Here is a 72,089-nt window from a genome sequence, read left to right on the forward strand (position 1 = left end):
CTTAGGAACCTGGTTAATATTTAAATCCAGATTAATACTAAGGGGAGTATGATCACTGGTGCAATGAGGTGTAACCTTAAATTCTTGAATTAGATGATTATAAGAGGAGCCAATAAGAATATAATCAATGATGCTCCCCTTTGGTTTTCCTGTAAAGGTTGGTATATTACAGGCGTCAGCAGCCAGTTTCTCCGTAACGTGTAGCAAATCAAACTTACATATAAAGTAGTTTAGGGCATCTCCTTCAGCAGTGTGAGTGAAATGGATTGATGACTCTGCCCTCATCAGGGAAGGCACACAGTTCCGTAAGATCCTTGCTACACAGAGGAGTGTTAAAATTGCCCTCCCATAGTATAATTAGATTACTGTTCTGTAAAACATTTGAAGAATCAAAGAAGTCTGCTACCTCCTCCAGGCATCCCATAAGGAGACCCCGGGGGATATTATTATAAAAATTTAAAATCAAAATATCTTTTTGTCCGCTAATAGATACTAAAACAACCATAAAATGAGGGGAAGACCAGATTAAGGACACGTTTAATAGAGGGAGATGTAAGGATACAAGAACTAAAAGGCCACCCCGTGCTCTCCCCATTGGGGAGGTTATAGCCGGCTGACATAGGGAAGTAAAACCATTCAGAAGGAAAGTATCCCTAGACCAAGTCTCCTGTAGACAAATTATGTCATAGGAGGAAATAAAGCTCCTCCAATCCGAGTTGTCAGTTTTAGACCGCAACCCCGCTATATTCCAACTAAGCAGAGTTAGTGGTCTAAAGCCAGGTCATGGTGTTAAAACACTAGTATTTATAGGGGTTGATAAATCCAATACAGACTTTCCTGCTTACCGAGTACATCCATTGTGAACATTCTCAACATCTCACCAATAGCCATTTGACTAAGTACGAACTGGTCATACTTGCTGATAGCAATGTCACTCACGAGATTTGTAGTACCTTAAATCCGGCCAACTTGTTACTTATTTCTGGGAATGCCATTGGTGGAGATGAAGTTGAGCATGACTGTCTCAATGTTACTGAACTGTACGCCAAGCCAAGACCTGGCATACAAGATGTGCCACTACCTGAATCAGATTATGTAATATTTGTTGATGTCTCAACAAAGACCATGAAGGAAGCCTGAGAGCCTGAGAGCTGCCTATGCAGTCTGTACTGTTGAAGGTGTGATTGAAGCCTCCTGGCTTCAAGGAGTGTTTTCTGCGCAAGAGGCTGAATTGAATGCTGTTACTAGAGCATGCTGTGTTTTAGACCAACTGAAAGTGACTAGTTTCAATGACAGTGAGTGTGGCTTTGGTGTTGCTCATGACTTTGGACATTTATGGTCATAACAGGGACTTATGACCTTTTCAGGTTCTCCCACTAGGAATGGAGAAAGTGTGCATATTTTGTTAAAGGCAGTATAACTACCTGATCAGTGTGTGGTTGTGAAGCGTTCCTCGCACATGCAAAGTGGATGATTATGTAACTGTCAGAAAAAGGTATTCTGATAAGTTTGCCAGATATTGTGCCTTAAATGCTTGTACTTTCAATGGTGAATATCAAATTGAGGGAACAGATGAGAACAATTAATACCTTTTGCTTATCATGGCAGATACATGGGAGGAAGTAAAGAGACTGCAGGGAGAAGCGTCAGAAGCAGTACAGCAAGGTTGGGTTAGAGCAGGCTGATTTAAAAGAGAAGAGGATGGCCTTAGGGTTTCAGGAGATGGAATACCTGTGTTGCCAGACAGCTTGATATCCCCAGTGACTTAGACATTATCATGGACCTGCTCATATAGGTGTGGATGCTATAATGCTGCTGTTTCGGCAGACATCGTTTAAACCTAGGTTCAGACTGATGGCTGAAGCATTATGTCACAGGTGTGCTGTATGTCAGAAGATGAATGTCGGTAAAAAAACTGCAGTAACATTGGGTCACATAGGGAGAACAGGAGGTCCCTTTAACAGGATGCAGTTGGATCATTAAAATGTGTGTGTTCAATTGTCTGAGATATGTCCCAGTGACTGTGTTCATCTTCTTGTCTTGTGTTGAGGCCTTCCCAACCAGGAGAAAGGACAGTATCACCATAGCTATCCTGATGTGAGGGAACTTATCCCCAGGTTCAGGTTCATGACTTCTCTGGAGTCAGACCAAGGGACCCACTTTTAACAATGAGGTCCTGAGACTATTGTGTGCAGTATTACAAGTGGAGCAGATGCTACATTGCGGATATCGACCTGAGGCTTCAGGTATCATGGAGCAAGTCAATGAGAGGCTGAAATCCAGGCTGGCTAAAGTGTGTGCTTCCACTTCTTTGAAATGGCCTGATGTGTTGCCCCTTGTTTTGATGAGGCTTCACAGTACTCCTGATAGGAGAACAGGAGGTCTCCCTAACTGGGGGCAGGCGGCGCATACTCACAGAGTCCCTTGTTCCCTTGATGATGTAACAGCACCTCTCCCGATGGGCAGGTGGTTACAGTGAACCAAAGGGAGCAGGTTAGTCAAGCTGTTGGGGACCAGCAAAAGTTTAGGACAGCACATGTTTGGCCTGAGGGGGTCTGAATGAGTCAACAGCCAAAGTCGGAACAATAGTGTCTTAATCCTGAAGTGTTGACTGTGCCAAATTCAGATACCGGTGAAGGGCCTACTGTCACACTAAAGCGAGTAATGCCTGGAAACTAGTGGGCAAGAGTGCAGAGTTTGCCTGAAATATGAATAACACACTATCACAGAAGAGACTGAAAAGTCTGACCTAATTGGCAGTGATAATGAAGGGCCAGTAGTTCAGAGATCAAAGAGAGTAAGAGTACCTTACCTGAGCTGAGTTATGACATTTTATTGCCACTAAACATATTGGGACATTTTATTCGTTGCCATTTAGAAGAACACGGAGTAGTGCTAAGGAAGACTAACAAAGACCTTGTAAATAACATCATTTAATTGCATGGATGTGGAAAAGGCTTTGTTGCTGCTGCATTTCACCAAAAGATCTGAGTTCAGAAAAGTCATGGAGCCTAATAACAATAGTAGTAGACATATATACATACTTACAGGAGTGTTAGTTGAAATAACTATAGTATTAATTGTTTTGCTTGTAGGGTTAAGCCTACCCACACATTCTATTTTAGATGAAATTAGGCCTTCAGGTGTTCCTAAAGCATCCCTTTCTGCTGACAATAGTTTGCCTTTATTTGATGAGAAAGACTTGCATGGAGATACATCTAGAGGAGATTATTCACAGAATGTCTATTCCAAATTGCTTTATGAGTATGTTGACATGGATGCTAGGGATTTCTATGTGTGTATGCAATGACCTGCATCTACTGCAGAGGGCATAACGTATCACCATGTTCCTCTGACTTATGGTATGTCATGTTGTTTATTGCTGAACCTATTTTATGGAAAGGGGCATCTCCAATATTATTATTCGAACTATGAATTGGTTTTCTCAGAGATCCCTTTGTTGAAACATCTGAATCATCAACTGATACCTAGGCCCAGATTTAAGAGGACCTAGCACCGCTTTGTGCCACATTAGCGTCATGTTTTTAGGCTAGTGTGCCCCAACGAGGCTAAATTCACTGCGCTAGATTTACAAAGTGGCGCCACTTTGTAACCCCTTACACCACATTATGCCTGTGCCAGGCATAATATATGCAAGGGGGTGTTCCCCTGTTAGGAGCCCAATATAAATGGTGCCATATTTTGTGCTTGCACAGAGAAGGCGTTAAAAGGAGGCACACCATTATTTACAATCGGACTCTATGTACTTTTCAGGATTAGCACCAACATTTTTTGGTGCTAATCAAGAAAAATACGGTAGCCTCAAAATGTTGACGCTATTTCCCTTACCCTGCACCATGGTGCATCGTATATTACATACGGCACACCACTTTTCTTAAATCAGGCCCTAAAATACTAGAAATAGTTTGACACTTCTGTAAAACTACTGTGACACTAGACACTGCTTATGCTCATAGACACAACTTGATCTGTACATTGACAGATGTGAAGAAGAAATGTATAGATTCAGTAGAAAATAGGAAAATAAAAATAATGGCAAAAGCAGCAAATCACACACATTCACCAAACTGTTCTAAGGAAGAGATTGAACATAAGGCAGCAGGAGATATGTCAGCTTTAGTATTGGCTTGGCAACATCATGGGAAATTATGTGTATATACTGGAAAATCCAAATTGGACGCAGATTGTGTAGGAAGGAGTGAATGTGATCATACTTTTGAGATTTGAGGAAATTGGGGATTATATTTAGAGGGAGAGGATCCTGTTATTCCTGGAATTTCCTATGCTTGTAGGAAAAACGCTTAACATAGGTTACCCAGGAGATGGTATGGAACATGCAGTATGGGGATTCTTTTCCAAAAATCTATCATGTGAGACATCTAGATGAACCAACAGGGAAAGAACATGCTAGGATGAAAACAGGTGCTATTGAAATTAAAGAGACATTTTTGGTGCAATTATTCCATCTGTAGAAGTGATACTGAATTCTCATGAGATTAGAAAGTTGTCTGATGTAGTTGATAAGCTGTCTACAAATTCAGCTAGAGGATTTTAGTTATAGAAACTGAGATGACAGCAATTAGATCTATGGTTTTGCAAAACAGTCTTGCGTTAGACATTTTTCTCGCAACGGAGGACAAAGACTGGAGGACGTTAAAAGTTCAGCAGTGCTGTACTTACCTTCCTGATAAAAGTAATGACTTGAAAAAATATATTAAGAACATTATTAGTCCGAAGAAAGATGAGAAGGGATTAAAAGCAACAGGTGCATGGGAAGCAATATAGCAAGGTTATCTGCTATAATCAAATGGTTTGGAAATGTAGGGATTGGAATTGTTGGAAGCATCTTAAAACCCCTATTGATAATTGCTCCTTGTGGAACATTCTTGGTTGCACTTTATAAGGGGTACAAACATGCACAAGTGAAGAAGGGAGTGAGGAAGAAAAGAGCACTTAAGTATTAGAAGATAAACAGAGCAGATATTATGACATGAAACATATGGAGGAGTCCAGACGAGCATTTGTAAATAAGCCTAGGAGTTTTTGGCTGGTCCATCTGATAAGAAATCTATATCTTAATGTGATGGCTTGATTTGCCATCAGAGGGAGGATTGGACCCGCATAATTTTGAATATGACATTAAACAACACAAATATGTAATATATATATGTGCATTTAGCACTACATACTTTCTATGTTCTAATGTCATTAATGTAAAGTGTTGCACTTGAACCCAGTGCTGAAGTGCATTCACTGCAGAACTAGAAATACATATACACTGTGTCCCTAAACCTTATTATATGACAGGTAGTCTTTAAGGATTAGATAAGACCAATCTCACACTATTGAAATGTATTTACTTCAGAAACTAGAAGGATTTATGTAAACATGGGCACTAATGTTTTCATATTCAAATTTATAATGTAGTTCTTAGTCACATTTATTATCATGTTCTTAAAATTGCATTGCATTTACCTAAAACTGTAACATGAATTTAATTTGAATTTATGTACTGACATTCTCATCTATTTGTAGCTATTTGTGAACAAATGACACATTAAATGTGCACCACTGAATTATATGTTTAACTTGTCATAACTAGGCCTGTATTTCTCACCACATGAAATATTGTTTTCCATTTGTGCTTATGTACCTTTTTCTTTGCAGGTACGTTCACATGGCTTGTTAGTTTGAGAATAGATGTAGCAATATAAAAGGACCTTGATGAAGGACATGGAGAGACAGAGCGTTAACTGACAGTCCTTATTCAATAATGTATTGAGCAGTTGCAGGTACCCAAGGACGATATCGTTCTCAGGACTTGTTTAGGAGAACCTGCAAATGTTGCAGCTTACAACATGAGAATGGAAAGGACAATGGAACCCCGGTGGCACAAACAAGGGGTGTTGCTTTGAAGATTTGTGTGGCCTCAACTAGTATCCTTACAGGTTGACGTGAGGCACTATTCCTTTGGACTCTAAAAGGTGCAGACCTCTTTGCTTTTCCCCTTTTTGTCCCTTTGCTGAGTGTGGCTTAGGTTAACACTTATTTCTCTAACTCTACAAGTCTCCTGACTGAGCTTCAGAAATGCTGACACCTTCCCTTCATATGCATATCTATTAGTTTTCTGTTTTTCGGCATTTTCCCTACTTTTTGAGATCTTTTTAGATTGAATTACTTTTGATGAATGTAGATCCTAAGTTAGATGACTTTATACATTACTCATGGTTGGGAGAGAAGATCGGAGACTCTTCTCTGAGCACCAGATTTTATTGCTAATTTTCTGTATTGCTGTAACTGAACTTCTGGTTTGCCATATGCCGATTTGCTTAAACTTTTTGAGGAGGTTTGGTTATTCTGTTGTTATCTAGTATCTTTACAGCATTTTTTTAGATTGATTTATATTAATCTGACTGTTAGCGTTTAATAAAACTCTTTAACTTCATTTCTAATTCCTGGCCCTCATTGTGTAGCTAAACAGGTTACACTGTTAATTGGAAATTGCTTGACTAATGCTAACTTCCTTCAACTCTCATGCAGACAAAGAAAAGATCTATCAGGTAACCGATTGTAGGAGATTGGGCTAGCGCTGATCACATCTCTCGGTTACAGTCATATTATCTGGCATACTGCCTACAGGCTTTGAGGGCAGAGAATGGACAGCAGAGTGCATGGAGACCAAGCAGGAGATGTTCCTCACGACCACCCTTCCTCGGAGAGCTGCAGTATGACCACTCAAGCCTTTGCTTAAAGAAAACTATTTGGGGACTAGAAGTTCTCCTGATTCTGATATAAAGCTGGGGATGAGGAGGAGCTTTTTTCTAAACAGTCCTTTATTCAGATAAGCAGAACAAGCATTAACATGATAAGTGCTTTTTACAGGCATACTTGTCCCCAAAGAAGCGCTCCAATACCTTTGGGTCGAGTATATATAAAACTGAAGAAGAAATGTCCCAACTTTGTGCAGCATGATCCTAACCCAAGGCCACAAAACTAAACGTGCCTACCCTGAGTCATACTGCCTGCTGTGTCCAGAATTGTTAGAAGACTATTTGGTACAGTCACTCACAGAACCAGGCTCAGCTTGATGTGTGGGATGATAATCATTCCTGGTCCTTGCTCTGCACCTACATAGATGATTTGTGATGACTGAGGGCCTGAGTTAGAGTTTGGAGGACAGGTTACTCTGTCACAAATGTGACCGATATCCCAGCCACCGTATTATGATTTCCATACGATATAATGGAATCATAATATGGCAGATGAGATATCTGTCACGTTTGTGACAGGGTAACCCCATCCAACAAACTTTAAATCAGGCCCTTAGTAAAGACTAAGATAAATCAGAGATAACTGAGACGAAGCCAGAGAGATATTTGTGAGATAAAGCACATTTTACTTTAGCCAGCACAGCGCACTCACTGTCTTTCTGTTCGCTGCTTAAATGCAGCTCCTCAAAGAGAGCACATCATGGGGTGGTTCAGGGCGCTTTAATGCATGACTAATATATTTATTGTGGTGATGCGGACACAGCACTAAAATGCGTTAATCTAACCCCTGATATGTAGTACTTGGCAGGGCTGGGAGGTGTTTCTTTAGCTGGCCATAAAAAAGGAACTCCAGGCAATGTTAGCGTGGTTGCCATCTTGTAATGGGGATGCAACATGTGTGAAGCATTTGAAAATAAGTGCATATACAAATATACAATTGTTTGTAAAATATTTGTCTGTCAGCAAAGAAAACTGAGTATGGTTTTAAAGCATGTTACATAAATGTTTTATTCACTTATAAGAATGCATTGCTTTTAATGTTCATGATGCTCCTTTTGATGATTCTGAGGGCTGGGCTCTTTTTGACTTCTTATGGAAGTTTAAGGGGGATTGTGCTTGGTTAGACATTCAAATCTGGCACAACAACAGCAGTCAACAAGCAGCAGCAAACAGGGAATGCAGACAGATAGGAGGTATCTGGGCACTAGAGGGAGGGACAGGTACAGTAGGTAATTGGTATTTGGGGGCACAGTGCTCTGGGGTACTTGCAGGAGGTAGATTGAGTGAAACACTGAAATAGGGCTTCTGTGGAATGGGGAAGTGAAAGCAGGTGACAGATAAGTAATGCATCTGGGTAATTCACAGGATAAGTTCACTCTGCTACCTGTGGATAAATACACTTTTTCATACCATTCACCCAGCAGAGTAGGTTTAGATGAATGATGCTTATTGGTCCCATGTTTGAGCGGCCCATGCAGCCACGCTGACATTTTAGCCACCTGCACAATGTAACTTGGGACAGGTAGTGTTGATTTGTAACATGTTAAGCAGTGTTTTAGGAGGACAAGGCCCTGTCTCTACTGGGGCCTCATTTCTGCACTTCGTGCTGCCTCAGCAAAAGAAATCTGGAAGCCCAAAAAAATGAAATAAAAATCTGGTGACAGGCTTGAAGGTTGGAACTGACCGAAGTCATTGTGGAGGAGAGAGCTGGAGAAGGAAGTAGTAGGGAGGAGGTGAAGGATGAAAAGTAGGAGAATAAAGGCCAAGAAGTGGACCAATAGGAGGGCTAGGATGACCAGAGCCACGAGGACCAGGACAAGAAGAACCAGGCCCAGGGAGACTTAATCTATGGGGACCATGGTTACCAAAGTCTGAGGGGACCAGGAGCAAATAGACGATGAGGAACAGGACAATTTAAAATAGAACTAGAGGTACTGGGACCAGGGTGAGACGGATCCGGAGGGCTAGGAGGATATGGAACAGGAGTATCTACACCCAGTCGATAAGAGCCTGAAGGACCAGAGGTAGAAGTAACAGCATAACAACAAGAAGGGCTGTGAGGGTCTGTGTGTAAGAAAAGGCCTCTTTTTGACATGGTTAGCCCCCACTTTTTGTCTTATGTTTGATGTAGCCTAGAAGTTGTAGTGCCCAGGGCCCCTGCTAATCAGGTTCCCTGGGCCAGATCTATTTCCCTAAGACTGTTGTGATGCATTGGCACAATCAGATACACCCGTAACTACCATTATAAGTCCCTTGTAGGTGGGTACCTATGTGCCCAGAGCATGGGGTACTATGGGTAGGCCACTGAGGGAAGCAGCGCTGCTTGTGCCACCCTCTAGGGCAATACATCCAGATGCACCCAGCATTACCATTGCAGGCTGAGTTTCCTGGTACAAACCCAGAACACACACTCGACATGGCAACTGCCTGTGTGCCCTGTCCACCATACACTGCATTTACTATGGGTAAGACACCCCTCTGGCAGGCCTTACAGCCCTAAGGCAGGGTGCTCCATATTATATGTGAGTGCATAGCTGCATGAGCAATATGCCCCCACTGTGTCCTTGCCAAACCTGGGACATAGTGAACAGAGCAGCCATTTTAATACATCTGCTGGACACTGGTCAACATGAGTTCCCCAGCTACATGATGACCACTCTGAACCCTGGGTTGTTTGGTATCAAACAATCAGAATGTTAAATCCAAATTGGTATCAGTATTGGATTTATCCCTAAATGTACCCAGGGGTCACCTTAGGGGTGCCCCCTGCAAAAGCTAACTTACATAGCATGGTTACTGACTGGTTCTGTCCAGCATGCCACCTCCAGACAGCCAATATACAAACCTTGGGGGAGAACCTTAGCTCTCTGCTAGCTAGGACCCCCTCCTCCCTAAAGAATGTGCACTGCCCTGGCGGTGGGCTTCAAAGGGCTTACCACAATTTAAACTTGACCCCCAGGCTTGCTGCTAGCAGCAGATGGCCTCCCCCTTTGCAAACTCCCACTTTTGCCAGGAGCAAAGGCGGGAAACCACACACTGGTAGGAGGAGTGGCTCCACCTGGCATGCACCACCCCTAAGCTGTTGCCTGCGAGGTGGACCCTCCATTTCATTTTCCTCCATCTTAGATGGATGGAAAATAGCCAGTTAGGATTAGGGGAGTGACTCTTCCCACAGGAAGTAGTCACTATAGTGGGTGTAGCCACCCAGAGGTAAGTGTCCCATTGGACATTACAAGCCTCCCCCTAAAACACCCACTAAAGCCAGTATTTAGTGGGCACCCCTAGACCAAGAAATCAGATTTGAAGGACACAAAGAAGGCCAGCTCCAAGAAGAACCAAGGCACGGGAGCGGTGGACCTGCTGCAAACGAATAGGTGCCAAGCCCTGCCTGCTGCACCCAGGATCCGACAATCGGCGCTGTGGAGAAGCTGGACACTTTATTTAACTCAAGAAACACAGAGGACCTCCAGGCTTCACCAATTACCCAAGAACTCCCTCCAGAGTGGAGGTACCACTATGCAACATCCCAAGAACCTGCAACTCAGTGAGAGTCCTCACTGACCTGCAAATATCTCCCAAACCAGAAGTTGCAGCTGTATGAGACGACACACCAATGACCATGAGGACAAACCCTGCAAGTGTAGCAAGTTTGGTGGCATTGAGCCCTCCAGTGGTTGGAACATAATAATACCCTGGGTACTGGTCAACTGACATCGGGCACCAGAAAAACCAGCTCGCCCAGAGCTGAAAAAGGACCAGAAGAAAGCCCTAGACGAGGGAGTTTAGGAACACCCTGCACACAGCCTCTGGTTCACTGATGCACTCTGCACCCGGCCGCCGTGCATCCTGCATCGAAGAACCAGCTGTGCCCCAAGGGTCCCTCACCCCTTGCGATCTCGACAGTCCAAGGGGACCCCAAGGCACCACCTTTAAATCTGCAAGAACAGACCTTTTTCAAGTGGTCCCCCGCAGTGGCCCTGCACCAGGTCCAAGAAACCTTTCACCGCTGCTCCTGGCGGAACCAGGAGCCGCCCGAACTTCTCCAGCTGGCACAGCATGCCCACCAACAACCTCAACCAATCTGCAGAAGTGAAACTTGGTAAAGCAACCATGTGGTTTTATATGTATTTTTAAAGGTGTCTTCCTATTGATTTCAATGGGGCGTAAGTACACACAGAAAGACTGTATTTAATAAAACTTCAAAAGTCCATATCTTCAAAAGTACTTAACCAATTTTGATAATCTTGTTCTTAAAATTGATATACAAATCTGAAGTATTCTTTTAAATTGGTCTCAGGTTATTCATTTGAGTATGTGAGTTGCATGAATTATACTGTGAGTACAACAAATGCTTCTCCAAGATTAGCCTAACTACTCAACCAAGCTACCTCAAAAATTAGAGCATTAGGTGATCTCGTTTTTACCTCTGGAAACCCAAATGTGGTTGCCTGGACCCCCCACACAGTGTGCCTAGTTTTGCACACTACATAAAGGGCCAGCCTCCTACACTGTGTGTACCTACCAGGACCATAGGGACAAGGATAACTAGGGCCAAGAGTAGCAGACTCAAGTAGACATACCAAAGAGCATCAGTACCAGGAGACCAATTGGGAGAAGAACCAGAGACAGGAGGGCCTGGATTACAGACATCAGATCAAAGAGGAACAAAGGACCATAAGCAAAAGAAAAACCAACAACCAGAAAGAACCAGGGCTAGCAGAACCCAGAGACCCTATATAAGAATGACCAAAGGTTTTATAAAGACCAAGAAACTCTAGTTCCAGTAGGACCAGGATCAGAAGGTCTAGGAGTTTCACATTCAGAGGATCATAAACCACAGTGTTAAGAACTACATGAACCAGAGTGACTTACAACATAGGAACTAATGAAACCAGTGCCAGAGGGATGAGGAAGACAAGACTCAATAGGACTATTACTAGAAGGACCATGATAAAGAGGTCAATGGTAAGACCCAAGACAAGAACAAGGTAGAATATGCAAACCAGGAGACCAGGAGGACTAGTAGGAGTAGGATGGGGCAGGAGGACAGAGGACTAGCCGGGCTAGGGAAACCAAGGCCAGTAAAACTAGCATCAGAAGCCCCGATACATGAAAGACAGACAAAGGAGTATCAGAACTAAGAGCAGGAATACATGGACCAAGGTGACCAGGATCAGAAGGATTAGGAACAACCAAAGCGCACAAAAGATTAATTCACAGAGATGAAGAGGAACCAGACCTGGCATACCAGGACAAGTGGGACCAGGATGGGGAGGAGAATTAGGACAAGGAAGGCCAGGATGACAGGAGCCATGGTGACCAAGTTGTGTGGCTAAGAACGGCTAAGAAAAGGACAACCTGACAAGGAGGATCAGGATATAGTGGGCAAGTTAGTTCAAGATGACACCAAACAGGAGGACCAGGGCCATGAGTATCTTGACATGTTGGAGAAGGACCTAAAGAACTAGCCAGGAGTAGGTTGAGTAGTGTGATTAAGGACCATAAGGAGAGGATTAGGTGGACTAGAAAGATCAGACTAAGCAGGAACAGAGATAGGAAGACTAGAGAGGCCAGAACCAAAGGACGAGAACCTGAAGTACCACGTAGAGCAGGAGGACTAGGAACTGGGATTTCAGAATCCGACCGGCAAGGATCAGGGAACCAGAATGACCAGAGCTACAAGGGCCAGTAGGACCAGACCAGGACCAAAATAACCAGGCCCAGCCCAAGAAAACCTAATGAACAAGTTACTTACACCTTTGATAATGCATTATCTGGTAAAGACTCCATCTAGCTTCACATTCCTTGCCTTTGATTACCCCAGACGTCAGACTGGATCCAGAAATGTTTGCTCGAGCAAAACCCCTGCATGCTTTGTTGGGTAGCTCCATTCACCTCCGTGTGGCATTATTGACACCAGAAGTAATGTCGCAGTCACCAATATAGGCGTCACCCAGGCTTGTGGTTGTCAGTTACTTTAGTCACGACTTTCCACTCCAGAAACGCAGAGCCATGATAAGAACTGGCACATATGTGTGTCCAAACTAGGGCCCTGAAAAGGGATCACCCTGTCCCTTGCAAACATGTCCACAGAGTGGGGAGCCATAGGTGGGTGTAAGGAATCTGCAGCTAGATAGAGTCTCTACCAGATAACGAGTTATCTGATAGAGACTTCTAGCTGCAGATTCCATACCTTTGATTAGATATCCAAGCCATATTCTCCTAGTGTTTGGTTGCGGACAAATGTTTTCAGACTAGAAGGTCCTGTAGGACTGAATGGACAAAATGTCTGTCCCTGCAGACATGAATGTCCAGGCTGTAGTGTTTGACAAACGTGTGCAGGGGTGCCAACATTGCTGCCTGAAAGATGTTCATGACTGGGACTCCACAAGCTAACCCCATAGTGCCAACTTTTCCCCTGGTGGAATAGGCTTGTAAGCCCTCAGGAGCCTGCTTCTTAGCCAGTGTGTAGCAGACCTGAATACAGAGAACGGCCCAGTGCAAAATAGTCTGGTTCTGTACTGCCCGACTGTTAGACCTGACAACCTTAGGGTAGTCATCCCCCAACGTTTTGCCTGCCTCCCTCCATTTATCTGTTTTTGTTGGTTTTAGGACTCTGGGCACTTTACCACTGCTGACCAGTGCTAGAGTGCATGTGCTCTTTCCCATAAACATGGTAAAATTTTTGGCATATTTAATTTACCTGTATGTCCCTAGTTAAGTGCACTAGAGGTGCCCTGGGCCTATAAACTGAATGCTAATTATGGGCCTGCAGCACTAATTGTGCCACCCACATAAGTAGCCCGTTAACCATCAATCAATCAGTAATTTGTTAAGCGTGCTACTCACCTGGTAGGGTCTCAAGGCGCTGGGCAGGGGGAGGAGCTACTGCTTGAAGAGCCAGGTCTTGAGGTGCTTCCTGAAGGTCAGGAGGTCCTGGGTCAGACGTAGGTTGACGGGGAGGGAGTTCCAGGTCTTTGCAGCAAGGTGGGAGAAAGATCTGCCCCCGGCTGTGGTACGGTGGACGCGGGGGACGGTGCCAAAGACAAGGTTGCCCGAGCTAACGTGTCGGAGTGTAGAGGTTGAGGCGCTCAGTGAGGTAGGCGGTCCGGTGTCGTGTAGAGCCTTGTGGGCGTGGATCAGGAGTTTGAAGGTGATCCTTTTGTTGACGGGGAGCCAGTGGAGGTCTCTGAGGTGGGCTGAGATGTGTTCGTGGTGAGGGAGGTTGAGGATGAGTCGTGCTGAGGCGTTCTGGATATGCTGGAGTTTTCTCTGGAGCTTGGTAGTTGTTCCTGCGTAGAGTGCGTTACCGTAGCTGCTGACGAGGGTGTGGGTGACCGTTCTTCTGGTTTCAATGGGAATCCATCTGAAGGTCTTGTGAAGCATGCAAAGGGTGTTAAAGCATGAGGATGAGATGGCGTTGACTTGCTGGGTCATAGTGGGCGATGGGTTCAGTATGACGCCGAGGTTGTGTGTGTGGGTGGTGGGCGTTGGGGCGGTTCTCAACATGGCAGGCCACCAAGAGCCGTCCCAAGCTGCTTTGTTGGAGCCGAAGATGATGATCTCGGTCTTCTCTGAGTTTAGTTTGAGGCAGCTTGCCTCCATCCAGTTGGTGATGGCGTGGAGACCGGTGTGGAGGTGGGTCTTGGCAGTTGCGGGGTACTTCGTGAGAGAGAGGATCAGCTGAGGGTCGTCCACGTAGGAGACGATGTTGAGCCCGTGGCCATGTCTCAGGCTTGCCACTGCAAGGCCTGTGTGTGCAGTTTCACTGCCACATTGACTTGGCATTTAAAACTACTTGCCAAGCCTTAACCCCCTCTTTCTACGTATAAGTGACCACTAAGGTAGGCCCTAAGTAACCGATAGGGCAGTGTGCTATGTGGGTAATGGCAGGACATGCACTTATGTGCTTAACAAGTCCTGGTAGTGAAAACTCACTAAATTGTTCCTCACTACTGTGAGTCCTGCTCCTCTCATAGGCCAGCATTATCGCTGCCCTTATATACTTTTAAGTGGTAGATTCTGATCTGAAAGGAGTAGCCCTGTTTTGTTTAGTATGGCCAAAATGGTAATAGAAAATCCTGCTTACGGGTGAAGTTGGATTTAATATTACTATTTTAGAAATCCCATTTTAGAAAGTGGGCATTTCTTTCCAATCCAAGTCTGGTCTGGGCTGGTTGACACCTCCTCTTGAGCATTCCTCTCAGACAGCCATAAACACAGGACACTCAGTCACATCTGCATTCAACTGCATACTGAATGGGTCTCCCTGGGCAGAAAGGGTGAAGGGGCTCTCTTCTACACTTCAAGGGCGAGTGGGCTGCCCTCACACAAAGAACTGACAAACCCCCATAGGGATCCTGGCAGACAGGGCTGGGTTGAAAGGGGAACTTGTGTACTTCAAAACCACTCTTTGAATTTCCCCCACTTCAAAGGCATTTTTGGGTATATATACTGGGTCTCCGACCCCACCAAATCAGACACTTCTTGATTTACACCTGGACTCTGTCAGAAGGACTGACTGGCTGCCCATAGGACTCGTCTGGACTGCTGAAAAGGACTTCTGCCCTCCTTGTTGCTCTGCTGCCTGCTGAACCCTGACTCTCCAGGAAGTACTATGCCTTCCCAAGGGCTTGGATTGAGCTTGCCTTTTGTTCTGAAGTCTCAGGGCCACAAAGACTTCACCAAAGAGAAGAAAATCCCAGTGCATCGGAAAATCGACACAACGCCTGCAGAACTCAATGCAGCACCTGCCTCACGGCTGAAAAGTCACTGCATCGCCTACGAGATTGACGCAGCCCTGCCGCTTCTTACCAGCGCATCATGGATTTTCAACGCATCATCCCTGGGCATCAAAATGTCCCCGCATTGCAGTGAGGAACCAAGTATAAGCTCCTGGAAAGCGACTCATCCCTTTGCAGCATGGAAAGAAAAGATGCATCATCTGTGCTGTGCCAGAAAATCTGATGCAGAGCCCTATTTTTCAACACATCTCCTCAGAACCAAGGCTGTTCTCATGTAAATCAATGCATCACCTTGTTGCATGGGAGGAAACGACACCTCTCTTCCACTGCGACCCCATGCATTGATATTTTTGAAGGAAATCCCAGGTACTTTGGGTTACAAGATACAACCACTGATTCTTAAAGATTGAGATTCATTTAAACCTTTAAAAAGTGATATCTTGACTTGTGAATATTGAATTTTTGTTGTTTTGGTCTTATTTTATTCAGATAAATATGATCTGTTTTCTTAAACTGGTGTGGAGTACTTTTGGTGGTGTTTTCACTGTGCTACTGTATGGGGGTATTGCACAAATACTTAACAAATTGCCATCTAAGTTAAGCCTGCCCACTCTGTGCCATGCTACCAGAGGATGAGCACGTGATAATTTGGATTGTGTTGTGACTTAACCTCATTAGGACTGTGATCCCTATTTGGACAAGCGTGTATACCTCTTCCAACTAGAGACCCAGGTAGTCTTTATGAACATGGTGGTAACTACCGCCAACAGGCTGGCGGGCTGGACTGTCAAATAATGAAGCAAATGAGAAACAAGTAGTGTTCCATCCACAAACCGCCATCTTTGTAGTCCCAATGAGCACGGAGGAGGCCGTCTACAGGCCGGCGGAAAGGTCCTACCCGTCCTTCAAATAATGAACTACCAGACCGCCAGCAGTTCCAGGGGGAGGGGGGGGGGGGGGAGAACCACTGCCACGCAAAGTGTGGCGGAAACAAACAATTTAAAAGGAAACATTCTCCGGAGGCACACACAACACGGTGACGCAGACATGGAGAGAAGTTGGAAAAAATGCCAGTGTTGCTCCTTGCCATTTACCACCATGACCGTGACCAACGATGAAGACGACGACGGTAAGTACTTCAGCCTAGTACACATGGGAAGAAAGGGCACAGTCATACACCCACCCTGCAACATACGCCATACCCCTCCCACATCCCAAGTCATACATACCATAACAAGATGTACTTACCAGACACAAGGCAACAAAGACCTGCACCAAAGTACACATATCTGCACACCACACTGTAGTGTGGTCAGTTTTACGTATTCGTTGCGCTTTAGCTTCAGGCTTTAGGCCTTTATGCACTTTGCCCTGAATATATTTTATTCATTTGCTGACAGCTTAGAGCCTCTGTGCACTTTGCTCTACATGCTTTTTATTAGGCTCCGTGCTGTTATTTTTCGAATAGCCAGTTCTACTGTGTTGTTTTGTTATTCATATCACACTGTTTTGCCTACTTCAGCACTGGAGTGCTCCATAACATATTTACTCTGTGCTTCAGTCAAGGATACAGTCTGGTACATTGCCGATAGAGGTGGTAGGAGTTTAGACTTGGCATTCCTGCGTAGGGACATTTTGTGATCACGATGACATGTTAGTTATAAAATCACTTCCTTGTCCCAATACACGCAAGAGGGAGATTCCGACCAGAGACCCACAGCTAGACGCTGACTGCCTTGTTGCAGATGCTGAACCAGATCACAGGCCTTTGCTCAGGTATGAGGGCGTATGTCTCCCCGGTGATTCGGAAAGGCAAGCTAGAAGCTTAACATGCTGTGCTCTAAATAGAACAAGCAGAGGGAGAGTAGAAACTGTTAGGAAATATGATAGCTTTATTCTTATGTTTTACTCTCCTGGTGACTATTTCAATCCTACTGTGTTGTATTGTTCTGGTTATTGCGGCTCACGCCTTATATTCTAAAATACAGTCGTTTTATTAAAAACATTATATAAAACCTATACTGTCTTTGTCATTTGTATATGAGACCATATTGTAAATGAGAGAGTTGGTCTGGATCTGAGTGACCACGACTTCCCTGAGAAGTTCCAAAGATGTCATGCGCTCGGCTGCCTAATCATTTCTTCCCCGTGGGAGAAATGAGGCACTGCTAGCTAGCCGGAGCAAAAACCGGATTTAGGGTGACAGAGTTCCTTACACGTGGGTCAGACTCAGTCTCCCACACCGTTATCGATCCTGCTGCCTAGAAATCCAGTAGTCTCATTTAGGATAATGAGAGCCCACGCGACAACACCCCCACAGTGAAAGGCTGAAACAACGTAACAATAATGTGCCAACAGCACTACTGGGCACGCTGAATTTATTAACTGGAGAAAACGTAATGTCCGAATAAGACCACTGGCCAGTCCACATGAATGACCCTGAAGGGCCAAAATAGCCCGAACTTGACTCCTGCATGTGCAAAAGGTACTCCACTTCAAGGGGGCATCAATGGGGCAGCCAACCACCTCAGGGAGCAGGGTGGCGGGCTGGGGACGTACGTCTGGAAGGGGGGGCTTCGGCTTAGGCTTGGGAGGTGGAGGGGGTTTGAGCTTGCCCTTGGAAGGAGGGGGAGTGGGCCTGGACCGGGGGGTGGCAGTGGGACCTGGGCAACACAGGACTTCTTCCTCCCTGGGGAAGGGGCACAGGATTGGGAAGGGCGGACTTGGACGTGGATCGGTTGGACTGGGCAAGGAGATGGGCACATTTAGGGACGAGATGGGGGTGGGCCACTAGGTTCGAACAGGTCAATATGGGAAAGGAAAAGCTTCTTAGGGGCAGTTGGAGGGGATTTGGAGCCAGGTCTGGGAGTGGAGGTTGAGGGAGTGCTTGTATGAGGTGTAGATGTGCCGTACATGGATGCAGGTGCCTGTAAAGTATGCTGATGTGTGGTGGATGTGTGTGGTGTGGATGTCTGCAAATGTTTAAGTGTTTTGGGAGGAGGGGTGGTGGACACAGTGGGACAAGACAGGCTGCCAGTGTACATGGATGTTGTCTGCAGGTCTGGTGAGTGTGCTGCAAGTGTCTGGAAATGTACTTGTGGTGAGAGCAGGTGTGGTGTCTGGGGTGCATGCTGGTTGTCAGATGTTGTGATGACTGCATGAATGGGGACAGCAGCAGTGACTGAGGGTGCAGTGAGTGTGGGAGTGCATGGTGTGGTGGCAGACCGGCTGGCCGGGGAGGTTGGAACACTGGGGAAAGTGGATGTTGTTGTGTGTGCATTGGTATGTGGGGTGTGTACATGCTTGCAGTGGGAAGTGTGGTGCTTGTGTTTCCCTGTGTGCTTCTTGTGTGTTGATCTGTGTGCATGACTGTCTGTACGTGGTCTTGGGATGGGTGAAGGGATTGGGGTGCTGGAAGGGGTAAAGGTGGTGGGAGGTTGGACAGAAAGAACAGGGACGCTGGCTGCTGTCAAAGAGGAGGCCAGAGCCTGTAAAGATCTCTGTAGGTCAGACATGGCACCGTGAATGCCTTACAGGTAGGCATTACATTGCTGCACCTGGGATGCTAGCCCCTGGATGGCATTCATGATGGTTGTCTTCCCTACAGAGATGGTCCTCAGGAGGTCAATAGACTCCTCCATGAGGGCAGCAGGGCTGACTGGGGCAGGGACTGAGGTGCCTGGGGCTAAGGAGATGCCCACCCTCCTGGGTGAGCGGGCATGGGCAACTCGGTGGGGAGCAACTGGGATGGCGGTGATGGTATGGGCATGGCGGAAGATGATAAAGAATGGGTGGGCCCAGTAGGGTCCACCACCACCAGGGAGCTCCCATCGAGGAGGTATCAGGGTCACTACCTCCAGTGGTAATTGCCTCCCCGTGGTACTTCCCTTGCCCTCCAACCCACTGGTCCCCTTGGTGTCGCTTGTAGGAAAGTACCATCTTGCCTGGCATGTTTCCCACATTTTTACATGTATGTACGTTTGTTTTTGCCTTTCTCACTGGGATCCTGCTAGCCAGGACCCCAGTGCTCATAGTTTGTGGCCTCAATGTGTGTACCTGTGTAGTGACTAACTGTGTAACTGAGGCTCTGCTAACCAGAACCTCAGTGCTTATGCTCTCTCTGCCTTTAAAATTGTTACTATAGGCTAGTGACCATTTTCACCAATTCTAATTGGCACACTAGAGCATCCTTATAATTCCCTAGTAAACGTTACGAAGGTACCCAGGGTATTGGCGTTCCAGGAGATCCCTATGGGCTGCAGCATTTCTTTTGCCACCCATAGGGAGCTCAGACAAATCTTACACAGGACAGCCACTGCAGCCTGAGTGAAATAACGCACACGTTATTTCACAGCCATTTTACACTGCACTTAAGTAATTTCCAAGTCACTTATATCTCTTACCTTCACTTAGTGAATGTTAGGTGCAAATTACTAAGTGTCAGGGCACCCTGGCACTAGCCAAGGTGCCCCCACATAATTCAGGGCAATTTCCCAAGACATTGTGAGTGCGGGGACACCATTACACGCGTGCACTACATATAGGTCAATACGTATATGTAGCTTCACAATGGTAACTCCAAATATGGCCATGTAACATGTCCAAGATTATGGAATTGTCCCCCCATGCCAAATCTGGTATTGGGGTGTCAATCCCATGCATCCCCGGGCCTCCACTATGGACCCCAAATACTGCCAAACCAGCTCTCTAGGGTTTTCTCTGCTGCTACCGCTGCTGCCAACCCACAGACAGGGTCCTGCCCTCCTGGGGTCTGGGCAGCCCAGTCCCAGGAAGGCAGAACAAAGAATTTCCTCTGAGAGAGGGTGTTACACCCTCTCCCTTTGGAAATAGATGTTAAGGGCTGGGGAGCGGTAGCCTCCCCCAGCCTCTGGAAATGCTTTGAAGGGCACAGATGGTGCCCTCCTTGCATAAGCCAATCTACTGGTTCAGGGAACCCCCAGTCCCTGCTCTGGTGCGAAACTGGACAAAGGAAAGGGGATTGACCACTCCCCTGTCCATCACCACCCCAGGGGTGGTGCCTATACCTCCTCCAGTGTGTCCCAGACCTCTACCATCTTGATTCCAGAGGTGTGAGGGCACAATGGAGGCCTCTGAGTGGCCAGTGCCAGCAGGTGACGTCAGAGACCCCTCCTGATAGGTGCTTACCTCACTAGGAGGCCAATCCTCCTCTGAGGGCTATTTAAGGTCTCCCATGTGAGCTTTTCCTCAGATAATGACTTGCAAGAATTCACCAGAGTTCCTCTGCATCTCCCTCTTCGACTTCTTCTAAAGATCGACCGCTGACTGCTCCAGGACGCCTGCAAAACTGCAACAAAGTAGCAAGAAGACTACCAGCGGCATTGTAGCGCCTAATCCTGCCGGCTTTCTCGACTGTTTCCTGGTGGTGCATGCTCTGGGGGCTGTCTGCCTTCACCCTGCACTGAAAGCCAAGAAGAAATCTACCCTCTGATCCTGATGAGTGTGGCCCCTGGAACACAGGTGGTGGACCCAAGTGGCCCAGACTGTCCAGTGGTCCAACTGTCCAAATTTGGAGGAGGTAAGTCCTTGTCTCCCCTCTCCAGACAGTAATCCTGTGTACTGCGTGAACTGCAGCTGCTAGGGCTTCTGTGCACTTTTGCAAGGAATCCTTCATGCACAGCCTAGCCCAGGTCCCCAGCACTCCGTCCTGCATTGCTCAACTCACTGAGTTGACCACCGGCGTCGTGGTACCCTCTTTTGTAGTGTTGAGACGAATGCCATGCTCAGTTTTCATGAACCCATGTTCAAGTACTTCTGCGGGTGCTGCCTTCTTGTACGTGGGCTCTCTGTGTTGCTAAGGGCCCCCTCTGTCTCCTCTTCCAAGTGGCGACCTTCTGGTCCTTCCTGGGCCCGGGCAGCACCCTTTTTCTTCAACCGCGACCTTTGCAGCTTGTTTGTGGTCTTTCTCCAAAAAAACAACACTGCATCCTCCAGCACTACATGGGACATATTCTGCACAAAGGAGAAGTTCCTAGCACCTTTCGATGTTGAAGAATCTTCAGCTTTTTCCTTCCGGAGGCAGTCCTTTTGCACCTTCATCCGGGGTTTAGTGTGCTCCTGCCCCCCTGGACACTTTCACGACTCTTAACTTGGTCCCCTTCCTTTGCAGGTCTTGAGGTCCAGCAATCCATCTTCAGTGCTTTGCAGTCCGTTGTGGTCTTTGCAGAATCCTCTTTCACAAGTTTAGTGTGCTTCTGGGGAAATAGTATCATTTTACTCCTAATTTTCAGGGTCTTGGGGTGTGGTACCTTGGACACGCTTAGTGTTTTGTTACACTCCCAGCGACCCTTTTCACACTACACTAGCTAGGAGTCTATTCGTGGTTCGCATTCAACTTTCCAAGTATATGGTTTGTCTTGCCCCTAGGCCTATTGCATCCTATTGTATTCTACAGTGTTTGCACAATTTTTCTAACTGTTTACTTACCTGATTTTGGTTTGTGTGTATATTTTGTGTATTTTACTTACCTCCTAAGGGAGTATATCGTCTGAGATATTTTTGGCACAGTCACTAAAATAAAGTACCTTTATTTTTAGTAACTCTGAGTATTGTGTTTCTTATGGTATAGTGCTATATGATGTAAGTGGTATAGTAGGAGCTTTGCATTGCTCCTAGTTCAGGTTAAGCTGCTGTGCTATAGCTACCTCTAACAGCCTAAGCTGCTAGAACACTACTAATAAGAGATAACTGGACCTGGCACAAGGTGTAAGTACCATCAGGTACCCACTAAAAGCCAGGCCAGCCTCCTACATTGGTGGTGCAGCGGTGGGATAAGTACTTGTAACTGCTTTACTACTTGTCATTGGTGCTTTTCATAGGAAAAACATATTCCAAATACTTACAAATATACACAGTTAACCTAAACAATGTAACTCCATTTCTGAAAACTTCCAGAAAGGTTTCTAAAAGTTTTGAAAAGTTTGAAAAAAGTTTTCTCTTTTCTTCAAAAAGTTTCTAAACTTTTTTTCTCTCTGTCCTAATCTCTTTCTTGCAACTATGGTGGTCATTACAACCCTGGCGGCCGGTGTTAAAGCGGCAGTAAGACCGCCAACAGGCCGGCGGTAAAAAATGTGCAATTACGACTGTGGTGGAAACCGCCAACAAAGACAGCCACTTTAACACTCCGACTGCCACGGCGGTACAAACAAACAGCGCGGCGGTCACCGCCAACAGACAGGCGGGAGACAATGTACCGCCCACACTATTATGACAGGCCAATCCGCCACCTTTTCCAGGGTGGATTCACCACGGATAAAAACACGGCGGAAACAGGAATCCCGAAGAGAAAACGCTCACCTCTACACACCCCACAAGGAACGAGGACGCCATGGACCCAGAACTCCAAATTCTACCTGCAATAGTCTTCCTGCTCCTCTACTAGGAGCACGAACGCCGGCGGAGAAGACCACAGTGAGTACTGCACCTACGACACAGGGGAGGGGGGGAGGCAAAAAACAGGGACACACACATGCAACACCCCCACCCTCACCCACTACAACACACACACTAATGCATATCAATACATCACAGCTACACCCCCCAAACCCAGCGGAAGAATGCAAAGACAATAGAAAATGAGTGTAACCATTGTAATATATTAAAAGCAAGTAGGCAGAAATATACATATACACCATGTACATAATATATACCAAGCATAGTAGTCCAGGTAGTGCTCTAAGAAAGTCCGTGGAACACTGGGACCACACGGTATGGGCGAGGCCCACACAAGATCCCCGACCATGACGGAGAGAACACTGCAGGGGCATCAGAGAGCAACTAAATAGGCACCTCAGGGGGAGGGAAAGGGGGGGCACCTCAGCCGCTTGAGTGCACAATGTCAAGTCCACGAGGGGGCCACATGCCCACTGTTACATCCTGGGGAGTGCAAAGCCACAGTCTCTCAAGTCTCTACAGTGGGTGGTTTGCCCACTGTTCAATCCTGGGGGGTGCAAAGCCACAGTCTCTCAAGTCTCTACAGTGGGTGGGTTGCCCACTGCCATATCCTGGAGAGTGCAAAGCCACAGTCTCTCAAGTCTCTACAGTGGGTGGGTTGTCCACTGCAATATCCTGCGGAGTGCAAAGCCACAGTCTCTCAAGTCTCTACAGTGGGTGGGTTGCCCACTGCCATATCCTGGGGAGTGCAAAGCCACAGTCTCACAAATGGATAACAGTCTCCACTGGTTCTGGAGGGGGCATGGTGCCCAGAGTGCTTCATCCTGCTAAGGACAGAGGTAGTGGATGACAGTCTCCTCTGGTTCTGGAGGGGGCATGGTGCCCAGAGTGCTTCATCCTGCTAAGGACAGAGGTAGTGGATGACAGTCTCCACTGGTTCTGGAGGGGGCATGGTGCCCAGAGTGCATCATTCACCCCGTGACGTACTCAGTTGGGTCAGTGCCCTTGCCGCTCATGGGCCAGCGGTGCTTGAGATGGCGGTGCCCTGTTCAGCGGTGCTTGAGTTGGCGGTGCCCTGTGCAGCGGTGCTTGAGTTGGCGGTGCCCTGTGCAGCGGTGCTTGAGTTGGCAGTGCCCTGTGCAGCGGTGCTTGAGATGGCGGTGCCCTGTGCAGCGGTGCTTGAGATGGCGGTGCAGTGGTGCTTGAGTTTGCGGTGCCCTGTTTAGCGGTGCTTGAGTTTGCGGTGCCCTGTTCAGCGGTGCTTGAGTTGGCGGTGCCCTGTGCAGCGGTGCTTGACACGACAGTGCCCTGTTCAGCGGTGCTTGACACGGCGGTGCCCTGTGCAGCGGTGCTTGACACGGAGGTGCCCTGTGCAGCGCCCTGTGCAGCGGTGCTTGACACGGCGGTGCCCTGTTCAGCGGTGCTTGAGATGGCGGTGCCCTGTTCAGCGGTGCTTGAGTTGGCTGTGCCCTGTTCAGCGGTGCTTGAGATGGCGGTCTCCATTGCAGGGTCTCAGTTGCTGGCGGTCCTTCATGGCCCAGCTGGGCTTTTGCTGGCGGTCCTTCATGGCCCAGCGGGGCTTGTGCTGGCGGTCCTTCATGGCCCAGTGGGGCTTGTGCTGGCTGTCCTTCATGGCCCAGCGGGGCTTGTGCTGGCGGTCCTTCATGGCCCAGCGGGGCTTGTGCTGGCGGTCCTTCATGGCCCAGCGGGGCTAGTGCTGGCGGTGGTCTCCTGGGCAGCTGGGCTGCTGCTGGCGGTGGCCTCCTGGGCAGGTGGGCTGGTGCTGGCGGTGGCCTCCTAGGCAGGTGGGCCGGTGCTGGCGGTGGCCTCCTGGGCAGGTGGGCTAGTGCTGGCGGTCCTGTCCTGGGCAGCTGGGCTTGTGCTGGAGGTGGGCTCCGGGGAATCGGGGATGATGGCGGTCTTCTCCGCCGTGCTGATCTTCCCAGACTTGCCGGGTTTCTTGTGGCCCTTCCCCACCTTGGAAGGTGTCACAGCTGAATCCACACTCCCACCGGGACCCCTGGGAGAGGCTTTGGTGGCTGGAGTCTTCCCCCTCTCCCGCCGGGCACTGGCCAACTTCTAATGCTTCACAGGTGGGAGACTGTCTGTGCTGTGGCTCCGTGCCACACTGGCTGCCCTGGTGGCCGGTGCACTCCAGATTCCGGTGACTACAGGCACCAATGGTCCCGGAGATGTTGTGGCCGAGGTGCTAGTTCGGGACCTAGGAGACCGACGGGGTGGGGGAGGTGTGGGATAGAGGTCAAGGGTGGACAGGAAAAGTTTTCTGGACACAGCTGGAGGGGGTTTGGGAGTGGAGGAAGAGTTGGTGGTTGTAGGAGGTGTACGTTTGGTGACTTTGGGTGAAGGTGCATACGCTGGAGGCTGTCGTGAGGTGGATGGCTGTTGGGTGGGTGTGTGCCTGCGTTTGTGTATCTTGGGAGGGGGCGTCACAGACACACTGGGAGAGTACACAGGGGACGTGTGAATGGTAGTGGGGGTGTTCACTGCAAGTGAGCGGGTGTGGTGGTAGGTGTGCTGGAGAGGGACATAGTGGCTGTAGAGGTAGTGCATGCAGGTGTGAGTGTAGACGAGACTGGGAGGGAGGAGGGAGACGAGGAGGAGGGGGATACAGTGGAGGCAGTGGATGTTGGTGTGTCTGCATGTGTGTGGTGAGTGCCTGTGGGATGTGTGGTGCTTATGTTTGCCAGAGCTTCCCTTGTGTGTTGACGTGTGTGCATGCTGGTCTGTAGGTGTGCTTGGGATAGGCTGAGGGACAGGGGATTGGGTCTGGGTGTAGGAAGTTGGAGAGGGGAGGCTAGAGACGGGGATAATGGCTGCCATCAGTGCTGAAGCCAGAGTCTGAAAAGCTCGCTGAAGGGCCGCCTAACCAGAATGAATGCCCTCCAGGAATGCATTTGTTTGTTGCAACTGCCTCTCTACACCCTGGATGGCATTCAAAATGGTAGACTGCCCAACAGTGAGGGACCTGAGGAGGTCAATGGCCTCCTCACTGAGGGCAGCAGGGGTGACTGGGGCAGAGCCTGATGTGCCTGGGGCGAAGGTGATGCCCACCCTCCTGGGTGAGCGGGCACGGGGCAAAGGCTGAGGGGCTGCTGGGAGGGCGGTGCTGGTAGGGCGGGTGGCGGCTGCACCTGTAGATGCGGGGGGCACAGATGTTGCCGCCACCACAAGGGAGTTCGCATCAGAGGATGAGTCCGTGTCGCTGGTGTCAGCTCCTGTCCCCGCCGTGGAGCTCCCCTCGCCCTCCGTCCCACTGGTGAACTCTGAGTCTGTAGTCTCGCCCTCCAGGGCCATGTGGGATGCAGCTCCCTCGTGCTCCGGTGACACTGCTCCTCCGCCTGATGATGCTAATGCACACAAGAACAGGGAGACCAAAAAAAGGGGGGGGGACGACAGAAGAAAGACATGTTGAGTGCATGCATTACCGTTACCGTTGGCGGACACGACAGACACAGAAGCCCCCTGCACTACGCCGCGCTCTTGGGGTCCACTGTTCAATTCCAGGGAAATGGCCTACAAGGCTATGAACGACATCTGCACACATAGATGACACAGGGGCATGACTAGGTGTACGTGGCAATCTACAGAGGTGGGGTGGGGTGCCACATGGCCTGCCTTACGGAGGGGCCTTGCCTACGGAACTCGCCCTGGCCTAGGGAAACCCACAACCCACCTCCCCCACCCAGACACTCCACTGCGCGCAAAGTCAGCAGAATGAGTGTACACTCACCCCCTTGTGGCTGCTGTGATGCCCTCAAGCGCCCATCCAACTCCGGGTAGCCCACCGCCAGGATCCTGAACATCAGGGGGGTCATGGTGCGATGGGCACCCGTCCCACGTTGGGAGGCCATCCCCAGCTGAGCCTCCGCCGTCTTCTTACTCCAGCGGCGAATGTCCTCCCATCTTTTACGGCAGTGGGTGCTCCGTCTGTGGTAGACCCCCAGGGTCCGGACGTCCTTGGCGATGGCATGCCAAATATCTTTTTTCTGGTGGGCATTGACCTACATGAATTGTACAGGGGAAAAGAGAAGTTATTACCAACTGCACCGTCAAAGTGATTGGCCCCCATCCCTACCCTTGCCATGTGGCACATGCATTTACCGTCTTTCATGCACGCAGCACTCTCCCCCCTTCCTTCTTACATGCAGCCCTCTCCACACAGGCATAGCCCATACAACATGCTCCCTGTGTACTTACCTGTTTGTCTGGAGGACCGTAGAGTAGCGTGTACTCGGGGAGGACCCCATCCACGAGCTTCTCCAACTCCTCCGATGTGAAGGCAGGGGCCCTTTCCCCAGACACTCGAGCCATTGTCTCTTCCAGACCGAGGTCACAGCAGCACTTGCAGTGTAGGTCCTCTCCTGTCGAAGATCAGGTATCGAGTGATTGAACAGATAGAAAATGTCAGTCACGTCCACGGCGGTGCGTACCGTCACAGCCGGCGTACATCGTCATTGGCTCCTGGGACCCATAGGGTCCAATGTTAACCAATGCAGCATTGCGCCGCGTCTTCGACCGCCTACCGCGACGGTGTACAACGCCAGCGCAGTTACCTCACATCCCATTGTCCCACTTTACAGGTCAGGCAGCTGCCATTTCAGGGGCCCACATGGCTTCATTTTCAACTGTGTCACACATACCTAGGCCTAGACTCTACACACATACAGGCCATCTTTTGTGTATGATTGGTGTTCTGTGTAAACTGTGGGTACGTACCTCTGAGTTGTATGACTCTGTGCTCATTGTTGTCCTTCATAGGCACCGTCCGCTGGGACATGTGAGGAAGTGGCGGCATCCTCCGGTGTACCGACCGCTGGTGGACCTGTCGACAATGGAGGAACGACATGTGATTATTAATACAGGCTTGACCGTGCTACAATCCAGGAACTGTATACCCAGTCAGAGCCAGACCTGATGTCAGCAATCCGCCATCCCACAGGAATCCCCCCCTCAAGGGCAGGTGCTGTCAGTGCTCCATTTCCTTGCAAGTGGGTATTTTCAAACAACAGTGGCCATAGCATCAGGGATGTCCCAGCTACATCATTTTTTCTCAGGTGGAGGATTTGCCTACAGTGAAAGGTGATTTCTATGCCCTGGGACACATCCCCAACATCATAGGTGCCATTGATGGGACCCATGTGGCTTTGGTCCCCCCCTCACAGGAGTGAACAGGTGTACAGAAACCGAAGGAGTTATCATTCGATGAATGTACAGATGGTATATTTGGCAGACCAGTACATCTCCCATGTGAATGCCAAGTTCCCTGGCTCAGTGCATGACGTCTACATCCTGCGGAATAGCAGCATCCCTTATGTGATGGGTCAACTCCAGAGGCACTGTGTGTGGCTATTAGGTGAGCACCTGGAAGCAAGTCAGTGGGAATGGTTGTCTGGGTCTGGGGATATCCCTCCAGGTTAGTGCGTGTCTAACAGTTGTCCCTCACCGTTTGCAGGTGACTCTGGGTACCCCAACCTGTCATGGCTACTGACCCCAGTGAGGAATCCCAGGACAAGGGCAGAGGAACGCTACAATGAGGCCCATGGGCGAACTAGGAGGGTGATCGAGCGGACCTTTGGCCTCCTGAAGGCCAGGTTCAGGTGCCTCCATATGACAGGTGGATCCCTATTCTACTCACCAAAGAAGGTGTGCCAGATCATCGTGGCCTGCTGTATGCTTCAAAACTTGGCTTTGCGATGACAGGAGCCTTTTCTGCAGGAGGATGGTCCAGATGGCGGTGTTGTGGCAGCTGTGGAGCCTGTGGACAGTGATGACGAGGAAGCAGAGGCGAAGACATGAACAACAGGTACTCAGAGATCCAGCAATATTTCCAGTGAGACACAGGTAAGAGTACAGACCTGCCTACTACATGTACTTTAACACTACTACCTCTCTACTGTCGGTTGTTTTCACCCAGTGTATGGTCACTGAGTTGTCACTTTCCCTTACGATTTCACAGATGTGGGTCCCACTGTGTGACATCTGCTTAGATTCCTCATGGACTAGAGCTGTGTGACATAGGTATGTTGACATTACAATTGAAAAAGCATTTTGTCACTGTAATTGCTAATACACTGTTTCGAAATCACAGACTCCAGATTGTTTTGTGCTTGAAGTGTGTTTATTTTAGTGCTCAATATTGGAGGGGGTAGTGAAATGGTGAGGGGTGATGGCGGAGGAATGTCCATGGCAGAGTCCAGTCTATTAGTCTCACAGGTGCATTGCCCATATGGACATAGGAAGTGGAGCTGGGGCAGTTTAAGTATGGACAGGTTGACAAAGTGGGACAGTAGGATGACAATCAGGGTGGTCTCATTTCTTGGCGGGGGTCTTGGCATCGTGCTCTGTCTTTGTCCTTTATCTCAGGGACCGTTTGCAGGGTGGTTCTCCCTTTGCAGGGGGTGGGGTGCTGGTGTGGTGGTCCTGTGGCGGGGCGTCCTGTCCACTAGCGCCGGCGGAGGTGGTGGGCAGTTCATCGTCCATGCTAGTGTCAGAGGCCCCTTGTAGTGCCACAGTGTCCCTCCTGGTGTTGAGTACTTCCTTCAGCACCCCTACGATGGTACCCAGGGTAGAGCTGATGGTTCTGAGTTCCTCCCTGAAGCCCATATACTGTTCCTCCTGCAGGCGCTGGGTCTCCTGAAACTTGGCCAGTACCGTTGCCATCGTCTCCTGGGAGTGGTGGTAGGCTCCCATGATGGTGGAGAGGCTCTCGTGGAGAGTGAGTTCCCTTGGCCTGTCCACCCCCTGTCGCACAGCAGCCCTCCCAGTTCCCCTGTGTTCCTGGGCCTCCGTCCCCTGGACCGTGTGCCCACTGCCACTGCCCCGAGGTCCCTGTTGTTGTTGGGGTGGTGGGTTATCCTTAGTTCCCTGTAGTGGTGGACACACAGCTGATTGACGTGTCCTGGGGACGGAGGTATGGGCCCGCTGGGTGGCTGCTGTGCTGGTGTTTCCAGAGGGGGGAAGGTCTGTGCTGGCCTGTGACTGGGTGAGGGGAACCGCCTGTCCCGAGGACCCCGATGGGTCGGGCTGGTCATCTAGATCCAGTTGGACAGAGCTGCTATCATCACTGTGGGCCTCTTCTGTTGGTGGTGTGGACATGTGTGGACCGTCCTGTCCGGTGACATTGGGTAGGGGTCATGCAGGGGTATAAAAGGATGGTTATTACATCTGTGTGTGTCATGGTGTGCAATGGGTGGGTGACCGTGTACCCCAGTGCTTGCATTCCTGTGTGGGACCTTGTGAGATGATGGTTTAGGGGGTTGTATGGGTATGTGCAGTGGGCATGCTTTAGTGATGTGTGTCCATGCTTTGTTGTTGCATGCAGGGCTTGGTGTTGGGATGGGTGGTTTGTGATGCTGGGACATATGTGAGGGGGTGGGGTGCTGGGGGTGAGGGTGGGGGTATGTGATAGCATGCAGGTAGGGTGGGGGATGTTATAATTAAGATTTATCTTACCAGAGTCCATTCCTCCAGCTACTCAGGATGCAGAATAGCCAAGACTTGCTCCTCCCATGTTGTTAGTTAAGGGGGAGGAGGTGGGGGTCCGCCGCCAGTCCGCTGAACCGCCTGGTGGTGTCTTGAGACCACGGAACGTACCTTCCCCCGTAGGTCGTTCCACCTCTTCCTGATGTCCTCCCGATTTCTTGGGTGCTGTCCCACTGCGTTGACCCTGTCCACTATTCTTCGCCATAGCTCCATCTTCCTTGCTATTGAGGTGTGCTGCAACTGTGATCCGAATAGCTGTGGCTCTACCCGGACTATTTCCTCCACCATGACCCTGAGCTCCTCCTCCGAAAACCTGGGGTGTCTTTGCCGTGCCATGGGGTGGTGTAGGTGATGTGTGGGGTGGAGTGTGTGGTGAGAAGTGTGCTGATATGTAGTGGGGTGTTGTGTGAGGTGCGTGGAAGTTCTGTGGGTGATGGTGTTGTGTGCCTTTGGATGCTGTTGTTCTTGCTGGTGCTGTCTCTCTCTGGCCTTCTTTTGGAATTTTTTGTCGTAGGGGTTTGTGGGTGATGTGGGTGTGTGTTTTATATTGTAATGGGTGTGTGGCAGTGGTGTGTGTATGTGTATCAGGTGTGTGTATTTCGAATTGTCCAATGTGGCTGTGTTTTGTAAGAGTGTGTGTATTTTGAGCGCAGTGGTGTGTACCGCCAATGGAATACCACGGTTGAAAGACCACCTCGTGGATTCGTGTGTCATGCTAGAGTCGGCGTTTTTCTGTTGGCGTGACGGTGGAGGTTTTGTTTTCGGCAGTTTATCACGAACCTTTAGTGTGGTGGACTTGTGTGGGTGTCTGAATTTTGGCGGATTCCGAAATGTGGGTCAGAATAGCTGTGGCAGAATTCTGCGGCTGCGGCGGTGTGTTGGCGGTCTTCCGCATGGCAATAAGCGGCTTTTACCGCCAATGTTGTAATGAGGGCCTATGTCTGTAGTAGAGGCCACTCCCAAAGTTGTCTAGACAATTTATGGCAATTTAAACTTTAAAGGTTTGAGGGGTCTTTGCATAGAAAGAAGTTTAAGCATTGGTAAGATCCCTACCAAAGATCTTCTCCTTAGCCTTTTCCTAGAAAGTGACCAGAACCAGTCTGGCCAATCCCAGGATAAGGAGGTAGAGGGGGGGGTACCCAGGAAGAATCAGGGGAGTGCCCTGAGGACTCTGGGGATGGTTCCTCCAAAGACCTGTCAACTAACAGGCCATCTAGTGAAGCTGGTAGTGGGAGGGGGTCACAAACTAGTAGGGCACCTTTCACTCCAAAAGGACAGGTAACTAGGGTTCAGCCAGTTAGAGACAGGTCCACTTCTGCCAATTCCCACATCACCTCTGTGTCAGAGCATTCCCAAGCTTCCCACCCTGAGGATAACACCCTAGACAGGGAACTCAGAAAGCTGAGGTTGGAAGAGGCTAGACTTGAAGCTGAGACAGCAGCAGTTAGCCTTAGACAGGCTGTCTCTAGATGTAGAGAGGGAAAGACAGAAGTTGGGGTTAGCTCCCCATGGTGGCAGCAGCGGTGTTCTTGATAGTAATCCTGTAAGACAACAGGATTGAAGAAACCTGCACAAGATTGTCCCCCCTTACAAGGAGGGGGATGACATAAACAAGTGGTCTGCTGCACTTGAGATGGCCTGCATGGTACAGTTGGTCCCTCAGTTGGGCTGCTATCGTTTGGCTTTCTTTTACTGGTAAGGGTAGGGATAGGCTCCTTACTGTCACAGAAAGTGATGCCAACAACTACAAAGTTTTGAAAGATGCACTCTTAGATGGATTTGGCTTAACCACTGAACAATTCAGGATAAAGTTCAGAGATACCAGAAAAGAGTCCTCTCAAGACTGGACAGACTTTGTAGACTGTTCAGTGAAGGCCTTGGAGAGATGGTTACATGGCAGAAAGGTGAATGACTATGAAAGCCTATATAATTTTATTCTGAGAGAGCATATTTTGAATAATTATGTGTCTGATTTGTTACATCAGTACTTGGTATACTCAGATCTTACCTCTCCCCAAGAATTGGGAAAGAAGGCAGACAAATGGGTCAGAACAAGAGCGAACAGGAAAGTTCATATAAGTGGTGACAAGGATGGCAAGAAGAAGGATGGGAAGTCTTCTGACAAGGGTGGGGACAAAGATAAAAAAAGCATTCTGAGTCTTCATCAGGCCCACAAAAATCCTCTGGGGGAGGTGGGTCCAAATCCTCTTCCAACAATCAAAAGAAGCCATTGTGTTATTTATGTAAGAGTAAAGTCCATAGGGCAAGTGATTCCACTTGTCCAAAGAAAAACACCAAGGCTCCCACTACCACAACCCCAACTGCATCCTCTAGTGCCCCTAGTAATAGCAGTGGTGGTGGGAAGTCTACTACAAATAGCCAATTAAAGGGTGCAGCTGGGCTCACCATTGGTAATGTAGTTGGGGTTGTTCTTGTTAGGGAGACCACAGACGCTGTTTTAGTCTCTGATGGTGGTATTGACTTTGCCACCTTGGTTGCTTGTCCCCTTAATATGGGTAAGTACAAGCAACTTTCCCTAATAAATGGTGTTGAGGTTGAGGTCTACAGGGATACAGGAGCCAGTGTCACTATGGTGATTGAGAAACTGGTTCACCCTGATCAACACCTACTTGGTAAGTAGTACCAAGTGACTGATGCTCATAACAACACTCTTAGCCACCCCATGGCTGTTGTGAATCTCAACTGGGTGGGGGGGGGGGGTTCCTGGTCCAAAGAAAGTTGTGGTAGCCACTGATTTCCCTATAGACTGCTTACTAGGCAATGACTTGGAGACATCAGCTTGGGCTCAAGTGGAGTTGGAGGCTCATGCAGCAATGCTGGGCATTCCAGGGCATATCGTTGCTCTCACAAGGGCTCAGGCCCAGAAGCAAAGAGGACAGGGAAGCTTAGATCATGGAACAATGGACCAAGTGCTCCTGAAAGCTAGGGGTAGAAATGGTAAATCCTTGTCCACTATCCCTCCCTCTCCAGAAGATTCCCCTTTTGAGGAAGATTAATCCTCTCCCTGTGCAGAACCTACACCAGATGAGCTGCCAGCAGATACTGCTGAACTTTTGGGTGCATGGGGGCCTGCTAGGGAAGAGCTGAGTGCGGCACAGCAGACCTGTCCCACACTGGAGGGTTTAAGACAGCAAGCTGTCAAACAGCAGAATGGGGTTATCACTGATAGCCATAAGGTCTATTGGGAAGATAACCTCCTCTACACTGAGTCAAGGGACCATAAACCTGGAGCTGCCAGAAGATTGGTCATCCCTTTGCAGTATAGGGAGTTTCTTCTGACCTTGGCACATGATATTCCTTTGGCTGGGCATTTGGGCCAGAGTAAAACTTGGGACAGACTTGTTCCATTGTTTCACTGGCCTCACGTGTCAGAGGAGACTAAGGAGTTTTGTCGCTCCTGTGTGACCTGCCAAGCCAGTGGCAAGACTGGTGGCACACATAAGGCCCCCTTAATTCCACTTCCAGTGGTTGGGGTGCCCTTTGAAAGGGTAGGGGTTGACATAGTTGGCCCCCTTGACCCTCCAACAGCTTCAGGCAATAGGTTTATCCTTGTGGTAGTGGACCATGCACTAGATATCCTGAACCTATACCCTTAAGGACCACTACAGCTCCTGGAGTGGCAAAAGGCCTCCTGGGAATCTTTTCCAGAGTGGGTTTTCCTAAGGAAGTGGTGTCAGGCAGAGGTAGTAGATTCATGTCTGCATAACTCAAAGCTATGTGGAAGGAGTGTGGTGTAACTTACAAGTTCACTACTCCTTATCATCCACAAACAAATGGTCTGGTTGAGAGGTTTAATAAAACTCTCAAAGGTATGATCATGGGACTCCCTGAAAAACTCAGAAGGAGATGGGATGTCCTGTTGCCATGCCTCCTTTTTGTTTACAGGGAGATACCCCAAAAAGAAGTAGGCTTTAGCCCCTTTGAACTCCTCTTTGGACACCCTGTAAGAGGTCCCCTTGCTCTTGTGAAGGAGGGTTGGTAACAACCTTTAAAAACTCATAAGCAAGACATTGTGGACTATGTACTTGGCCTAAGATTCAGACTGGACGAGTACATGAAACATTCCAGTAAAAACCTTCAGGCCAGCCAAGAGCTCCAAAAGCAATGGCATGACCAGAAGACTGTCCTGACTCAGTACCACCCAGGACAGAAGGTGTGGGTATTGGAGCCTGTGGCCCCAAGAGCACTCCAGGACAAATGGAGTGGACCCCATCTTGTTGAAAAGAAAGGTGAGGTCACCTATTTGGTAGACCTGGGCACTGCCAGGAGTCCCCTTAGGGTGCTTCATGTCAGTCGCCTAAAACCTTCTTATGACAGGGCTGACTTAACCCTGCTCATGGCAACTGATGAGGGGCAGGAGGAAGAGAGTGACCCTCTCCCTGACCTCTTCTCCACCACTGAAGCTGATGGCTTAGGGAAGGGAGTTGTACTTGCAGACTGCCTTACTGCTGGGCAGAAGGACAACTGCATAAATCTCCTAGACCAGTTCTCTGACCTCTCTTCACTGATACCAGGTACAACTACCTGGTGTGAGCACACAATCAACACTGGAGACAGCTTGCCTGTCAAAAGTAAGATTTATGGGCAACCTGACCATGTCAGAGATTTCATAAAATAAGAGGTACAGAAAATGTTAGATCTGGGAGTGATTGAACTTTTTGGAAGCCCATGGGCTAGCCCAGTGGTGCTTGTCCCTAAACCTCATACTAAAGATGGTAAAAAGGAAATGAGGTTTTGTGTTGACTATAGAGGACTCAATCATGTAACCAAACCTGATGCTTACCCTATACCCAGGGCAGATGAGCTCATATATACACTGGCTTCTGCGGAGTATCTAAGCACTTTTGACTTAACTGCAGGGTACTGGCAGATTAAGTTGTCAGAAGATGCTAAACCTAAGACAGCAGGTTCCACCATTGGAGGGCATTATCAGTTCACTGTTATGCCCTTTGGTTTGAAAAATGCACCTGCCACTTTTCAGAGGTTGGTGAACACAGTCCTGCAAGTGTTGGAAGCCTTTAGTGCAGCACATCTAGATGATATAGCGGTCTTTAGCTCCACCTGGGAGGATCACCTGGTCCACCTATGGAAGGTTTTGAAGACCCTGCAAAAGGCAGGCCTCACTATCAAGGCTTCAAAGTGCCAGATAGGGCAGGGAAAAGTTGTTAATTTGGGCCACCTGGTAGGTGGGGAACAGATTGCACCACTGCAGGTGAAGATCCAGACCATTATGGAATAGGCTCCCCCTACAACTCAGACCCAGGTGAGAGCCTTCTTAGGCATCACAGGGTACTATAGGAGGTTCATTAAAAACTATGGCTCCATTGCAGCCCCTCTTAATGACCTCACAAGCAAGAAGATGCCTAAAAAGGTATTTTGGACAGCTAGTGGTCAAAAGGCTTTTGATGAGCTAAAACAGGCCATGTGCTCTGCACCTGTCCTAAAAAGCCCTTGTTACTCCAGTGCCAGCAGGTTTCGTCAGAGACCCCTCCTGATAGGTGTTTACCTCACTCCTCTGAGGGCTATTTAGGTTCTCTCCTGTGGGCTTTTCCTCAGATAATGACTTGCAAGAATTCATCAGAGTTCTCTGCATCTCCCTCTTTGACTTCTGCCAAGGATCGACCGCTGACTGCTCCAGGATGCCTGCAAAACTGCAACAAAGTAGCAAGAAGACTACCAGCGACATTGTAGCAACTAATCTTGCTGGCTTTCTCTGCGGTTTCCTGGTGGTGCATGCTCTGGGGGCTGTCTGCCTTCACCCTGCACTGGAAGCCAAGAAGAAATCTCCTGTGGGTCGAAGGAATCTTCCCCCTGCTCCAGCGGGCACCAAACGTCAGCATCACTGGTACTCTGGGACCCGTCTAATTCGGACGAGCGTGGCCCCTGGAACACAGGTGGTGGACCCAAGTGACCCTGACTGTCCAGTGGTCCACATTTGTTGGAGGTAAGTCCTTGCCTCCCCTCTCCAGGCAGTAATCCTGTGTACTGCATGAACTGCAGCTGCTAGGGCTTCGGTGCACTTTTGCAAGGAATCCTTGATGCACAGCCCAGGTCCCCAGCACTTGGTCCTGCATTGCTCAACTTGGTGAGTTGACCACGGGCTTTGTGGGACCCTCTATTGCAGTGTTGAGACGACTGCCGTGCTCAGTTTTTTGTAAACCTGTGTTCAAGTACTTCTGCGGGTGCTGCCTTCTTGTGCATGGGCTCTCTGTGTTGCTGAGGGCCCCCTCTGTCTCCTCTTCCAAGTGCGACCTCCTTGTCCTTCCTGGGCCCGGGCAGCACCCTTTTTCTTCAACGGCGACCTTTGCAGCTAGCAAGGCTTGTTTGCGGTCTTTCTCCAAAGAAACAACTCTGCATCCTCCAGCACTCTGTGGGACATCTTCTGCACAAAGGAGAAGTTCCTAGCACCTTTTGTTGTTGCAGAATCTTAAGCTTCTTCCATCTGGAGGCAGCCCTTTTGCACCTTCAGGGGTTTAGTGGGCTCCTGTCCCCCCTGGACACTTTCACGACTCTTGGACTTGGTCCCCTTCCTTTGCAGGTCTTCAGGTCCAGGAATACGTCTTCAATGCTTTGCAGTCTATTTTGGTCTCTGCAGAATCCTCTCTCACGAGTTTAGTGTGTTTCTGGGGAAGTATTATCACTTTACTCCTACTTTTAAGGGTTTTGGGGTGGGGTATCTTGGACACCCTTAGTGTTTTCTTACACTCCCAGTGACCCTCTACACACTACACAAGCCTAGGAGTCTATTCGTGGTTCACATTCCACTTTCAGAGTATATAGTTTGTATTGCCCCTAAGCCTATTGCATCCTATTGTATTCTACAGTGTTTGCACTATTTTCTAACTGTTTACCTACCTGATTTTGGTTTGTGTTTATATTTTGTGTATTTTCCTTACCTCCTAAGGGAGTATATCCTCTGACATATTTTTGGCACATTGTCACTAAAATAAAGTACCTTTATTTTTAGTAACTCTGAGTATTGTGTTTCTTATGATATAGTGCTATATCATATAAGTGGTATAGTAGGAGCTTTGCAGGTCTCCTAGTTCAGCCTAAGCTGCTCTGCTATAGCTACCTCTAACAGCCTAAGTTGCTAGAACACTACTAATCTACTAATAAGGGATAACTGGACCTGGCACAAGGTGTAAGTACCATCAGGGACCCACTATTTGCCAGGCCAGCTTCCTGTATCGCTCGACTCTGCCTCTTTGGAACCGTGAGCTGCTGCATCCCCACTCGCCAGTGCCACTGCTCCCTCACCAGATGATGCTGATGTACACAAAGGACACAAGAGCACAGGGATGGAGAGACAAAACAATAGGGACAACTTGGTCAAATACTGAATATATGTACATCGCTGGCCCACACACACTCCCACCCAGGTCGCACACCTACACGCAGCACCTACAACATTAGTCATGACTGTGCCCCTGAATAGTGGCCATTACCCAAGAAGAGACCACATTACCCACATAAACAACACAAACCTGATACGCTGTGTGGAGTACACCCATGAGAGACCATGTCCAGCCAATGCACTTACAAGTCCATGAGGCCACAAAGCATGCCAGAGGACAATAAGGGGTCCCCCCATGTGCTAAGGTAACTGGCCAAACTAGTCCTCACACGATTCCAGGGACTTTGAGGGGGTAGTACAACAGGAACACACCTTTCCATATGCCTGGCACTAGAATGCAGACATTCCACAGCACCAACATACATCCATCAAAGCGGTGTAACAAGTGTTGGTACTCACCCCCTTGTGGCTGCTGTGCTGTTTTCAAGCATCCACCCAATTCTGGATAGGCCACCGCCAGAATGCAGGCCATTAGGGGGGTCAAGGTCCCACAGGCAACCCTTCCTCGTTGGGAGGACCTCCCCAGCTGGGCCTCTCCGGGCTTCCTGGCCCAGTGCCGCAGGTCCTCCCCCGCCTCCTGCAGTGGGTGCTCTGCTGGTTGTAGACCCCCAGGGTTTGCACTTCCTTGGCGATGGCTTGCCACAGTGCCCTCTTCTGATGTGCTCTGACCTGCATGGGACACACAGAGTAAAGAAACAGACGTCAGTGTGGATGTCCCATTAACAAATGTCATGCCCGTTCAACCTGACATGGGCCATTGAGAGATACATATGGACATTTTGCAAGACATACACTGCTAGACACGTTACAGGTGAGCAGTCACACAGCGAAAAGAAAAGCATACAGGCATCAGTCACATTTACACTCATCTAAGGAGGACACACAGCAACTCACCTGCTCCTCTGGTCGCCCATACAGCTTGGCATACAGGGGTAGGACCCCGTCCAACAGCTTCTCCAGCTCCTCCGAGGTGAAGGCCGGGGCCCATTCCCCTGTGACCCGCGCCATCTCAGGGCCAGAGTAAGGACACAGCAGCACACGCAGTGGAGTACTAGCCTGCACGGGAATCAGGAGTCAAGGGTCTGCCGAAATGGCAATGGTACCGCGGAGGTGTGCTCCGTCACCGCCAGCGGGGATCATGATTGGCCCTGGTCCCCCATTGACATCCATGGAATCCAATGATTGGGTGCACAGTGATGAACACTGTCTTCGGCCATGACGACTAACGCCAGCGGAATAAAGTCACTTCCACTCCCTCATACCTGGATGTCAGGAGGCTGCCATTTGCTACCACCACGTCACTATAAGCTGGCCAGGGGCCTTATCCAGGGCCTCAAAATCTATAACCTTAGTTGCCTGCTGACATTAGTCTAGGATCCTGACATGCACCTATCTTTGGAATTGTGTCCTTACTGGGGTGCCATTATGACAGATTTCACTCAGCACACATATGCCTGATGATGTATTTCAGAATTTGCGTATGTGTGTATTACCTATGTGTCTCACTTACAGGGATACAGTGACATCAGGTGATGCACGTGCATGTTCACCCTCAATATGTTTCTTTTCCTCCCCATAGGTATAGACCCATGTGGTGAGGAAGGGCCCCATTGGTTTACAGACCCCTGGTTGACTTGGAAACTATGGAGGAACGTCACATCCTTGTCACCTACAGACTCAATAGAACCACTATCCATGACCTCTGTGTATTTTTGGATCCTGTACTGAAACCGTCTAATCGGAATCAGAATGTCCTCCCTACAACTGTGCAAGTGCTACCTGTACTCCATTTTTTGGCTACACGCTCATTTCAGGTGACAGTGGGCATGGGTGCAGGGGTCTCACAGCCAATCTGTCAAAATTCCTGGATGCCTTCGTCCAACACCTGCAAACATATGTCCAGTTTCCCCAGAGGGCAGAAATCCTTGCCATCTAATATGAATTTTATGCCTCTGCCAACATCCCACATGTGATCGGTGCCATTGATGGTACCCACATTGCACTCATACCCCCAAGAGTGAATGAACAGGTGTACAGGATTCGGAAGACCTATCACTCCATGAATATATAATTGGTGTGTACTGCTGACCATTACATATCACATGTCAATGCCAGGTTCCCAGGCTCAGTCCATGATTCCTTTGTCTTGAGAAACTGAAGTGTACCACACTTACTGGAACAACTACAAGGGGACAGAGGATGGCTCATAGGTATGTGTGTATGACACTGGATCAGTACATAGCTGACAGTCAGCCCATGTGCATGTGATGTCAGTTTGTTCAAGCACTCTTTTGCCTACTTGTGCAGGTGATTCTGTCTACCCCAACTTGCAATGGCTCCTGAAACCTGTGAGGAATCTCAGGACAGATGCAGAGAGGAATTATAATGAGGCCCATGGACGTACTAGGATGGTGATAGAACGCACTATAGGTCTCCTGAAGGCTAGATTCCGTTACCGCCATCTCTCTGGAGGATCCCTGTGCTATGTCCCTGACTAGGTGTGTAAGATTGTGGTGGCCTGCTGCATGCTGCACAACTTGGCTGTGAGGAAAGCTATCCCCCTTCTAGAAGAGGAGGGTGCTGTCCAACCAGCCCAGCAACCTTAGAGAGGGGATGTGAGTGATGGTGAGGAAGAAGAGAGGGAAGATGTAATCTCCAGGAACCAGCTGATCCACCTATGCGTCCAGTGACTCCAAGGTACTGTTCAATGATGCTGATGTTTTCACTGCATATTTTGATCTGACTAATGTAATTGGTAATGTGGTGTCTATAGTCAGTGATGCTGTTAACTGATGTCTGCAGTGGCATGTGCCAGGTAACCCAATATTATGTACAGTGTGACATACTTCAAACAGTACAGTACGTTGGATTCCTTCCTGCAAAAAAGGCGTGATTATGAAATTTACTGGCTAATGCATACACACTCTCAAATCTTAAATAATAATGATGATGCATATAGGTTTAAAGTTCATAGATGCATTTATTGTGTGGCAAAATATACATAAGTGTTGGGACAGTGAAAGGGAGTGGGCACATGGTGTATGAACAAGCGCAGGTACATCTGTTCCGGTGTTGGTAGCACAGGCTTTAGTTCAATGTGGCCATTGGTAGATGTTGTGATGGCAGTGACAAGTCAACAAGGGAGCACAGTGGCACACAAGGGTGTCAGTATAGGGCACAGTCACTTCCTAGTGGTGGGCTTTGTCGTGGCTGTTGTTTCTGAGGCATGTCTGTATCTGAGGGCACGTTTGCATGGCTGGAGCTGTGCTACAGGGGTAGGGGTGCTGGTTTCCTGTGTGTTCTCTGGCAGTGCCACCAGTCCAATCTCTGCTGCAGATGTAGAGGAGAGGACGGTGTCCAGGCTTGTGGTGTGGGCTTGCAGGTGGGTAGAGGACTCAGACTGGCTGTGGTATTGGTGCTGCAGCAACCCTGCAATGGTAGCCATGGTGGCATTGAGCTGTTTCCATTGCTCCATGGCCTCCTGGTGGTATGCTACCCGCAGCCCCTGATTCTGCTCCAAGGTGGCCAGGATCTGGCCCATCCTGTCCTGGGTATGGTGGTATGCTTCTAGGACCTCAGAAACCACCAGACCACAGGTCTGGCAGTCACACTTGCACTGGGCCCTTCATCATCCTGCCTGTTGGTGGGTGGAGACTCTGGCCTCTGTACCTGTGGTCCGCCAGTCTGTGGCCGGGAGACACTGGTGTGGGGTCGTTTGGCCAGGACTGACGATGTGGCGGAGTGGAAGGGGTGTCAGTGGTATCCTGGGTGGGGCTGCTGGAGGGTGACAGTCCAAGACTGTGTGATGGGCCTGGGTATTCCTAAAATTCCATACATCCCTCAGCCCTCTCCTGAGTGGGGCCTCTGTCTTCATGTGGGGCGCTGGCACTCCTTGGTGTTTCTGTCCGGGTGGCATGGGTGGTGGTGCTTGTGGGGGGGGGGGGAATGGGCATGTGGGTGTCAGGTACTTTTTGGGCAATTGATGCACTGCTTTGCCCTATTTTGTGCTTATATTCCCCCGTGGTGGAATGCAAGGGTCCTTTGTGTACTTTCTTTGCATTTTGTGTGGGGGGTGAAGGTGCAATGTGGGTGCTGTAGTGCCACTGGGATTCCATGAAGGGGTAGGTGACTGTGCACAGGGGGCAGGACGGAGGTCTGTTTATGGGATAGTGGGCATGCAGGGTAGTTGGATGTGGGTGCTGTGGACATGCTGGGGATGGGGTCCTGGTAGTAGTGTGAGGGGTGGGGTGATACATGCATTATAGGTGGGGTGGATGTGTTGGTATAGTGGTTGACTTACCCGAGTCAGTCCTCCAGTGAGTCCGGTGAGGCCCTCTGGGTGCAGGATAGCCAGGACCTTCTCCTCCCAGTCGGTGTATTCGGGGGGAGTAGGTGGGGGACTGCCACCAGTCTTCTGTTCGGCGATGTTGTGCCTGGATGGCATTGATGTACCTTCCTGCGCAGGTCGTTCCATCTCTTCTGGATGTCCTCCCGTGTACGTGGATGGTTTCCAACTGCGTTGACCTTGTTGACAATCGTCTGCCATAGCTCCATCTTCCAGGCCATGGGTGTCTGCTGCACCTGTGCCCCGAATAGTTGTGGCTCAACCTTAAGTAGTTCGTTCACCATGGTCCTTAGCTCTCTATCTGTGAAGCGGAGGTTTTTAGGGGGTGCCATGGTGTGTGTTCTGGGTGGTGTGTTGTGGGGGTATTGGTGAGGGTGTTGTAGTGTGGTTGTGTGTGTGGCTGATGAAGGGGTTTGGGGTTTGTATGTGTTTTGATGGTGTATTTGTGTATGTGACTTGTGTTATGTTGTGTTCAGTGAATGCGTGTTGTGTAGTCTGTCTCAGTTGTGCTATTGGTGATGCAAAGGATTGTGGTGTGTATATGTGAATGTTTTATAGTATTGTGGATGTGTGTCAGGTGTGTGGGTTTCAAAGTTGCCAATGTGTGCATTTGTTGTTGGTGGGTCCCATTGCTGGCCGTGGCGGTCCGTACCACCAGTGGTCGTTCGGCATCCACTATCTGCCACGTTGAGTTGTGCATCATTATTTGGTGGGCGGAGGATTTGTCTGCTTGGCGGTGGCGGGGTGGGGTGTGCTGCCTTTCCGCCATTGTGGGCCCTGGCGGAAGGTGGAGGTTGCAGGATTTTTGGAGGTTTCACTTTTTGGCATCAAAATGATTGCCGCCAAGTTCATAATGAGGGCCCCAATTTCTAACACTTCTTTGCTCCCACATACACCACAAAGAGTTGGTTGTCCACTCAGAACTCTTTTGTGCAGGAAAGGTAGAAGAACAATGCTCTTTTTGGGCACAGTCTGTGGAGTTACTCTTTTTCCTTAGGGGGAGGTGGGGGATCAAAGAAGAGGTGGGCAGGGTGACATTTTGTCCCAAATGAGATGGAGTCATCACCTTCGGAAGGAAAGAGGCACGGGTACAAAGCACTACCTTGTCTGGAAATATTGTGAGCTAGGAAGGCCCAGGATGAGAAGGCCTGTGCCCCACTTACCCTTTGGGCAGATATCATGGCTAAAAGAAAGGCTGTTTTGATGGCGAGCAGCCTGAGTGGACAATTGTGCAGTGTCTCGAAGGGAGCAGACATGAGGTAAGTGAGGACCAGGTTAAGATCCCACAGAGGTATGATAAAGGGCATGGGGAAAATATATGCACAAGCCCTTTTAGAAATCTATTCACATAGGGGACTTAAACAAAGAGGGTTGGTCAGGCAGACGCAGAAAAGCAGATGGAGCAAACAGATAACCCTTAAGAGTGCTCGGAGCACAGAAAGAATGAAAAGAAGAATATCAGACAGAGAATCAGAAATGGGATCTGTAGACTTCTCTGTACAATATTTTACAAATCTTTGTCAATGGCTGGCGTATACTGTTTTTGTGGAGAAATCCCTGGCTGCCAAGACAATGTTACAGACTTCGGGAGGAAGGTCAAAAGCTGTCAACTGTCGCCCCTCAATCTCCACGCATGATGGCACAGAGTTTACAGGTTTGGGTGGAGTACCCTCCCCTGCTCTTGTGACAGAAGATCCTCCCGAAGGGGCAACCAGATCGGAGGATCGATGCACATTTTCAGAAACTCGGGATACCACACTTTCAGTGCCCTGTACAGAGCTACAAGGATGACTTAGGCCTGGTTGTTCTTGATTTTCTTGAGAAATCTGGGCAGGAGTGGTATGGGCAGAAAGGTGTACAGGAGGCCTGAACTCCACTTGCGATAAAAAGCATCGCTGAGCATTTGCCACCTTGGAGACTCCAACGTGCATTACTGCTGACATTGTGCGTTCTCTTTGGTGTCAAATATATCTAAACAAGGCTCTCCCCACTGCTGAAGGAGACCTTGCACCACCTCCAAATAGACATGCCACTCATGATCCGCTAGGCATCGATCGCTGAGTTTGTCCACTCTGGTGTTCACAGAAACTTCCAGGTGTTGAACCACCAGGGTTATGCCATGTCCAGAGAGGCAGGGCCTCTTTACAAAGGGTCCACAACCCCGCCCGCTGTGCTTGTTGCAGTACCACATGGCGGTGGTGTTGTCCTTGAACACCTGCACCAACTTCCCCTTGATAGAATGAAGAAACACCTTCAATGCTAGCAGGATTGGTCAGAGCTCCAACATGCTGATATGAAGTCTGTATTCCGCTGGAGACCAGAGTCCTCTGATCTCCACCTCTGCCAGATGGCTGCCCTATCCCAGAAGAGAAGAATCTATCACTACTGTAAGGTCTGGTTAGGGAAGGGAGATAAGTCTGCCTCTGGCCCAATCACAGTTCAAAATCCACCACAGCAGAGAGAGATTTCCCTGATACTGCACCCACTGGAATTTCAGTTCCCATTGCAGAACCCACATATGTCATCTGGCATAATTCATCAGCAGAAGGCAGGAGGTAGTTAGGCCCAGCAGCCTCAGAGTCAGTCTCACTGAAACCCACAAAAGAGGCTGAAATATTGGTATCATAGTCTGAATATCATTGAATCGCTGTTCAGGAGGATAAGCCCGAAACTGCACTGTGTCCAGAACACCACCTATAAAAGAGAGCATCTGAGAGGGAGTCGGGTGTGACTTCGGCACATTTATAGTGAACCCCAGCAAATGCAGAAGGTTCATTGTAGTCTGGAGGTGGGAGATGACAGCGTGGGGCGAGTTTGCCTTCAACAGCCAGTCATCAAGGTAAGTTAAGTCTGAAACCCCTGACTTGCACAGATGAACTGCGACCACCGCCATCACCTTGGTGAACACCCAAAGGGCACTGGTAAGGCCAAATGGCAGCATGGTGAACTGACAGTGTTCATGGCCTACCTTGAACCACAGGTAACGCCTGTGAGCCAGCGGAATGGGAGTATTGAAATTCGCATCATGTATGTCCAGCGCTACCAACCAGTCTTCTAGGTCAGACAAGACCTGAGCCAACGTGAGCATCTTGGATTTCTCCTTTTTGAGGAAGAGATTTACAGTCCATAGGTCTAGAATAGGGCAAATACCCTTGTTCTTTTTGGGTATCAGAAAGTAGCTGGGTAAAAACCTACTTCTAATTTCAGGAGCCTTTCTGTGGCTCCCTTGGCCAAGAGAGCCGTAACTTCCTCTTGGAGTAGAGACAAATGATCCTCCGCCAGTCATTTGAATGTTGACGGTATTGTTGGAGGAAAGGATTGGAAAGGCAGGCATAGCCCTTCCTGATGATCTGCAGTACCCAGGCGTCCAATGTTATAGACTGCCTGTGGAGGAGATGATGGTGTATTCTCCCACCAATTGGGCCAGCATGGTCCTGCAGAACCACACAAGGAGGACTTTGAAACTGCAGCTGCCGGGGGCTGGGTGGTGGACGACTTTGGGCCTGCAGACCCACTTGGTCTGAAGGCACTATGCCCACATCCTTGCATAGCCTGGAGTGGTTGTATAGGATAGTGGCTGGCACAGGGATGGACTGTTCCACGCCCCTTTCATAGCTACAAAAGTGGGTAAAAATAGACAGTGGATGAGGGGTCACCGAGAGGCCCAAGGACTTGGCCGTAGCTCTGGATTCCTTAATTTGATCCAGCACTGAGTCTGCCTTCTTCCAAACAAGCGAGTGCCATCGAAAGGCATGCCCATCAGGTTTGCCTGGACATCATGCAAAAAAACAGATGTTCTCAGGTAGACTTGGCACCTTAAGGCCACTGTCAATACAACGGCTCTGCCTAGTGAGTCAGTCATATCTAAACCACACTGAATGGTGAACTTTGCTGCTTCCTTCCCTTCTTTTACTGGTTCGGAGAGTATGGCCCGGGCCTCCTCCGGGACCTGAGGCAGCACGTGTGCAACTGTATCCCAAATGGTGTGTGAGAAACAGCCCAATAAGCACAAGGTGAACACCAAACTCAGTGCCAGGCTGGTGGAAGAAAATATCTTCTTCACAAGATGGTCTAGCCTCTTGGATTTCCTGTCTGGGGGAGCAGAAGGGAATGCGCCATAGGAAGTGGAGGCTTGGACTACCAAGCTCTCAGGGCTGGGATGTTGGTTGAGGAAGCTAGGGTCACCTAGTACAGGGCAATGGCGGTGGGAGATCGTCCTATTTACAGGAGCCCCTTTGCTGGGCTTGGAACAATTTCCCAGGAGGATATCTGTAAGTGCTTTATTAAAGGGCAGAAGGAGTTCCGATGTAGAAGCCTTAGTGGCTATCAAGACAAACATCTTGATGGAGACTAAGGGCAGTTCGAGGTCAAAGACCTCCGCTGCCCTATGTACCACCATTGCATAGAAAGCTTCCTCCTTTGTAGCCACAGTGGGGGGAAATAGCAAGCCAGTATCTCCTAGTTCCTCATACAAGTCCAAAGATCTCACCAACTGGTGTTCCAAAGGGTCCAGTGACCCTTCCCAATCTTCTAGCATGCCTGGCTGTGTGAAATAAGGCTCAGTAAATGATCTGGCACCTGTGGGTGCCATCGGCTCCAGAATCAGTATTGTACGATTAAGTTCTGGCTCCTGATTGCCAGAAATCAGGATGGCGCTGTAGCTGCTGGTGGCTGTTGGTGGCACCAGGAGCATTGGCTTAGGGACTGATGCTAGAGAAGGTCCCCTGGGTTTGACCGGCACCAGTCCAGATCTGGAATCGGATCTATGAGACCCTATCAGAGCCGAGGCCAAAGCCGCTGGCTTGGAGATGGATGGGGCCTATTCTGACCCCACGGGGCCCAAAGCCACGCCAGAGGGGTCGGCCCACTTGAATATGCTGTGCATGGCCTCGTAAACTTCCTTTATCTGAGCGGGTGTCAATCTGGCTCCCGAAATGAGGGAAGGTGCGAAGTCAAACTGGGCAACGGCTCCTCAAAGCCTTCGGCGCCATAGCCCGGCAGTCAGAACATGACTTGGAGTCATAGTTGTGCTCGAAGCACCACAGGCAAATGAGATGGGGGTCCATAACCAACATAGTGAAGTGGCAGGCACCACATGGTTTAAGCCTAGCCTTCTACAATGACTTCCGTAGACACACTTGAAGAAAAACTCAATTTTTTTTTTAAAGGCCTGTCAAAAACAACAGAGGGGTAGCTCTCTCCAGATCTGCACCTACTGGCGCAGAAAGAAAAGAACTGACGCCCTCGCAACTGGGTGGTACCTACATAGGTATCCCAGATGTCACTTCTGGCGCCAACAATGCCACATAGAGCAGAATGGAGGCACCCAACTGTGTGCGCAGGACTATTGCTTGAGCAAACATTTCCAGATCCAATCTGATGCCCGGGGAAATCAAAGGTAAGGAATCCTCAGCTACAAGTTTCTATCAGATAAGGAGTACCAGGACCAGTGGAGGCAGCACCAAGTGGATCACAAGGACCAGAACAAGGTGAATCAGGATGACCCAAACCAAGAACATGGGGTGCCAACCGTAGGAGGATCAGAACAGGGCTAGCTAGATAAGGACAAAGCAAACCATCCAGGATGAGGATCAGTAGTACCAGTATCAGGAGACTAAGGAAAAGATAATACAAGGATGATCTAGGTACAAGGCCAGGAAGACCAGAGGCAGGAAGGTCTACAACCAGGACCCCAAGATCCAGGAAGCCAGCATCAGGGTGACTAGAGCTAGTTAGACCAGGGCCATGATGAGGATCAGGAGAACCAGAACAACCCAGAAAAAGAGGACTTGGAACAGGACTAGAACGAGGACCAATGCCTAAAGGCACAGAAGGACCGGAAGTTAAGGAAGAATGTCCAAGCCACATGTTTTAAGATGTCCCTTTTCTAAATGGTTTTTCTAAATGGTTCCTATTCATGCTTCTTATACTGCCAAGCTCTAGAGCCCTCCACCTATTCAGCCCATGTATATACATGTGAAATATTTGCTGAAAAATTAAAGCATACACAGTAAATAAAAAGCAGGGACTGTTACACACTGAAATCTGAGTGTAGAAGACACATTCTTTTGATGGAACAGTACTCTGAGGGTGGATCTGAGGGCATAGGGACTGAAACTTGGAAGAGGAGTTTAAAGGTGGATGTATGAAAATGAGTGTGGTTTTTGAAAGATGGCAGAAAAGGGATTGAGAAACTCAGATGGCTGAAGTCAGGAAAAATAGCTATTTGCTAACAAAGGAGTCAAAGAGATATGGCAGTCAGCAAAGGGAAGCTCAAGATCATAGGAGGGCTCTGATGAGCAGAAGAGGGGGGTGATGGAGGTTTCAGATAGATTGTCTCATACGACCCTAAGAGGGATTTTGTGTGACTACCAGATCATTGCACTGCATTCCATGTGTTTGTATATGAGGTGGGTATGTGGCAAGTGACAGATTTACTAAGATGTCACACAACACAAGGTAATAAGACAACTTACTGTGCTGCAACTTATGAGAGGGAGAGAGCAGAAATGCACCAGGCATAATTTATTTCCGCTTGCTCCCTGCACTTGTGCGCTTTGTGCTACCTAGTGCGAACACAGGCACCCGTGTTCCAAGGTGCAAGCCTTCCTGCATTACGAGTAGGATTGTTTTTTTTATAGGAAAGGCACCTTCCTGCACAAAAAATCCTTTGAGGCATTTTCCTCTTGCTATGTGTGTTGCAGAATGCAGCACGCAAAGAAAGCGAAAGTAACAAGGAGCAATTTTCTTCTCATTATACCTCACATGGAAAGGCATACCATTTTGACACAGTCCTAGGCTTGGGTAGAGTTTTACTCAGCGGAATTCCATAGAATGCTAAGAAAACTCCACGAGATTCTGCGGAACTCCACGAGGGGGCAGAAGTCCTGTTTGTGCTGCTTTTTCTATATGCAAGTAACGTGATCCGTTTTTCCGTGCTAAAAAATCAGTGAAAACAGCACCATGAGGTCCACATGGGTGTGGCTATTTTGTTTTACCTGCTTTCTGTTCTGTGCATGGAGCAGGGCCTAATTTTTGGATCCATTCCAATCCTCTCCCATCCCACTCATCCACCCCTTATTTAACTTTAATCAGTGTGTGTCATTGTGTTTGTGTATTTTAAATTTGTGTATTTTTTAACGTTTCTGTGACTTTTTGCGCTTTTTTGATTTTCACTTTCTATTTCCTTTTGGGGCAGATTTAAGAGCCCTTAATGCCTATTTGCGCCACGTTAGCGTTTTTTTTTTTTAACTAATTGTCCCAACAAGGCCAAAATCGCTGCACCAAATTTACAAAGTGGCGCAATGCATGCATTGCACCATTTTGTAACCCTTTGCGCTACATTATGCCTGCGCCAGGCACAATGTATGCAAAGGGGGCATTCCCCAATTAGGGGGTCTGGAAAAATGGGGCAAAGAAATCTAAGAGATTTATTTGCGTCATACTTTTCAGAACTTTTAACGCCTGCTCAGAGCAGGCGTTAAAAGGAGGCACATCATTGTTTACAATGGGCCTCAATGGGCTTTGCAGGATTAGTGTCAACATTTTTTACGCTAATCCTACAAAGCTCCAAACTACGGTCAAAAATTCTGATGCTAGTTCCCTAACTACCCCCATGGTGCGATACAACACACACAAGGTGGCGTTAGAGGGGCGCAAGTAAAGTGGCACTGCACTGGATGCAGGGCTCATTTTCTTAAATCTGGCCCTTCTTCCTTTCTGCTTCTTGTTTTCCTTGTTTTTATTTCAGCTCCAGTGTCGTGTCTGAGGAGCAGCAGGGAGTAAGTGGTGGAGCCAGTGCAGCTACTACAATTTGCACACCTTGGGGACACCAGTGCCACCAAGGGGTGCAGCCCTGCCCCATTTTTTCTGAGGCGGTGGTGGCTGCATTTATTTTTTATGTCCATCCTGGCAGCAGGCGGCAGGCATGGGGTACTCCCTCAGGGAGTGTCGTCTGCTGTGGGGGGGAATGCTCCGGTGTGTGCGCGGGGACACTGGGGTGCATTGCATGGTGCAGCAGCTCATCTATTGCTGGGCTGACATAACTGACTGCGAACAGGACCTGCTCAAGCTGCTGGATGTAGAGGTTGCAGGGCTTGATGAGTAGTTATTTATTGTTTGTTTTCTAAAATGTTATGTTCTTTTCAAAGAGCATGCTGTTGACACTCAGAGGTAAGTTAAGTTTTTGTAACGTTACAAATATTGTGCAATCCATCTTGAGATAGCCAGGTGCTCGGCGCTACCTAATCATACTCGTAGATGCTTGCTTGGGCTGATTATTTGAGAAGTCTTGTAGACTCCTCTGTCCTGTCACTAAGATAGTGGTAGTAATATCAGTGAGTTATCATTCTCTGTGCCTTTCTTTAGGTATCTCATACAGCCGAAATCCCCACCTGATGTGTAGTATGCAGCTATGCATTAAAAATGGAGACTGAGCTGGCCCATCAAAGGGGGTGAGAAGTAAAGATCATTTGTTGCAGTGCATTAGTACTTCCAAATGTAGTTTAGGTTTAGGAAACTAGGAATAGGGCTTAGGTGTAGGAAACTACTAATTGGTCATCTCATTGTTAGTACTATAAGCAGTCTGATTTTGAAAAGTACAATGTTACTGTGTTTACCTGTGAAAATATTGTTTGGGAGATTAAATCTACTACTAATCTATGTTTTTTCATTCTTTATGTCTTACATCAGCACCTAAGGGCATGAAAAGGGCACCACCAAAGGCGGGTCAGGGTTAAGGGGCTGTCACTACCAGTGCCTAAACAGGTGGAAATGCCACCACCAGTGCCGCAACCGATGGATCTCCTGGCTCCAGTAAGTCCTGTTATCATTGATATTTACCTGGCTTTTACCTCTCCCTATGTTCTGCTTTCCTGCCCTTATCTCATAACCGAGCTTACAGAACCTCTCTGGAATGCACTTCTGAGTTTAGAGAAGACATTTATTGTTATTAATTCTCTACCTGAGAGACAAAATTAGTAGATTGGAAGCACACGTTCAAAAGTAGTCGCAGCAATGAAAGCAAAATATATCAAAGTACTTCTCAGTTGCAATGTACACAGCAAATAGATGTGATTATATTGTAGCAAAACTTCAAAGCAAAGCATTAAAGTATAACTTCATCACCGTATGGGCAAGGCTGTAGGGCCTACATTCAGTTTCATCTTTCTGGGGTCTGCAAGTTGATGACTCCAGTCAACTGCGAGAAAGAGATTTTCTACCCAAACGGGAGACAGGCAACTGACGTCTAGCTCCTGTCTGAAGTCAAAGCAGATTCAATCTCCCTTGCTGTAGCCCAGAGTCATCCTTAAAAGCAAACTCAGTGTGAGAACCGAAGAAACCTGGAAAGTGTCCAATTCTCCCGAGCTCCTCGTTCTCAGGCTGGATTGCGAGGTAAACACAAAATCTACGTGCTCTTATCAGCTAAGGTAGGGTGTGAAGAAAGCAGCTTGGTCCATCTTGTGGAAAAAAAACAGTTCATCTGCAATGTCTCAACAGCAATGCCTAACCCCACGTTAAAGCCAATAGGCAGCTAACCTAAATATCAAATGTAATGTCTAATGTCATGTCAAAGCCAATAGGCAGCTAAACTGAATACAGAATGTAATGTCTAATGCCATGTCAAAGCCGATAGGCAGCTAAACTGAATACAGAATGTAATGGCTAATGCCATGTCAAAGCCAATAGGCAACTAAACTGAATACAGAATGTAATGGCTAATGCCACGTCAAAGCCAATAGGCAGCTAAACTGAACAAAACATATAGGTGGTCATTACAACCCTGGCGGTCGGTGTTAAAGCGGCGGTAAGACCACCAACAGGCCGGCATAATTATTTTTGCAATTACGACTGTGGCGGAAACTGCCAACAAAGACAGCTACTTTAACACTCCAACCGCCACGGCGGTACAAACAAACAGCGCGACGGTCACCGCCAACAGACAGGCGGGAGACAATGTACCACCCACACTATTATGACAGGCCAATCCGCCACCTTTTCCGGGGCGGATTCACCGCGGATAAAAACACGGCGGAAACAGGAATACCGAAGGGAAAACGCTCACCTCTACACACCCCACGAGGAACGAGGACGCCATGGACCCGGAACTCCAAATCCTCCCTGCAATAGTCTTCCTGCTCCTCTAACAGGAGCATGAACGCCGGCGGCGAAGACCACGGTGAGTACTGCACCTACGACACAGGGGAGGGGAGGCAAAAAACAGGGACACACACACGCAACACCCCCACCCCCACCCACTACAACACACCCACTAATGCATATCAATACATCACAGTTACACCCCCCAAACCCCCCGGAAGAATGCAAAGACAATAGAAAATGAGTGTAACCATTGTAATATATTCAAAGCAAGTAGGCAGAAATATATATATATATATATATATATATAGATATATATATATATCTATATATATATATATACCATGTACATAATATATACCAAGCATAGTAGTCCAGGTAGTGCACTAAGAAAGTCCGTGGAACACTGGGACCACACGGTATGGGCGAGGCCCACATAAGATCCCCGACCATGACAGAGAGAACACTGCAGGGGCATCAGAGAGCAACTAAACAGGCACCTCAGGGGGAGGGAAAGGGGGGGCACCGCAGCCGCTTGAGTGCACGACACCAAATCCACGAGGGGGCCACATGCCCGTTGTTCAATCCTGGGGAGTGCAAAGCCACAGTCTCTGAAGTCTCTACAGTGGGTGGGTTGCCCACTGCAATATCCTGCGGAGTGCAAAGCCACAGTCTCTCAAGTCTCTACAGTGGGTGGGTTGCCCACTGCCATATCCCGGGGAGTGCAAAGCCACAGTCTCTCAAGTCTCTACAGAGGGTGGTTTGCCCACTGCCATATCCCGGGGAGTACAAAGCCACAGTCTCTCAAGTCTCTACAGTGGGTGGGTTGCGCACTTCCATATCCTGGGGAGTGCAAAGCTACAGTCTCACAAGTGGATGACAGTCTCCACTGGGTCTGGAGGGAGTGGGTGGGTTGCCCACTGCAATATCCTGCGGAGTGCAAAGCCACAGTCTCTCAAGTCTCTACAGTGGGTGGGTTGCCCACTGCCATATCCCGGGGAGTGCAAAGCCACAGTCTCTAAAGTCTCTACAGTGGGTGGTTTGCCCACTGCCATATCCCGGGGAGTACAAAGCCACAGTCTCTCAAGTCTCTACAGTGGGTGGGTTGCGCACTTCCATATCCTGGGGAGTGCAAAGCTACAGTCTCACAAGTGGATGACAGTCTCCACTGGGTCTGGAGGGGGCATGGTGCCCAGAGTGCTTCATCCTGCAAAGGATTGGGGTAGTGGATGCTTTTCTCCACTGGTTCTGAGGGGGCTTGGTGCCCAGAGTGCATCAGTTGCATCAGTGCCCTTGCCGCTCATGGGCCAGCGGTGCTTGAGACGGCGGTGCCCTGTTCAGTGGTGCTTGAGATGGCGGTGCCCTGTTCAGCGGTGCTTGAGAGGGCGGTGCACTGTGCAGCCGTGCTTGCGATGGCGGTGCCCTGTTCAGCGGTGCTTGAGATGGCGGTCTCCATTGCGGGGTCTCAACTGCTGACGGTCCTTCATTGCCCAGCTGGGCTTTTGCAGGTGGTCCTCCATGGCCCAGCGGGGCTTTTGCTGGCGGTCCTTCATGGCCCAGCGGGGCTTTTGCTGGCAGTCCTTCATAGCCCAGCGGGGCTTTTGCTGGCGATACTTCAAGGCCCAGCGGGGCTAGTGCTGATGGGGGCCTCCTGGGCAGCTGAGCTGGTGCTGGCGGGGGCCTCCTGGGCAGCTGGGCTGGTGCTGGCGGTGGGCTCCTAGGCAGCTGGGCTGGTGCTGGCGGGGGCCTCCTAGGCAGCTGGGCTGGTGCTGGCGGGGGCCTCCTAGGCAGCTGGGCTGGTGCTGGCGGGGGCCTCCTAGGCAGCTGGGCTGGTGCTGGCGGGGGCCTCCTAGGCAGCTGGGCTGGTGGGGGCCTCCTAGGCAGCTGGGCTGGTGCTGGCGGGGGCCTCCTGGGCAGCTGGGCTGGTGCTGGCGGGGGCCTCCTGGGCAGGTGCTGGGGGTGGCCTCCTGGGCATGTGGGCTGGTGCTGGTGGTGGCCTCCTGGGCAGCTGGGCTGGTGCTGGCGGTGGCCTCCTGGGCAGCTGGGCTGGTGCTGGCAGTGGCCTCCTGGGCAGCTGGGCTAGTGCTGGCGGTCCTGTCCTGGGCAGCTGGGATTGTGCTGGAGGTGGGCTCCTGGGCATCGGGGATGATGGCGGTCTTCTCCACCGTGCTGCTCTTCCCAGACTTGCCGGGTTTCTTGTGGCCCTTCCCCACCTTGGAAGGTGTCACAGCTGACTCAACACTCCCACCGGGACACCTGGGAGCGGCTTTGGTGGCTGGAGTCTTCCCCTTCTCCTGCCGGGCACTGGCCAACTTCTGATGCTTCACAGGTGGGGGACTGTCTGTGCTGTGGCTCCGTGCCACACTGGCTGCCCTGGTGGCCGGTGCACTCCAGATTCCGGTGACTACAGGCACCACTGGTCCCGGAGATTTTGTGGCTGAGGTGCTAGTTCGGGACCTATGAGACGGACGGGGTGGGGGAGGTGTGGGAAAGAGGTCAAGATTGGACAGGAAAAGTTTTTTGGACACACTGGGATGGGTAGCTGGAGGGGGTTTTGGAGTGGAGGAAGAGGTGGTGGTTGTAGGAGGTGTACGTTTGGTGACTTTGGGTGAAGGTGCATGTGCTGGAGGCTGTCGTGAGGTGGATGGCTGTTGGGTGGATGTGTGCCTGCGTTTGTGTATCTTAGGAGGTGGCGTCACAGACACACTGGGAGAGGACGCAGGGGACGTGTGAATGGTAGTGGGGGTGGTGACTGCACGTTAGCGCGGTGTGGTGGTGGGTGTGCTGGAGAGGGACATAGTGGCTGTAGAGGTAGTACATTCAGGTGTGAGTGTAGACGAGACTGGGAGGGAGGAGGGAGACGAGGAGGAGGGGGATACAGTGGAGGCAGTGGATGTTGTTGTGTCTGCATGTGTGTGATGCTTGCGTGAGTGTCTGTGGGGTGTGTGGTGCTTATGTTTGCCTGAGCTTCCCTTGAGTGTTGACGTGTGTGCATGTTGGTCTGTAGGTGTGCTTGGAATAGGCTGAGGTACAGGGGATTGGGTCGGGGTGGAGGAAGTTGGAGGGGGGAGGCTAGAGACGGGGACAATGGATGCCATCAGTGCCAGAGCCTGAAAAGCTAGCTGAAGGGCCGCCTGACCAGAATGAATGCCCTCCAGGAATGCATTGGTTTGTTGCAACTGCCTCTCTACACCCTGGATGGCATTCAAAATGGTAGACTGCCCAACAGTGAGGGACCTGAGGAGGTCAATGGCCTCCTCAATGAGGGCAGCAGGGGTGACTGGGGCGGGGCCTGAGGTGCCTGGGGCAAAGGTGATGCCCACCCTCCTGGGTGAGCGGGCACGGGGCAAAGGCTGAGGGGCTGCTGGGAGGGCGGTGCTGGTAGGGGGGGTGGCAGCTGTACCTGTAGATGCGGGGGGCACAGATGTTGCCACCACCACAAGGGAGCTCCCACCAGATGACGAGTCTGTGTCGCTGGTGTCAGCTCCTGTCCCTGCCGTGGAGCTCCCCTCGCCCTCCGTGCCACTGGTGAACTCTGAGTCCGTAGTCTCGCCCTCCAGGGCCATGTGGGATGCAGTTCCCTCGTGCTCCGGTGCACCTGCTCCTCCGCCTGAGGATGCTAATGCACACAAGAACAGGGAGACCACAAAAAGGGGGGGGGAGAGACAGAAGAAAGACATAATGAGCGCATGCATTACCGCTACCGTTGGCGGACACGACAGACACAGAAGCCCCCTGCACTACGCCGCGCTTTGGGGCTCCACTGTTCAATTCCTGGGAAATGGCCTACAAGGCTATGGATGACATCTGCACACATGGATGACACAGGGGCATGACTAGATGTACTTGGCACTCTACAGAGGTGGGGTGGGTTGCCACATGGCATGCCTTACGGAGAGGCCTTGCCAACAGAACTCGCCCTGGCCTAGGGAAACCCACAGCCCACCTCCACTGCTCGCAAAGTCACAGGAATGAGAGTAAACTCATCCCCTTGTGGCTGCTGTGATGCCCTCAAGCGCCCATCCAACTCCGTGTAGGCCACCGCCAGAATCCTGAACATCAGGGGGGTCATGGTGCAACGGGCACCCCTCCCACGTTGGCAGGCCATCCCCAGCTGAGCCTCCGCCGTCTTCTTGCTCCAGCGGCGAATGTCCTCCCATCTTTTCCGGCAGTGGGTGCTCCGTCTGTGGTAGACCCCCAGGGTCCGGACGTCCTTGGCGATGGCACGCCAAATATCTTTTTTCTGGTGGGCACTGACCTACATGAAATGTACAGGGGAAAAAGAGAAGTTATTACCAGTTGCACCGTCAAAGTGATTGGCCCCCATCCCTACCCTTGCGATGTGGCACACGCATTCACCGTCTTTCATGCATGCAGCACTCTCCCCCCCTTCCTTCTTACAACCAGCCCTCTCCACACAGGCATAGCCCATACAACATGCTCCCTGCATACTTACCTGTTTGTCTGGAGGAACGTAGAGTAGCGTGTACTGGGGGAGGACCCCATCCACAAGCTTCTCCAACTCCTTCGATGTGAAGGCAGGGGCCCTTTCCCCAGACACTCGAGCCATTGTCTCTTCCAGACCGAGGTCACAGCAGCACTTGCAGTGTAGGTCCTCTCCTATCGAAGATCAGGTATCGAGTGATTGAACAGATAGAAAATGGCGGTCACGTCCGCGGCGGTGCGTACCGTCTCCGCCGCTGTACATCGTCATCGGCTCCTGGGACCCATAGGGTACCATGTTAACCAATGCAGCATTGCGCTGCGGTCTTCGACCGCCTACCGCAACGGTGTAGAACGCCAGCGCAGTTACCTCACATCCCATTGTCCCACTTTACAGGTCAGGCAGCCGCCATTTCAGGGGCCCACATGGCTTCATTTCCAACTGCGTCACACATACCTAGGCCTAGACTCAACACACATACAGGCCAGACATTTGTGTATGATTGGTGTTCTGGGTAAACTGTGGGTACGTACCTCTGAGTTGTTTGACTCTGTGCTCGCTGTTGTCCTTCATAGGCACCGTCCGCTGGGACATGTGAGGAGATGGCGGTATCCTCCGGTGTACCGACCGTTAGTGGACTTGTCGACAATGGAGGAGCGACATGTGATTATCACATACAGGCTTGACCGTGCCACAATCCAGGAACTGTGTACCCAGTTGGAGCCAGACCTGTTGTCAGCAATCCGCCATCCCCCAGGAATCCCCCCTCAAGTGCAGGTGCTGTCAAGTGCTCCATTTCCTTGCAAGTGGGTCATTTCAAACAACAGTGGCCATAGCATCAGGGATGTCCCAGCCTATGTTTTCCAACGTATTGTCGAGACTGTTGTCTGCCATCTGAAACACATACAGAGCTACATCGTTTTTCCTCAGTTGGAGGATTTGCCTTCAGTGAAAGGTGATTTTTATGCCCTGGGACACATCCACAACATCTTAGGTGCCATTGATGGGACCCATGTGGCTTTGGTCCCCACCCACAGGAGTGAACAGGTGTACAGAAACCGGAAGAGTTCTCATTCTCTGAATGTACAGATGGTATGTTTGGCAGACCAGTACATCTCCCATGTGAATGCCAAGTTCCCTGGCTCAGTGCATGACGCCTACATCCTGAGGAATAGCAGCATCCCTTATGTGATGGGTCAACTCCAGAGGCACGGTGTGTGGCTATTAGGTGAGCACCTGGAGGCAAGTCAGTGGGAATGGTTGTCTGGGTCTGGGGATATCCTTCCAGGTTAGTGCGTGTCTAACAGTTGTCCTTCACCATTTGCAGGTGACTCTGGTTATCCCAACCTGTCATGGCTACTGACCCCAGTGAGGAATCCCAGGACAAGTGCAGAGGAACGCTACAATGAGGCCCATGGGCAAACTAGGAGGGTGATCAAGCAGACCTTCGGCCTCCTGAAGGCCAGGTTCAGGTGCCTCCATATGACAGGTGGATCCCTATTCTACTCACCAAAGAAGGTGTGCCAGATCATCGTGGCCTGCTGTATGCTTCACAACTTGGCTTTGCGACCATAGGTGCCTTTTCTGCAGGAGGATGATCCAGATGGCGGTGTTGTTGCAGCTGTGGAGCCTGTGGACAGTGAAGACGAGGAAGCAGAGGCAGAAGACATGAACAACAGGGACTCAGTGATTCAGCAATATTTCCAGTGAGACACAGGTAAGAGTACAGACCTGCCTACTACATGTACTTTAACACTACTACCTCTCTACTGTCTGTCGTTTTCACCCAGTGTATGGTCACTGAGTTGTCACTTTCCCTTACGATTTCACAGATGTGGGTCCCACTGTGTGACATCTGCTTAGATTCCTCATGGACTAGAGCTGTGTGACATAGGTATGTTGACATTATAATTGAAAGAGCATTTTGTCACTGCAATTGATAATACACTATTTCGAAATCACAGACAGACTCCAGATTGTTTTGTGCTTTAAGTGTGTTTATTTTAGTGCTCAATATTGGAGGGGGTAGTGAAATGGTGAGGGGTGATCGCGGAGGAATGTCCATGGCAGAGTCCAGTCTATTAGTCTCACAGGTGCATTGCCCAAATGGGCATGGGAAGTGGAGCTGGGGCAGTTTAAGGATGGACAGGGTGACAAAGTGGGACAGTAGGATGACAATCAGGGTGGTCTCATTTCTTGGCGGGGGTCTTGGCATCGTGCTCTGTATTTGTCCTGGATCTCAGGGACCGTTTGCGGGGTGGTTCTCCCTCTGCAGGTAGTGGGGTGCTGGTGTGGTGGTCCTGTGGTGGGGCGTCCTGTCCACTAGCGCCGGCGGAGGTGGTGGGCAGTTCATCGTCCATGCTAGTGTCAGGGGCCCCTTGGAGTGCCACAGTGTCCCTCCTGGTGTTGAGTACTTCCTTCAGCACCCCTTACGATGGTGCCCAGCGTGGAGCTGATGGTTCGGAGTTCCTCCCTAAAGCCCAAATACTGTTCCTCCTGCAGGCCCTGGGTCTCCTGAAACTTGGCCAGTACCGTTGTCATCGTCTCCTGGGAGTGGTCGTAGGCTCCCATGATGGAGGAGAGGGCCTCGTGGACAGTGGGTTCCCTTGGCCTGTCCGCCCCCTGTCGCACAGCAGCCCTCCCAGTTCCCCTGTGTTCCTGGGCCTCAGTCCCCTGGACCGTGTGCCCACTACCACTGCCCCCAGGTCCCTGTTAGTGTTGGGGTGGTGGGTTATCCTGGGTTCCCTGAAGTGGTGGACACACAGCTGATTGACATGTCCTGGGGACAGAGGTATGGGCCCGCTGGGTGGGTGCTGTGCTGGTGTTTCTAGAGGGGGGAAGGTCTGTGGTGGCCTGTGACTGGGTGAGGGGAACCGACTGTCCTGAGGTCCCCGATGGGCCGGGCTGGTCATCTAGATCGAGTTGGACAGAGCTGCTGTCATCACTGTGGGCCTCTTCTGTTGGTGGTGTGGACATGTGTGGACCCTCTTGTCCGGTGACGCTGGGTAGGGGTCCTGCAGGGGTATAAAAGGATGGTTATTAAATCTGTGTGTGTGATGGTGTGCAATGGGTGGGTGACCGTGTACCCCAGTGCTTGCATTCCTGTGTGGGACCTTGTGTAATGATGGTTTAGGGGGTTGTATGGGTATGTGCAGTGGGCATGCTTTAGTGATGGGTGTCCATGCTTTGTTGTTGCATGCAGGGCTTGGTGTTGGGATGGGTGGTTTGTGATGCTGGGACATATGTGAGGAGGTGGGGTGCTGAGGGTGAGGGTGGGGGTATGTGATATCATGCAGGTAGGGTGGGGGATGTTATAATTAAGATTTGTCTTACCAGAGTCCATTCCTCCAGCTACTCCTGCGAGGCCCTCAGGATGCAGAATAGCCAAGACTTGCTCCTCCCATGTTGTTTGTTATGGGGGAGGAGGTGGGGGTCTGCCGCCAGTCCGCTGAACCGCCTGGTGGTGTCTTGAGACCACGGAACGCACCTTCCCCCGTAGGTCGTTCCACCTCTTCCTGATGTCCTCACGATTTCTTGGGTGCTGTCCCACTGCGTTGACCCGGTCCACTATTCTTCGCCATAGCTCCATCTTCCTTGCTATTGAGGTGTGCTGCACCTGTGCTCCGAATAGCTGTGGCTCTACCCGGACAATTTCCTCCACCATGACCCTGAGCTCCTCCTCCGAGAACCTGGGGTGTCTATGCCGTGGCATGGGGTGGTGTAGGTGATGTGTGTAGTGATGAGTGTGCGGATATGTAGTGGGGTGTTGTGTGAGGTGCGTGGAAGTTCTGTGGGTGATGGTGTTGTGTGCCTGTGGATGCTGTTGTTCTTGCTGGTGGTGTCTCTCTCTGGTGTTCTTTCGCAATTTGTGGTCTTGGGGGTTTGTGGGTGATGTGGGTGTGTGTTTTATATTGTAATGGGTGTGTGGGAATGGTGTGTGTATCTGTATCAGGTGTGTGTATTTCGAATTGTCCAATGTGGTAGTGTTTTGTAAGAGTGAGTGTATTTTGAGCGCTGTGTTGTGTACCGCCAATGGAATACCGCTGAAAGACCGCTGCATGGATTTGTGTGTCGTGATAGTGTGGGCGTATTTCTGTTGGCGTGACGGTGGAGGATTTGTTATCACCAGTTTATCACTGACCTTTGGTGTGGCTGACTTGTGTGGGTGTCTGAATTTTGGCGGATTCCGAAATGTGGGTCATAATAGCTGTGGCGGAATTCCGCTGCGGTGTGTTGGCGGTCTTCTGCACGGCGGTAAGCGGCTTTTACCGCCAATGTTGTAATGACAGCCATAATGTGCTACTGGTGAACATTGAGCAACTAATAAGTGCAGTGGTGAAACACAAAGTCATTGGTCAAACACAATTAATAGCATCACATTCCACCCTATGACCAATGAATTTTTGTTTCATACCTCTTATTTCAAACAAAAACAAAAACAAAAAAGACATTATAAGCAAATCAGACTTGAATGATAAAAGCAATCACTGTAAAGCAATGGAAGTGGATTAACATATTGATCTCATAACCTTTCACATCAGATACATCTACTCAGAACGGTGTCTCTAAAATAGCAATTTGATGTAGCATGAGTTCTACTCATGTAAAGGTGCACGCTCCACCTGAAAGGTATGCTGAAATGCAAGCGAAAGTCAGAGTTCCATACGAAAAGATACAGACAGTTAACTGGTAAGGTTGCTTAGTTCCAGTGGAAGAACGTAATCAAACAAGTTGAACTTGAACTGAAGGCGCCAGTTGCGCAAAATGGATCCACGGTGCTTGTACTTTACTCAGTCAGGTTCAGGTTGGGGGTTCGGTCCCTTCCCCGACCCCACACGCACACACCCGAAGGGAGACCACACAGCACATTCCTGGTCAGTGGCGAAATGTGGTAGGATCTGCAAAACAAAAAAGTATGACTTTTCTTGCAAATAACATTTGCCATTTGAAACGTGCCCTTCCTCCTTTCCCTGTTTTATAATCATCAGGACATTTTTGGGGCCCTTTGTTATGATTTCTGCAGGTTCTGGAGGGTCACTTGGGGCTTCAACCCACACCTCAGCACTGAGGTTTTAATCTGCTACACCACAGCTTCCCTTTCCTTGCACCGTCAGAAGGGCTGGGGCAGACTCCTTCTTTACCAAACATCCATTCACTGCACTTTTGACAAGTTGGGCCATTCTGTCTCCAATTTGTATGAATGAATCAGATTATTTTCTAGTTATCAGCATAATTTTGATTTCTCCTAGGTAATCTGCAGCAATCACTCCCCCTAAAACCTGATCAATTTGCCATATCTGTCCTGGTAACTTTCCTCTCTCCAACTGCTCTGTGACTGCTTGTGGGACAAATTGCTCTTGTGCGTGCTGCACAGTTTTGATCAAATCTAGGGGAATGTGCATCCCTCTCATCTCTGCCCACCTGTAAGTGGCTTTTTCTCCCAGCTGCCCACATTTCTGGTGCACCCACTTAGCCATCCCCACTAAATCAGAATTCTGGGTGGACACTTCAGACTCTGAATTTTTCTCTTTAACATCTGCAAGGGAATTGAACCAGTTACGTACAAGCCATGTGAAAAACCAAACGGCTAAACCATTGGCAGTGAACCAAGAATCAGTGTAAAAATGACACATCTCAAGCAGCTCTTGCTTTAAAGTCTGACACACATTGTACAACACTGTTCCTTCTCCTGTGCTAGAAAACCACTTTTCAGTCAATGAATCATTAGTCAAACAAACATGCTTTTTATCCTCAGGGGACACAAATTCAAATGGTGCAATCAATTTCACTGGTGACTCTTTTACTTGTGGTACTCCCTGCACCCCCTCCACATCCTGAAAAGCGGCTTGACACACCTGTTCATGTAGGGCTGCAGTGAATCTAGCCCTGTCTTGCATGTACCAGATCCAGTGTATGATACTAGCTTCCTGTACCTGTCCTAAACTGTGAGATTTAGGTGAATTCATCACCCACTGCATGCTTGATATTTCATGTTTTAAGACTCCAAAGTTCCAGGGGCACTCTTGTCCTCCCCTGTCCCTGATTTACAAGTAAATCAGTGTTTCCCTCTTTCACCGCGCAGAAACCTAAAGTCTGAATTATTTAATTTGCCAAATTAAAAGCGTGCAGCTGCTTATATTTTTTCCTAGATACTTTATACCAAAGTGTTAAGATTTCAATCAATCAATCAATCAATCACGATATTTATAAAGCGCGCTATGTACCCGTCAGGGTTTCGAGGCGCTGGGGGGAAGGGGGGGGGAGGTGGAGGTGTGCTGCAGTTAGCGGTCAAAGAGCCAGGTTTTGAGGAGTCTCCTGAAGGTGAGGAGGTCCTGGGTCTGGCGTAGAGATGTGGGGAGAGAGTTCCAGGACTTGGCGGTGAGGAAGGAGAAGGATCTGCCGCCGCAGGTCTTGCGCTGGATTCGGGGGACGACGGCGAGGGCGAGGTTGGCGGATCGAAGTTGACGTGTGGGAGCGTAGAAATTGAGTCTGGAGTTGAGGTAGGAGGGTCCGGCGTTGTGAAGTGCCTTGTGAGCGTGGGTGAGGAGTTTAAAGGTTTAAAAGTTTAAAGATTTCACTCAGATGAGGGCTATATTGTTTCCAAAAATCAAACAAGCTAATGAAACTCGGTGTCTCTTGCTTAGTGCAAATAATAAGAAACTCTAAAATCTTTTGTTTTGCTTGTGCCAGTAAGTGCACACTTTGCGACAGTACTTCTGCCATGTAATTGATTTTTCTTTGCAGAAGTGGTCTGTAAATAACATTCTGAGCTCTGTTCTCAGTGTTATCAGTTAAGGAATGCGGGGTGTTTTGCTCTATGCTCTGCTCACACGGAGGCTCAGACTGTCTCACAGTTGTCTTAACCCCCTCATTACTGGAATGGGAAAAGCCAGATTCTTCTAAAACAGCAGTTTTATAGATTTCAGAATTATCTTGCATTAATGTGTTCTGGCTAATTTGCTCACGTAAATTCTTATTTTCATGTTCTAACTGCCTACATCTCTCCTGCATTTTTCTGTAAGCAGATAAAAGTATCCAAACCCTTCTGTCAAGAACAAAAGGAACGTAATTTCTTTCAAAAGGCACATTTTCTAAATATGCTTTATCACAGCACTCATCCAGTCCTGATAAACAAGAAAACATGTTTCTCCTGGCACCATAAGGCCTTTTTTAAACATGGTCTGCCGTGCTTCTGTAATTCTCTAAACAACAAAAAACAATTCCACTTTTAAATAGTGCACTTCGAAACTTCAATTTGACTCCCAGACTGACGACTAATGACAAATGTTCTGCTTTCCTGCCCTTATCTCATAACCGAGCTTACAGAGCCTCTCTGGAATGCACTTCTGAGTTTAAAGAAGACATGTATTGTTATTAATTCACCACCACGAGGTTCCTGAGAGACGAAATTAGTAGATTGGAAGCACACGTTCAAAAGTAGTCACAGCAATGAAAGCTAAATATATCAAAGTACTTCTCAGTTGCAATGTACACAGCAAATAGATGTGATTATATTATAGCAGAACTTCAAAGCAAAGCATAAAAGTTCAAATTCATTACCGTATGGGCAAAGCTGTAGGGCCTATATTCAGCTTCATGTTTCTGGGGTCTGCAAGTTGATGACTCCGGTCAACTGCGAGAAAGAGATTTTCTACCCAAACGGGAGACAGGCAACTGACGTCTAGCTCCTGTCTGAAGTCAAAGCAGATTCAATCTCCCTTGCTGTAGCCCAGAGTCATCCTTAAAAGCAAACTCAGTGTGAGAACCGAAGAAACCTGCAGAGTGGCCAATTCTCCAGAGCTCCTCGTTCTCAGACTGGATTGCGAGGTAAACACAAAATCTATGTGCTCTTATCAGCTAAGGTCTGGTGTGAAGAAAACAGCTTGGTCCATCTTGTGGAAAAACACAGTTCATCTGCAATGTCTCAACTGCAATGTCTAACCCCACGTTAAAGCCAATAGGCAGCTAACCTAAATATCAAATGTAATGTCTAATGTCATGTCAAAGCCAATAGGCAGCTAAACTGAATACAGAATGTAATGGCTAATGTCATGTCAAAGCCAATAGGCAGCTAAACTGAATACAGATTGTAATGTCTAATGCCATGTCAAAGCCAATAGGCAGCTAATCTGAATACAGAATGTAATGGCCAATGCCATGTCAAAGCCAATAGGCAACTAAACTGAATACAGAATGTAATGGCTAATGCCATGTCAAAGCCAATAGGCAGCTAAACTGAACAAAACATATAGGGGGTCATTACAACATTGGCGGTAAAAGCCGCTTACCACCGTGCAGAAGACCGCCAACACACCGCCACGGCAGTGGAATTCCGCCACAGCTATTATGACCCACATCTCGGAATCCGCCGAAACTCAGACACCCACACAAGTCCGCCACACCAAAGGTCAGTGTAAAACTGGCGAAAACAAATCCTCCACCGTCACGCCAACAGAAACACGCCCATGCTATCACGACCCACGAATCCACGCGGCGGTCTACACCACTGCGCTCAAAATACACACACATCTCCAAAACACCGCCACATTGGACAATTCAAAATACACACACCTGATACACATACACACACCACTCCCACACACCCAACACAATATAAAACACACACCCACATCACCCACAAACCCCTATGACCACAAGTCACGACCGAAGGCCAGAGAGACAGAGAGCACAGCAACTGAGAACCCCACCACATAGAGGCACACAACACCATCACCCATACAACATTACATGCACAATACACCACACACCACTACACATTACCACACACATCAACACTGACACCACCCCACACATCATCCAACCCACCCCATGTCACGCCAAAGACACCCCCGGTTTTCCGAGGAGGAGCTCCGGGTCATGGTGGAGGAAATCCTACGGGTAGAGCCACAGCTATTTGGCTCACAGGTGCAGCACACCTCCATAGCCAGGAAAATGGAGCTATGGCGCAGAATAGTCGACAGGGTCAACGCAGTGGGACAGCATCCAAGAAATCGGGAGGACATCAGGAAGAGGTGGAACGACCTACGGGGGTAGGTGCGTTTAGTGGTCTCCAGGTACAACATTGCGGTTCAGTGGACTGGTGGCGGACCCCCACCTCCTCCACCACAACTAACAACATGGGAGGAGCAAGTCTTGACCATCATGCATCCAGAGGGCCTCGGAGGAGTCAGTGGAGGAATGGACACTGGTAAGTCAAATCTTCACTATCATATCCCCCACCCTACCTGCATGCTATCACACACCCCCACCCTCACCCCCTCCCCTATCACTCAAACTCCTCACATATGTACTAATAACACAAACCACACATCCCAACACCAAGCCCTGCATGACACAACTAAGCATGGTCACCTCTCACCAAAGCATGCTCACTGCACATCCCCATAACAACCCCCTAACCATCATCACACAAACCCACAAACAGGAATGCTTGCACTGGGGTACACGCACACCCACCCATTGCACACCATTACACACACACATGCAATAATCATGCTCTTATATCCCTGCAGGACCACTAAGGAACGTCACCACACAGGAGGGTCCAGACATCTCCACTCCACCCACAGAAGAGGCCCACAGTGACGACAGCAGCTCTGCCCTACTGGATCCTGATGACCAGCCCGGACCATCGGGGGCCTCAGGACAGTCGGTTCCCCTTGCACAGGCACAGCCCAACACTGACCTTCCACCCTCTGGTAACACCAGCACAGCACCCACCCAGTGGGCCCATACCTCCATACCCTGGACACGTCAATCAGCGGTGTGTCCACCACTACAGGGAACCCAGGAGAACCCACCACCCCAACAACAACAGGGACCTGGGGGCAGTGGTAGTGGGCACACGGTCCAGGGGACGGAGGCACAGGAACACAGGGGAACTGGGAGGGCTGCTGTGCGACAGGTGGCGGACAGGCCAAGGGAACCCACTCTCCACGAGGCCCTCTCCTCCATCATGGGAGCATACCACCACTCCCAGGAGACGATGGCGACGGTCCTGGCCAAGTTTCAGGAGACCCAGCGCCTGCAGGAGGAGCAGTATTTGGGGTTCAGGGAGGAGCTCAGGACCATCAGCTCCACCCTGGGCACCATTGTAGGGGTGCTGAAGGACATACAGCAGACCATGAGGGACACCGTGGCACTCCAAAGGGCCCCTGACACTAGCCTGGACGATGAACTGCCCACCACCTCCGCCGGCGCTAGTGGACAGGACGCCCCGCCACAGGACCACCACACCAGCACCTCACCCCCTGCAGACGGACAACCACCACGCAAGCGGTCCCTGAGATCCAGGAACAGGACAGAGCAAGATGGCAAGACCCCCGCCAGGAAATGAGACCACCCTGATTGTCCTCCCACTGTCCCACTTTGTTACCCTGTCCATACTTAAACTGCCCCAGCTCCACTTCCTATGCCCATAAGGGCAGTGCACCTGTGTAACCAATAGATTGGACTCTGCCATGGACATTCCTCCACCGTCCCCCATCACCATTTTCCAACCCCCCTCCATTTTTGAGCACTTAAATAAACACCCTTGAACCACAAAACAATCTGGAGTCAGTCTGTGATTTGCTAAATTTGTATTATCAATGACAGTGTCAAAATGTGTTCACAATTGTAAAGCCAACATACCTATGTCACACATAACAAGTCTTTGAATGATGCAAGCAGATGACACACGTTAGTAACCACACCTGTGAAACCGTAATGGAAAAGTACAACTCAGTCAGCAAATACTGCTATTAAATGACAGACAGGATAGAGGTAGAAGTGTGAAAGTGAATGTAATGGTAAAAAAAAATTTTCTCACCTGTGTGTCACTGGAAATATTGCTGTATGACTGACTCCCTGTTGTCTATGTCTTCTTCCACAGCTTCCTCCTCATCACTGTCCACAGGCTCCACATGCTCCACAGCTGCCACAACACCGCCATCTGGACCATCCTCCTGCAGAAAAGGCACCTGGCGTCGCAAAGCAAGATTGTGAAGCATCGAGCAGGCGATGATGATCTGGCACACCTTCTTCGGTGAGTAGAATAGGGAACCACCTGTCATTTGGAGGCACCTGAACCTGGCCTTCAGGAGGCCGAAGGTGTGTTCGATCACCCTCCTAGTCCGCCCATGGGCCTCATTGTAGCGATCCTCTGCCCTGGTCCTGGGATTCCTCACTGGGGTCAATAGCCAGGAAAGGTTGGGGTAACCAGAGTCCCCTAATAGCCACACACGGTGCCTCTGGAGTTGACCCATCATATAAGGGATGCTGCTATTCCGCAGGATGTAGGCGTCATGCACTGAGCCAGGGAACATAGCATTTACCTGGGAGATGTACTGGTCTGCCAAACATACCATCTGTACATTCATCGAATGATAACTCTTCCGGTTCCTGTACACCAGTTCCCTCCTGTGGGAGGGGGGGGGGGACCAGAGCTACATGGGTCCCATCAATAGCACCTATGATGTTGGGGATATGTCCAAGTCACCTTTAACAGTAGCCAAATCCTCCACCTCAGGGAAAACGATGTATCTCCTTACGTGTTTCAGCAGGGAAGCCAACACTCTGGACAGCACGTTGGAAAACATAGGCTGGGACATCCCTGATGCCATGGCCACTGTTGTCTGAAAAGACCCACTAGCAAGGAAATGGAGAACTGACAGCACCTGCACGTCAGAGGGGATTCCAGTGGGATGACGGATTGGTGATATCAGGTCTGGCTCCAACTGGGTACATAGTTCCTGGATAGTGGCACGGTCAAACCTGTAGGTGATGATTAAATGTCGCTCCTCCATTGTCAACAGGTCCACCAGCAGTCGGTACACCGGCGGATTCCGCCATCTTCTCAAATGTCCCAGCTGACGGTGCCTAGGAAGGACAACAGCGACCACAGAGTCAACAAATTCCCAGGTATGTACCCACAGATACACAGAACACGACACCAAACACAAAACTGTTCCTGTATGTGTGTTGAGTGTAGGCCTAGCTATGTGTGACGCAGTAGTAAATGAAGCCATGTGGGCCCCTGAAATGGCGGCTGCCTGACCTCTAAACTGGGGCAATGGGAATGTGAGGTATCTGCGCTGGCGTTGTACACCGTCGCGGTAGGCGGTCGTAGACCACGGCGCAATGCTGCATTGGTTAACATTGGACCCTATGGGTCCCAGGAGCCAATGACGAAGTGCGCCAGCGGTGATGATACGCACCGCCGCGGACGTCACCGCCGCGGACGTCACCGCCATTTTCTATCTGTTTAATTACTCGATACCTGATCTTCGACAGGAGAGGACCTACACTGCAAGTGCTGCTGTGACCTTGGTCTGGAAGAGACAATGGCTGCTGCATCTGGGGAAAGGGACCCTGCCTTCACTGCTCCTGAGTTGGAGAAGCTAGTAGATGGGGTCCTTCCCCAGTACACGCTACTCTCGGTCCTCCAGAACAGCAGGTAAGTACACAGGGAGCACGTTGTATGGGCTATGCCTGGGTGGAGAGGGCTGGTTGTAAGAGGGGAGGGGGCAGAGTGCAGGGAACATGAAGGACTGTGAATGCGTGTGCCACATGGCAAGGGAAGGGATGAGGGCCACTCACATCGACGGTGCAGTTGGTAATGATTTCTCTTCGTCCCCTGTGCATGTCATGTAGGTCAGCGCCCACCAGAAGAAGGACATTTGGCGTGCCATCGCCAAGGAAATCCGGACCCTGGGGGTCCACCAGAGACGGGGCACCCACTGCTGGAAAAGATGGGAGGACATTCGCCGCTGGAGCAAGAAGACAGCGGAGGCTCAGCTGAGGATGGCCTCCCAACGTGGGAGGGCTGCCCGTCACACCATGACCCCCCTGATGTTCCAGATCCTGGCGGTGGCCTATCCAGAGTTGGATGGGCCCTTGAGGGCATCACATCAGACACAAGGGGGTGAGTACACTCTCATTCTGGGGACTTGGCGCGCAGTTGAGGGGTCTGGGTGTGGGAGGAGGGCTGTGGGTTTCCCTAGGCCAGGGCGACTTCCATAGGCTAGACCCCTCCGTAATGCAGGCCATGTGCCACTCCACCCCACCGCAGTAGAGTGCATCCATGTGTGCAGATGTCCACCATAGCGATGTAGGCCATATCCCAGGAATTGCATCTGTACAGGCCAAGAGCACGGCGTAGTGCAGGGGGCTGCTGTGTCTGTATTGTCCGCCAATGGTAGCGGTAAGCCGTGCACTCAACCTGTCTTTCTTCTGTCGTCCCCTCCCCCTTTTTGTGGTCTCCATGTTCTTGTGTGCATCAGCATCATCAGGCGGAGGTACAGTGGCACCGGAGCACAAGGGAGCTGCATCCCACAAGGCCATGGAGGGCCACACCACGGACTCAGAATGCACCAGTGGGACGGAGGCACCATCTGTGCCTCCCACTTCTACAGGTACAGCCGCCACCTCCCCTACCAGCACCGCCCTCCCAGCAGCCCCTCAGCGTTCGCCCCATGCCCGCTCACCCAGGAGGGTGGGCATCACCTTCGCCCCAGGCCCTGCCCCAGTCACACCTGCTGCCCTCAGTGAGGAGGCCATTGACCTCCTCAGGTCACTCACTGTTGGGCAGTCTACCATTGTGAATGCCATCCAGGGTGTAGAAAGGGAGTTGCAATACACTAATGCATTCCTGGAGGGCATTCATTCTGGTCAGGCTGCCCATCATCGAACCCTGCAATCTCTGGCCTCAGCACTGATGGCAGCCATTGTCCCTGTCTCTAGCCTCCCCCCTCCAATTTCCTCTACCCAGACCCAATCCCCTGTACCCCAGCCTGTCCCAAGCACACCATCAGACAAGCATGCATACACCTCAACACCCAAAAGTAGCTCAGGCAAACATAGGCACCACACAACCCACAGGCACTCACACAAGCATCACACACATGCAGACACAACAACATCCACTGCCTCCACTGTGTCCCCCTCGTCGTCGTCTCCCTCCTCCCTCCCAGTATCGTCTACACTCTCACCTGCATGCACTACATCTACAGGCACTAGGACTTGCACCAGAACACCCAGCACCACACCCCGCTCACCTGCACTCACCACCCCCACTCCCATTTACACGTCCCGTGTCCTCTCCCAGTGTGTCTGTGACGCCCCCTCCCAAAGTACACAAACGTGGGCACCCACACACCCAACATCCATCCACCTCACGACAGCCTCCAGTACCTGCACCTGCACCCAAAACACCTAAAGTGACACCTCCTACAACCACCTCCTCTTCCTCCACTCCCAGACCCCCTCCAGCTACCCATCCCAGTGTTCGTCAGAAACTGTCCCTCTGCAACGTTGAACTCTTTGCCCCCACCTCCACCCCTCCAATTCATCAGTCCCGTAGTAGCGCCTCAGCCAAAAAGACTCAAGTACCAGTGGTGCGTGTTACAGGTGTGTGGAGTGCACTGGCCACCAGGGCAGGCAGTGTGACACAGAGCCAAGGCACTGCCAGTCCACCCCCTGTAAAGCATCTCAAGTTGGAAAGTGGCCGACGGGACCGGGTGAAGACTCCTGGATGCAAAACTACTCACAAGGGTCCCAGGGGGATTGCTGAGTCAGCTGTGACTCCTCCAAAGGTGGTGAAGTGCCAGAAGAAGTCTGCACAGCCTGGTGAGAGCAGCACGGCGGAGAAGGGCAGCATCCTCCCTGGCGGCCTCGACGCCACCGCCAGAACCGTCGTCACTGGTCAGGAGACCACCGCCGGAGTCAGTGCCCAGGAGGGCAGAAGTATTGTCACTGGTCACGAGACCACCGCCGGGGTCAGTGCCCAGGAGGGCACAGGTATCGTCACAGGTCAGGAGACCACCACCGGAATCAGTGTCCAGGAGGGCACAAGTATCGTCACAGGTCATGAGACCACCACCGGAGTCAGTGCCCAGGAGGGCAGAAGTATCGTCACTGGTCAGGAGACCACCGCCGGAGTCAGTGCCCAGGAGGGCACAAGTATCGTCACAGGTCAGGAGACCACCGCCGGAGTCAGTGCCCAGGAGGGCCCCGGCTGCCACAGCCCCGCTGGGCAATGAGGGACCATCATGCCACACACCAATGAACAGGTCAGAGACCGCCATGGCAAAGCACCGCTGAACAAGGAAATCACTGCCATGCCAAAGCACCGCTGAACAGGGCAGAGCACCGCTGAACAGGCCAGGCACCGCCATGGCAAAGCACCGCTGAACAGGGCAAGCACCGCTGAACAGGCCAGACACCGCCATGGCAAAGCACCGCTGAACAGGGCAAGCACCGCTGAACAGGCCAGACACCGCCATGGCAAAGCACCACTGAACAGGGCAGAGCACCGCTGAACAGGCCAGACACTGCCATGGCAAAGCACCGCTGA

Source organism: Pleurodeles waltl, chromosome 3_1, assembly GCF_031143425.1.
Source record: "Pleurodeles waltl isolate 20211129_DDA chromosome 3_1, aPleWal1.hap1.20221129, whole genome shotgun sequence".
Taxonomy (NCBI): Eukaryota; Metazoa; Chordata; class Amphibia; order Caudata; family Salamandridae; genus Pleurodeles; species Pleurodeles waltl.